The 72,089-nt window shown below is 40.5% G+C and overlaps 3 protein-coding genes across 7 annotated transcripts; all 3 read right to left on the reverse strand.

Moving 5' to 3' along the window:
• Positions 1-1,693: 1,693 nt before the first annotated feature.
• Positions 1,694-21,632, reverse strand: pcdh1a10 (protocadherin 1 alpha 10). Its single transcript, XM_089017361.1, has 4 exons — positions 18,834-21,632; positions 16,818-16,876; positions 12,461-12,546; positions 1,694-5,017 (listed from the first exon to the last, which is right to left on the reverse strand). Exons 1-4 carry the CDS (start codon positions 21,381-21,383, stop codon positions 4,707-4,709), a joined length of 3,006 nt encoding a protein of 1,001 aa, XP_088873487.1. The 5' UTR covers positions 21,384-21,632; the 3' UTR covers positions 1,694-4,706.
• A 734-nt stretch (positions 21,633-22,366) lies between these two features.
• LOC148886290 (protocadherin alpha-C2-like) lies at positions 22,367-35,316 on the reverse strand. 5 transcript variants are annotated; one of them, XM_089017612.1, is made up of 3 exons: positions 32,745-35,316; positions 31,101-31,131; positions 27,501-29,858 (listed from the first exon to the last, which is right to left on the reverse strand). In XM_089017612.1, exons 1-2 carry the CDS (start codon positions 35,175-35,177, stop codon positions 31,120-31,122), a joined length of 2,445 nt encoding a protein of 814 aa, XP_088873738.1. In that variant the 5' UTR covers positions 35,178-35,316; the 3' UTR covers positions 27,501-29,858; positions 31,101-31,119. The 5 variants fall into 5 exon arrangements, with proteins under 5 accessions (XP_088873736.1, XP_088873738.1, XP_088873737.1 ...); XM_089017611.1 differs by having other exon boundaries at positions 27,501-29,861; XM_089017610.1 differs by lacking the exons at positions 27,501-29,858; positions 31,101-31,131 and adding an exon at positions 22,367-22,517.
• A 2,268-nt stretch (positions 35,317-37,584) lies between these two features.
• LOC148886291 (protocadherin-10-like) lies at positions 37,585-43,422 on the reverse strand. The gene is made up of 4 exons (XM_089017658.1): positions 40,672-43,422; positions 39,063-39,124; positions 38,857-38,969; positions 37,585-38,777 (listed from the first exon to the last, which is right to left on the reverse strand). Exons 1-4 carry the CDS (start codon positions 43,195-43,197, stop codon positions 38,467-38,469), a joined length of 3,012 nt encoding a protein of 1,003 aa, XP_088873784.1. The 5' UTR covers positions 43,198-43,422; the 3' UTR covers positions 37,585-38,466.
• Between the last annotated feature and the right edge of the window lie 28,667 nt (positions 43,423-72,089).

Genomic DNA, 72,089 nt, shown 5'->3' on the forward strand with positions numbered 1-72,089 from the left:
CCTGAAAACCTGTGATAGACCTGAATAGTAACACTTGTTACAGTGCATAGCAATGTCCATATTCACAATATAACCAACCTTGTTCAATGGTAAACACACAAAAGAAACATAATTCTCACATTATCAGTTCTTTCCATCTATAAGGTGCACCGGATTATAAAGCCCGTGGTGAGCTTTTGAAAAAAAAGAGGGCTTTTAGGTGCACCTTAGAGTGGGGAAAACATGGTACACATCAATGCTGAACCCACCCACCCAAATAGCTCGTAGTTACCTCACCTCTCTCTGAAATTATTAAACCTGCTCTGACTACACAAACAATGTTTTATAAGACACTTTCGTTTGTTGTCATCATTAGAGCTGGCTCATATTCTCTTACTACAGATGTGAGGAGCAATAAAGCCCCCATGATGCAAGGAACATTGTTCCTTAGCCCTATGGTGAACACATACAATAATTATTAAACACTGAAAATGTTGAGCCTGACATTATTTCCCAAGTACAACTGGAAATCTTTACTCTCTAATTGTTTTGTGCAAAACAATTAATGAACTTGAACTTCTTTTGAAGAGAAGTCATAATCATCTTCTTTATTGACTATAAATGATTAACCAAACCTTTCACTGCAGATGTATGCACACCGTAAGGATATAATGAGTAACATACAGATATTGGAAGACAGGGATAGTCTCTATAATATTCATTTTTAATGATAAAACCTGTAAATGTTTGATGTAAGACTCATCTAGTTAATTTTAGTGAGAACCTGACCGGACAAGCCTCCTCAATAGAAAGTACAATCCTGTACCTGCATTGGATTTGCCGTATTTTCCAGTGTATAACGCGCACCGGAGTATAAGGCGCTCCCCCAAAGAATGGTGTATTTTCAAACTTTTTCCATATGTAAGGCGCACCGGAGTATAAGGTGCAGCTTCAATGAATGAAAAAAGTTTTCCAAAATTATCCAAGTACTGTATAAGGGACATGACATTAAAAAGTGCTACAGTATAGGCTGGGGTTACACACTACTTCTTCTACAGGGAATAATGGTGTCAGTGGCTGATGACAGTAGTTGTGAGACCTGTTGTGGCTGAATATATACTTCACATACAAGGCACCCCTGAGTATAAGGCGCAGGGTCACCTTTTGAAGAAAATTAAAATGCGCCTTATACACTGGAAAATATGGTACATTTATTACAGGAGGAATAACAGCAGTGATGATTCATTTGAAAATAGAAGAGGGTTTGTGACTTAACACCAGTAGATGTCAGCATTGTAGGAGAGATAGACAGTAAGAATAGATTGGGGGAAACCGATGCAATGTAAAAATCAGGGAATGTTCTTTGGACTACATACAGATGGCGCCCACATAACGCACTTAGTCCTCGACCCCCCCTCCCCCTTCACAGACAGTAATTTACATGAAACACCCATTGTTCAAATGGTGAAGAGGATTAGCCTCCCGTGTGATGCAGATGCACATGCGGATCATTTATTTGAAAGGCGCCCTTTTTAAAATCGATTATTTTGATTGAGTAATTCATTTTGAAAAGAGATAGACTGTCAGATAATTTCCTGTAGAGTATTTGGAATAACCATTGACCTATTTCTAATATCTAATGTACTGCAACTATTTTTGGTGAGGAAAATTGAACGCATGACATAATCAAAACCCGAGTCAAAGGAAATTTTGATATTTACGAAAAAAACTTTATTTGTGACTTATTAACAAAACACATTACCAGGTTGATGAACTCATTAGAAACACTATTATCACCTTTAACAATAAGCAGGTGTACAAAATTAGTTTATGAACAGATTTGCACTGTCACAGTCGACTAGCATGTGCCACCCAAAATCATACCCAGTGACTGACAAATATTCACTATACACAAGCAGAGAATACATCAACTTGATTTTTTTTACATTTTATCTTTTTGGGGATTTTTTTAATCCTTTTTTTTCAAATGTTTTGTCTTCATTAAGCAAGGAATAGTTATTAGGGGGCGCACACATGAGCTCACAACAGTGTTTGTTTGATCATTTTAAAGGTTAAAACAAGTTTAAGGGTCAAATTTCTTACCAATGTGCATAAAAAAATATTCATAGCGTAACACAAGAGCATCATGTATAAGAGAGCCAATACTACTTTTGCATGATAATAAAAAAGTGATCATTTTAAGGTTTAACCACAAATGGCAGTACCATTTGGATTGTGTTGTGTGTGTGTGGATGTGTATTCAGATTTGTGGTTTCCAATACACATGTCCCAGTGGAACAAAAAAGTATAAGTATATATCGTCTTTTTGTAATACCTCTTTCATTTGCTTATTACATGCAAATACTTAGTGATCTGACAGCACAGAAGTACATCTGACGGACGAGGGTGGGGTGGAGGGGAACTGGGGAGGATTGAGAGTAAAAACGTGAGCATGGGTGGTTTTGAGCATGAGGGCATTGCCTACAGCGACTGGAAATAGGAGTTTCAGAAAAGTAACACGGAGAGAGATGAGACATCCCTAGTTGCATTGCCTTGAGGTCAAACAACACATTTTTTCCCCCATACTCGGTCGGCCAAGATTCCTCAAGTAAGTAAAAAAAAAAGATATACATTAGCAAAATGGGAAAAAATAGCTTATTTGAAGTACCCGAGCAAATCTAAAATAAAAGTTGTATTTGTTTATTTTTGTTTTGTTTATTTTCTGATTAGGTTCAAAATCGTGTTGCCGCGAATTGTAAATACCATCCCCTCCAACTTTTATTACACATCTTCCAGTAACACATTGCAATGGATTAGACACAAGTATTCAACACAACTTCCTCTGATCACATCAAAAGGGGAAATATGTGAATGTTTGACAATAGGTCACAGTGTCCTCCGTTTATGAATATGTAACAACATGACACGACTGTACAGTCCCTACAGGGGGGGAATGACTTTACAGATGTTATTCAGGACAAATGTCGATTCGGGTAGAAGGGAAGAAGGGAAGAAGGGAAGAAGGAAATAGGAAACGAGTAGCGGGCAAGCACGTCCAACAAGCACTGAAGCAGTCGAAGCGGTGGTGATGAGCTTGAAGAACATCTACTTAACATTCAAAGACAGAAGAAGAGGCTTGAAACAAGAAATGTTCCTGTTTTACAGCCTTAGAATATGCCGGTAGTCTCATCATTAAGAATGCCGTTGGTCTTCAGATTTGGATCTCAAAGAAAATGCTGCAGATACAATATTTTTGCATTTTTGTTTATGAAGCACCGTGAAGAAAAAAAGTGTTGTAAATAGTTTATGTTGGGGAGTTTGTGTTTACCCTGACAAAGGTTGTCTCAGATTGAGTGCGATGCTGCACAACTGGATTACACTGCGGCACAAGCGTACAAGAGACAACAACAGAATAGTCAAGCGAACAAGAAAGCTGGAGCAAATGATATCACAAGTCACATAATATTTGTGGAAATTAAAGTATGAGGTTCTAAATTTACATTATGCCAGGTTTTTAAATGACTGGTGTTTATTTTCTTGGTGTACTATTTTGGGTAATGCTCTCTTTTACCTTTTCTTTGTTGTATTTATTTATTTACTTATTTTTATTTATGAGGTTGATTGACCAAACTTGAATTTCATCATTAAATGATGCAGACAATATATATATATTTTAAATGTTATGACTTCAAGATTGCGCCACGAGAGTGACTGCTTTTACAGTAGCCCCTGTAATATTTTTTTCTTGCATGTTCTTCCTTTCATAACTTTTCTGCTGAGAATTGGGAAATTGTCCATTGTGAGACAAATAAAGGTTTTATTACTCTTATTCTTATCCTTTATTGGCTAAAAAGACAGCAGGTGTCAAATTTCCTTACAATGACTTTGACCATTTAGTAAATCGATTTTGGTTTCAGAATTGGGGATTTTTAGTTGACGTTGTAATGCTAAAAGAGGCTTGCTCCCGAATAAATATGTAATAGCGTCATTATGTGCAGTAAACTTCAAACAAGTTGCAAACATTAACCTGGGAAAAAAACTTTATAATGTTGTTGCAACCCAGTGTAGGTCCTTAACCTCGGCAATGTGCTATGTTATCACAACAGATATTTCTTGGTTGATGTTCTTGTCGTCTGGGCCGCCTTGTGCAAGTAATCTCAGTGTCTGCATATCGGTTTTTTCTTGTCATTAGATCTTTTTTGTTTTTAATAGAAAAGATCACCTTTGTTGAATGTCTAAGATGTCTACTTACCACTGATGAACAAAAGTCACATTTTTCAGTTTGGTTTTCACTTCATACTTTTCTAGATGAGCGTGTGGCTCATGACTTCTAAGGCGTCAATACAGGCATTCATTGCTGACAAGTCAGATACAAATCCTTTTCTTCTTTTTATGGCATTTTGATTTTAATTATACAAATTTAGGGCGGGCAATGATGGTTTTCATAACGCCCTCAAAATCCTTCACACCGTACATTGGAATAGAATGAATTTATACCGGTCAAAGTTGAAGGCCAAATGAGCCACGCGAGAGAGGAGCAATTGTTGAGCAGGTTTGCTTTGTGCGGCAAGCCAGGCGCAGCATAATACGCGATTGGCATCTGTACAATGTTAAGTATGCTATGTATTGTAATGCATATACTGCAAGGAGACTCCTTCATTCATATTGATTTTGCTTTTTGGCCCTGTAATCGGGATTGTATCTTCACAGCTTTCATTTGCCCCTCTTTAATCATCCCCGTCATCCTTTCCTTTATCCTTCTTGTCTTTCTTATCCTTCTTCTTCTTTTTCTTCTTCTTGGCTTCCTCCTTCTTACCGAAGCTGATGAAGTCCCCTTTGTTGTCAACGGGGCCGGGGTCATGGCGGATAGAAATGATGGCCGGGGATCCGGGGATGATGAAAGCTTCGGGAGGAATCTCGCCAGGTTTCAGACCCTGCGGTGGGCAGTAGCTTTGTCCGGCTCCGTATCGGAAGTGCCAGCTGTTGCTATTGACACCAGCGCCTACTGGAGGGGAGAGCTCTCCACCACCCTCTCCATCTATACAAATATATACAAAATATTATATGTCAAATCATGTGTACTTAAAAACAATTTGCTTTAAAATCATTTGGATGGTTTGTTTATGTCTAGTACCATTCATCCATCCCACTATCCTGTCATTCACACACATGTATACTGTATTCTGTTCAGCTAATCGCCTTTCCACCTCTCGAAATGTTCCTCCACACGACCCCCCAAATGATGTCACTGCAGACCACAGTGCCATCTGCAAACACGGCGGTCCATGAGGATTCCAGTCTAACCTCATCTGTCAGCAAACCCGTCACTACATCGCTAACAGGAGGGGACTCAAAGCTAACCCCTGATGCAGGCCTAACGCCACCTTGAACTCCGTTGTCACATAAGCAGCACATCTCTTCACTGGTCTGTTCCCACTACGTATTAGAGTGTTCTAAAATACTTATTTTCTAATCTCGGCTGCATCATATACTACTATATAGATTCTCTCCAACTACCCTGTTATAGATGTTCCTTTTTATGTACAAAATAAATAAATAAATAAATGCAATACAACACTTTCTGACCTTCCCAGTACGACTCCACAAAGAAATTTCATCCGACACAATCCAATTGACCTGAATACAAAATAAAATATACCAAACCCTTTCACAGACAGCGGTAACTACAGGCGAGATCTTATCCTGGAACAGGTTACAAGGTGCATGAAAGCATAAATTCATATAGATCAACTCCTAAGTTTGACATAAAAAGTGTATGGACAAGTCATAACTTTGTAATAATTTCATTTCTGACTTCCTGTTACTACCGGTTTTCTATTCTATTTCCATTCAAACAACCCCATCTACTGTATAGGACTGGCATATTAACATATGGCCTACTGGAACCCATGAGTGACACAGAGTATAACGGTAGCATTTGACATACAAGGAATATTACCGTATTTTCTGGTGTGTAAGGTGCACCCCCAATGAATAGCGTATTTGCAACCTGTTTCCATATATAAGGTGCACCGGACTCTAAGGTGCACAATGAATAAAGTTTTCTAGATATATAATATATAAATGGTTTGCAAATATTAGAATCGGAATCAAAAAGCCTTTAAAAATTCCACAATAGGGAAATTTGCATATAAGGCACACCACAGCATAAGGCGCAACAATAGACGCTGGGTTTACACACTACTTCTTCTACGAGGGAAGTGGAGTCAGTGGCTGCTCACAGTAGTTGCGACGCCTGTTGTGACTCAATATTACTTCACATATGTGGCACACCTGTGTATCAGGCGCAGGGTCATCTTTTGAACAACATCAAGGCTTTTGGGTGCGCCTTATACACCGGAAAATATGGTGCACCTTTGTTGATATAAAATGTTCCATCCACTCCAAAATTTTGTGTTTGTGAATAGTGACAACAATTATTGAGCAAAACAAATAGCATTGGAAGAAAGCAGACAAGGTCCTGATATTGCAAGCTATCTTTTGCATAAAATAATGTTATTTTCATGGTATGTAGCATCCATCTCTGCATTAAAAAAACAACACAACCGATCAAACGATGAGAATCGGATACAGCTGTAACAGAAACCGAGCCAAAACGCAACCAATCATATCGAGTGAAAATGAGCTAGATGGTGAGGTAAAAAGGTCACAAAAGTATAAATGAAAAAAAAAAGTCAGGGAGTGTTAGATGAGATCCACTGAGATGTAGACAGCGAGAAGCAAAGCAGCAATGGAAGATGAGGGTGGGGGGAGGCAGTGCAGACACGGTGCTCTTCAGGCCCACACCAGTTCTCTCTATGCTCTGACCTACTTTCCGGCAGGATTTTATTTAGATCAAACAAGGCCTTGCCAAAAGATTCTTTTTGATTTTTCTTTGTAGGCTATTTATGACATTACTGGAATGCTGAAATTGTTTCAACTACTCTCCCCCTGGGAAATAAGATGTTACGCGCAGTCTGGTACAAATCTTGGCCCATATTTTAAACGAGTTCATCAAGTCAATTACATTCATGCACCTGTACGGGCCCCCGACGTTGACACATCGTTGACCAGTTCCAAAAAGCATCTTAACAAGAGTGAATGTGCCAATTTAGAGTAGCGCAACACACCATTTACGGAAACATTTTTTTTTGTTAATATTTAGTGGGAAAAACAGTGGCCGTTATGAAAACTAAAACAAATTGGACTGGCTTTTTATTGTAATTGTAAATTTAGTACAGTATCAGGATACTGGTTGCTAGCTTTTTTTCAGTACATTTGCACCTAAAAGCTAGCAACCACTCATTTGACGACAATGAGGTTAAAATCTTAGCGAAAGAACATAGATGGTTTGAAAGGGGGGTAAAAGAGGCGATTCTTATAAAACAACAAAATCCTTCATTAAACCGGTCTGGTGGGGTGAGGTTCAATTTGGATCGTTCATACAATAGCCTGCTCAGGCAAAACAGGTTAGGCAACTTTCGCAATGCTGATGAGGGTCGTTATGCTGATGAGGTGATACCGGGGGGAGTGGGGGTAATAGGCCAGTCGTTAGTCAGGAATGTAGGAACAATCAGTGGGGCCACAGGGAGGGGTCCCGCGCCCCCCCCAACCTGAGAGTAGGGACCTATCATAGCTGTGTCCGGCGCCACCAGGTCTGGACATTAGGGATATATAAATGGGGCCGATACGACCAGTCAGACTTTAGTTCGCTGACGAAGCCTCTTGGATAGGAGGCGAAACGTCCGAAACCTTCACTTTTGTACAGATGACGGCTGAAGAAACCTTCTCATCGATGAAAAGAAAATGTATGACCATTGAAGAGAAACTTTAGTACAACGTACTAAAATGACGAGCAACTAAGTTAATTACTCCATGTAAATGAGCTTGTTAATGATACGTCAGTGTCAGATTAGAGGATTTTATCTCCCCATTAGTCGAGTGAGTCCCATAATATTGTAAGGCTCTTCTGTTTTTTTTGAGGATTATGACATTTGGCGGTATGCATTTAATCCATCTGTTAATCCGCGGAAGCGCTTGAAAAATTGGAGGTCTTGTTCGACTGCCATTCAGTGGACAGTGAAGAGAAATTTTTAAACCCTGACAATTGCCACAGTGAAAACAGAACCATGAAACATTCAAGACTATATTCGCTTCAAAGATAAACAAATAAGACATCTATTCTATTTTACTTTTAGACACATAATGGATTACAGGGAGTGAAGTTCTTAAGTGAGTTCTGTTGCATGACAACATTTTACTCGCACGAACAACCCACGCAAAGCTGCAATTCAGCTTTCCTCGGATGTGCCTACTGCAGCATTTGATATTCCAATGCTGGCAAAATGTCAAGTGGCTGAGTTTAATCAAGTGAATGTTGTCCGAGTGTCTTGAGACGTTTCCGTGCTTCCGGATGTGGCTCTGACAAGCCAGAATCCAGGCACAGGTATCAATTAGAGATATCACCCATAAAAACGGAGTATTTGTAATTCTGCTCCTGTTTCATATTTGCCTGTATTCAACAGATAATGTATATCGGAAATGGATGAATGCGAAGGTGCGGCTAAACCGAGCTGCACCAGTCCTTGAGGTGGTTGCCATGACACCTGCTGCTGATAAGTGTCAGATTGAAACCACACATTGTAACCTCATGTCCTACATTTGAAGCAGGCACAGTTTCCTACCCAGGCAATCAGACTTTTCTGTTCACAAAAAAAAAAATACTGACACTACACGGCATGGATGTTACAAAGATCACGTTCATCCACAACATGGTGTCACATCAGACACGTTTAGCATTTTCTCCAATATTCTCTATTTTCCTTCCTTCTAACTCTCCTTGTCACCACTCTATTCTCCTCCTTTTTGTTGTCTAATTCTTCCATTCAGAGGTATGGTCGGTTGCCATGGGAACAGCCTTCACCCACTCCCCACTGATGGAGGGTGCGGCTGCTGCAGCAATCTCTCCGTTAGACAGTGTTGCCGGGCAACAAGTCACATGATGTTCCCTAGCAACAACATTACTGCAGGAACTTGCCAATCCTCTTAACCTTTCTCATTCTCCATCCCAACAGCACCCCAAACCTGCCCCCCCCCCACGCTTCTTTTGTACCTCTTCTTAGCTCTTTCGCTCCTAAATTACTTCCACTATTAAGAGGTCTGTTTTTTTTCTTCCCTCACCGCAGACTCATATCACTGATAATAGCTTTTGTCATCATCTTCATGGCATGAGACAAATCTCTCCTCTTTTGGGCCAATTACATAAACACCATTTTGAGGAGCTGCAATTAAAATTCATCACACCATGTTGGGCAAATTCATCAAAACAAAACCAAAAAATGAATAAACGTTTTCTCTTGAGGCATACGACAAAGGATCAACCTGCGTGGATATGCTTCCTTATTGAAATAACCACAAAAATTGTCTTCTATTCTGTAAATCAACACAGAATATGCAATTGTATTTCTCATTTATCCATTACATTATTTTAGACATAAATATGCCATTAGTGAGCTATGTCATGTCATATTTTACCACTGATTTACTAATTGTGACCAAATGTATCACAGTAGAGGCTCTGCCTATGCTCGAATTCCAAATATCAGACAGAAAATCAATGTGCAATTGGCCAAAGGATGGAATGAAACATATAACAATGAGCAAAAAAGCTGAAAAAAATCTCTTTTGAGCCAACGAAATCTGTTTCTCACTCATTAGCGCTTAGCCAGTGTGTGTAAATAATGAAGCACAGGTCACCTTTGAGGTCAGCACTATTTACATTGCTTGTGTTGCCACAGATGTTCAACTTTACCACCCACACAGAGCAAATCATTTCCCATTTGGATTAAAAAAAGATGGGGGTGGGATAAGGGGCGTAAAAACATCTGTGTCAGTCTGCAAACCCCCATGCAGCAGTTGATAATGTGTTGCAGTCTCTCGGGTTTTGGTCTGCTCAGTTTACCCATGAACACACATGTGATATCATGAAGATGATAGCAGGCTATTTATTTTTTCTAATTCACTACTACGACTCGCCTGTTTGCTATTTGTTAAATTTTAATTCATTGTATTATTTTTAGTACAAGTACTGTAATTTCCCGTTTATAAGGCGCACCAGACTATAAGGCGCACCTTCAATGAATGACATGTTTAAAAAGGGTTTCCATATCAAAGGCACACCACATTATAAGGTGCTACAGTAGAGGCTGGGGTTTTGTTTTATATATCCCAGCATGGACCGCGTACTACTTCTACATGGGGAAAAGGAGTCGGTGGCTGCTAACAGTTGTTGCGAGACTTGGTGTGGCTCAATATACATCAGTGTTTGAAATAACGTCTGCCCGGAGGCCCGTTACGTTGGGCGTACATCTTTCAAAACCTCTCGGCCCTGGTGGCAAAAAACTTCTTCAAGAAAAAAAAAAAACATTATTTTCAAAACAAATGTTTGTTTTATTCAATAAAGCAAAAGCTACAAGCGTCTATGTAAGCTCTCAGTCGTACAGGAGTGGTCCATCGATGAAAAGGTTTCTTCAGCCGTCATCTGTACTTTTTTGAAGGTGTCGGACCTTTCGCTTCTTATCCAAGAAACTTCGTCAGCAAACTAAAGTATTACTGGTAGTTTGGGCCCTATATATATATATATCCCTACTGTCCAGACATGGCGGTGCCGGACTCTGCTATGATAGGTCCCTTCTCTCAGGTTGGGGGGGAGCAGAGGACTACCCACTGCAGCTGCTCCACTGATAGTATGTCGTTCTGACTAACGGCTGGCCTGATTGCCCCATTTCTACCGGTATCACCTCATCAGTATTACTAATACTATATTGCCTAAGCAGGCTATTGTATGAACGATCCACATTGAACCTCACCCCACCAAACCGGTTTAATGAAGGATTTAGTTGTTTTATGAAAATGGCTTCTTTTACTCCCCTTTCAAACCATCTATGTTCTTTCACTAAGATTTTAACCTCATTGTCGTCAAATGAGTGGTTGCTAGCTTTTAGGTGCATATGTACTGCCGATTGAGGCCCACTAGTATTATCCCTGCGATGTTGATAGTCTTTTTTGAGAATTTGTTTAGTCTCCCCAATGTACCGCTCTTTACAATTTTCATTCTTACAATGTATTGAATAAACTACATTACTTTGTTTTTCATCTGGCAGCCTCTCTTTTGGATGCACTAATTTTTGCCTTAAAGTGTTTATCGGTGTGAAATAAGTAGGAATTTTGTGTTGTCAACGGACTCTAGGGCTAAACTAATACCAACAAGCGTTGAAGGTAGAGAAAAGGAGTCAAAACATATCAAGAGAGCACTCACAAACTGTGGGTACCCTCAGTGGTCATTTAACAAATGTCAGAAAGAAAGAATAGGGAATGAAACCAAAAATTCCGAAGATACAAAAAGGAGAGGAGTAGCAGTACCTTACATTGCAGGAGTTTCTGAAAAACTACAGAGTCCTTTGGACAGTAGGGATATATATAGGGCCTAAACTACCAGTAAGACTTTAGTTTGCTGACAAAGTTTCTTGGATAAGAAGCGAAACATCCGACACCTTCAAAAAAGTACAGATGACGGCTGAAGAACCCTTTTCATCAAAAGCTACAAGCAAACCGCTCCAAGCCACGTGCACTCCTCTTTCTAAGCTTTCAAAACTTTCAAGTAAAATTTTCAGTCACAGTATAGTCCGAAGCACGGAAAAGGCTTCTGATTAGCTGCCGTGCCGAGTATGCAAACTGCCAAACGAACGGGGTGTCCGCTAACTTTTTGTCATGAGTTTCAGACACTGTTTACATATAAGCCGCATTGAAGTATAAGGCGCAGAAAGAAACCAAAGGCTTTTGGGTGCGCCTTATACACCAGATAATACCGTACTACTAATTCGCAACACTGAAAATATGTACAAATGACAAACTCCAATGGCCTACTAATTTTTTTAAACAAACTCCATAACCAGAATGCATGGATGAGAAATTCATTATAAAGCTGGTTGCAGAAATAATGATTTTATGGAAACGTCTATGGAAATTGTTGAGGCAAAACAATTATAAAACAACTGACTTGACATGCCATAGAGCACTAGGATTTGCAGTATATTATAGTATAAACTAAGTATAAACCTGATTCCAATGAAATTGTGACTGACACTTGTTTTTGGCAAATAATCATTAATTTTGTATTTTACATGTGTAACACATTCGAATCTTCTATCTTCATTTGAATCAGATTTGTGTATATAACAGACGTAGATTCTCTTAAAAGGTTGCACCCAATTGGGTCTTTCAATCCAATCCATCAATTTGTTAAATTCATCCAACCATTTATCTCAACAATTAACTTGATTAAGAAGAGTGAATTAGTTCATGTTTATTCAGTTTTGGGTCAGCTCTAGTCAAGCGAAAGTCATTTGTTTCCCATGCAAAAGTTATGAGGAGTTTCCTGTGATTACTCTGCAAAATGACACTTTCTTATGGTCTTCCTTACCTGCAGCACTGGACACAGTGGGCCAGTTTTGGACTAGCATACCCTGGGCTCCCTGCATTACAGAGGCCTCCTCCATGTGGACGGAACTGTAAAGCACAACACAATAACTGAGAGGCATGCAATAAAGAAGAGCTATTAACAATGTATTCATAGAATTGAGTCCTGCATATTCATCCAACCATCTGTAACATACTGTATCTGAAAACAGAGTCAAATTGTTGGTGGCCATGAGCCTGAACAATACAATGAACCCTTTCAGGGTTCATGGACCCTGTAAAATGATGGCATGATTAGCTGTCTACTGAAGTAACCATTGTCCTCGAAAGGGCTTAACTATTACAGTGTCCAAATTCAGTGACTGCCTTTTTATTATTAACTTGTGATATAGGGCATTGGCATGCATGATTTTATTAAAACAGACAGTCAAATTGTTGGTGGCCATGAGGCTGAACCAAACAATGTAGCATGTTTCAAGGCATTTTTGCTGTTATAATTATCGCTACTGATGACCATGATGAGACAACCAAAAAGGCTAGATGCCTTCTTGCTCCACTATATGGGAAAACTGCTGGGATACAGTATTAATTCACTCATAATTGCCAGACTTTGGGCATTGCTGTTTGGTCTGCTTCTTTCAGTGACTCTTCCTGGGCAACGGTTGAGGGAAAGTACAGAGCAACTGCCTCATAGCCAAATATTTCTAGCAGCAAAACATTGCAGTACATTAGCGTAATCAATTCAGTGTTATTAGCAGTAGCTTACACATTTATCAGTGGCAGTGTTACCATATTTTCCGGTGGACAAGGCACACGTCCAATGAATAGTGTATTTTCTTACTTTTTCCATATACAGTAAAGTGGCGTTATATCGATATCGGTTATATCGATAGTACTGCTTATTACGATACTATTTCTATGAACGCAAGGAGAAAATTTACATGCCGCAGGATCGGATATATCGATAGTCTGGTTATATCGATATTTTTTCAGACTCCCGAGAATATCGATATGAGACTTTACTGTATAAGGCGCACCTTCAATGAATGAAAAAAGTTTTCCAAATATATTAGATAAATGTATATAAATTTCCCAAATATAAATCACACCACATCATAAGGCATTACAGTAGTGGCTAGGGTTAAGCATGAGTTCTTCTAAGGAAAATTGAGTCAGTGGCTTCTGACAGTTGTTGGGAAACCTGGTTTAAGTCAACATTACTTCACATATAAGGTGCACCGTCATATAAGGCGCAGGGTCATCTTCTGAAGAAAAATAAGGCTTTTGGGTGCGCCTTATACACCGGACAATACAGTACATTATATTGAGAATTTAGGAAGATGTTTTTAAACTAGCGAATTGGATCTCAAATCTAGACCATACAAAATCACCCACAACAAATAAGAAAAATCAATTGTGTTCTTGAAAACTCACACGGCATCATGTGGTCTGCATCCTCATCATCATCCAGACTGACAGTTTGCCTTTCACAATGACACAATTAGCTACGTTATCAGAAAAGTAGCCTGACGCTTCCAGGGTCATCTTCAATGCAGTCTATCCTTTCAAGTGCAACAATTTCATTTGATGTTCCCACTCAGTAGTGTAATGAATATTTTGTACGTGCTAAAAAATTGCGTTACTTTGGCAATGTATGGCACCAATAAAACGGATGTGTTGTCCTCCCTCCCAAATGATTATTCCAGAAATGTGGGTCAGTGAAGTTGTTGCCCCATGCAAAATGCGTAGAGTCAAACATTACAGGATGCCTGTTTTGGGGTTAAGTGTTAATGAGAGCATCTCTCCTGTCCATGAACATTACAGGCTATGACATCTTGGAGACGGTGGCGGTAAATTGCAGTGATGGTTTGTGTTAATCCACATCATGTTAGCGTCACTGGTGACATGATGCACATTAGGATACTTTCACGCTATAGAAATTAACACTAATTTCCAATTAAAGTAAACTTGAATGGAGCCGAGTGTGCAAAAAGAGCAGTCAGCATTGTCAGCATGAAATTATGAAAATTTAGTCCAAAGGAAAGGCATGCGGAACGAAAAAAAAACCTAATTAGTCTGAGGTTCTAGTTGTCCTCGAATCACATTAGCGCAGCGTTTGATTACATATATCTTTGCATCTTTTTGTAGCATGATCATTACAAAATTCAAGGGCCAGACGAGGATGAAAACAACTCGAACTATATTCACAAATGCTTTGGTTCGTTGATAATGAGATCCGTGTTCCCATGAAAATTCCTTCATTACCCAGACAAAGATGGGAAATGTTCTGTTCTGTATTCAGATCTTATATAAACTCATAACTAATTTTAAAGGACAACCGACACCATTTTTTTGTTTCCTAACTGACATCAGAAATACGTTCATCTAAATACCCAAAACATGCAGGCTGTTATTTTCAGTCCCAAAACTGCCACAAAATAGCTCGGAACTGGGCACTCAGAAAGTCCCGCCCCCTTGTTCGTGACGTCACCATTGGTCATACACTGCCTTGCTCCAGAATCAAAAAAATGGCTTCAGAGAAGATGTGTTCTTGTTACTCATTCAGTTAAGACTTTGATTCAAATAGTTCTGAAGAGGAAAATAAATGCATAAATGTTTGCAATCGATTAAAGAAGTCCTTCCATATCAATTCGAGCCGTCTGGACTCCAATGTAGCGCCAAGAAGATGCACAAGATGGCGCACAAACTACGTTGGAAATGGGCTGACTTGTCCGCTGGGAATTTGTGTAAACTTACACCTTCTTTATGCGTGTTACCGCAATTGGCTCCGACACACAACGATTCACCAATACATTATTTATGTAGTTTTCCTTCTAATTTCGCGATCAACACGGTGTTTTCAGATGAAAAAAAGTACCCAAAATGCATTGTGTGTCGCTTTCTCAGTCACGGGCGTTCCCTCCGTGGCGTCACTTAGGGGATCGTCATCAACTCTAAAACAAGACTTCGTGAATATTCAGCGCAAGTCTTACAACGTAAAATATAGCTATATGAAGTGGAAGCTTTGTAAAATGTGCTCAGTAGAAGTCATTTACAAATTATGGACACATCTTGTCCGGAAGTGTCGGTTGTCCTTTAAAAACTTGTTTCATGGAAAATATTTTGAAATAATGACACTTTGGTATTTTGATGATGCTGCATTCTATTCCATTTCTTAAAATCCACTTGTACTTTGTATTTAATGAACCTCGTGTTGTGATTTGTGGAAGTTGAAAAGCATAATTTAAAAGAAAAAAATATTGCATGCAAGCACATTTTATAAAAAACAGTCATTTTATAAATCTTGAATATTGTGTCAATTATTCAGCACACTAAAAAAACAATTCACATAGTATGCATTTAGGGGAACACGCTGTTCTGTTCCAGCACACATTGTACCCGTGTGCAAACTAAGGTTTCACAAATCAGTGGTACTTTTTATAAGCTACATTTTCATATCTGAACTTCCTGAACCTGAATTAAGAAAATTCCATGAGATGTATCTTTGAATAAATGTTCAAAATTGTCTTAAGTTAACGTATTTCCGGACTATGAGGCACACCAATGAATGACATGTTTTTTAAACTTTTCCTTATATACGATGCACAACATTATAGGGGGCACAACAGTCCCATTTAAAAACCCTTTCTATATATAAAGCATACTGGATTATAAGGCTTATGGTCATCTTTTGAAAATAAGGTTTCTAGATGTGCCTTATAGTGCGGAAAATATGGCATATTTACTTCCTTTAGGTGGAACGCCCAAGTGTCCAAATAATTCCGATAGAGTGTTACAAAGTGGAACTGCAGTCCGAAATGTCCCATGCTGTCTGTGTTTACAACTCCACACCTCCAGAAAAAAAGGGTAGAAATAAACACAGTGCTTGCAGGGTAGTTTTATGTGCAGACACTGACGTGGACGTTCATCAGCTAATCTGCAATAAGGTCATAACTCATTTGTGCTTCCTGCTTAAAGGCTAGAACTGGGGGATGTGATGCTCAGAATGTCAATGGCCTATATATTGTTACACTGCAGAGAAGATTCACTGAATTCACTGATGAGAGATGCCTTCAAGGAGTTAGAGGGCTTTTGGGTTAAAGGAGATGCTGTGGGTCAAATATTTCATCTCGACGGTGGCGGATTCCGGTACGAGGCGTTATAATGTAAATCTGGTTTTGGATGACTGTTTGTTGTTATGTTGGAGTTTACAGAGAGATGACATACACGTGTAAACAGCCTAAGCTGCTTATGTTGTTTTTTTTTTATTCAAACCATAAGTGGAGGAAGACATGACAAAAAGGAGTACAAATCAGCTTCTTATATAAGGTGACTCTAAAAGTTGCAAAACAGTGACTTACCTCTGCACACCAGCCCTCAAAGACGCAGAATATCGCCAGTCAGCGTTCGGGGCTTTTGGCTGAGCGTGCAAGAGGGACATGGGGAGGGAGATAACACCAAAGGGAGTTTAGTTCAATCTCATACAGTGCAGAGCGAGGCTGGGCTAGTGCCTCATCAATTAATAATGATACGCATCCCTGCTCTGGAGGTGATCAGAGCACGCAGACTCATACACACTCACACCCGCACATATATATTGATATAAACCGGAGCACAGATGCTAAATGACACGCACGTCCTAATTGAGTTTAGTTATTGACTTTTGGATTTTTCATTTTTGCCTCCAAAGTCCTGGAAATGCAGGGTGACAAACATGTTCTGGTATTTCTGGTTCATGAGTATGTAATATTCCAAGCAGACTTGTGGTAAATTATTGGCCATAAAAATAGCATGCAAGAGTCATAAGAGTGCTTTGAGAATCTATTCTGTTATACAATTACCGGTATGTCTCACAACCTACACACTGTAAAAGCAGAATGTAGACCCTTGAATACATTAACGTAGATAAAATGATTCTTTTTCTGTATACTTGAAGTAAAGGTGTTGTCAAATGAGCTAGGTGAGATCTATTCCTGACGCACACAATTAAACAGGGCTTCATAGTTTTTCCTTAATTTACAAAAATATATCATGTGAATGTATCTTCTGTAAAAGCCACATACAGTTTGAGACAACTATCCCTTTAAGTTCCGTGAAGACTAGTTTAATGTGTTTAATGAGAATCTTTATTCACGGACATTAATTTTCTTTGGCCCTTTGATAGGAATTTTCAGTGTAAGTAACTGTACTACTGCACATACTCATGCCTGAATGGCACTACTAAACTTGTTTCGGGTCAACACATCATGGGGGTTGTGACATTGTACCTCAAAAACACCTTGGTTTGCGATATAACTCCTCAGGCAGTCGCAAGTGTCCCAGATAAAGACAGCAACATGTTCTGTGGCTACAATTCATAAGGGAATCTTTTTGTGCTCATAGACACCGCCTCTGTGCCTAAACCTGATTTGCAGGGCTGAGCAACGGAGGCTGTAGGTTAATCAAATTTCCTTTGCTACACTTGACTCAGTGAAACATTTCCTCAACATGTCACAGCTGGTAAGGAAATGGAATTGGATCACCACTTTAGAGATATTCTTAAGAATAATAGCCTCAACTTCCAAACCTACCCAAAATGGGAACTGCGTTATATGTCAATTTTATACATTACTGTCTTTGAGAATGGTTTATGTTCAATTTGATTGACTTACATCACAAACATTGAGTCCATTTTCTTTAACCCATTTGATGTCTATTGAAGGAGTTTTTTATCTCCAAATTGAATCACTAAAGTATTTTTTCAATGAAAAAAGAATCTCAAAAGTTACCTGATTTCATAATCATTACATTGCTAATTGAGAATTATATCCTAAATGCAAATTAGTCAAACTGCGAGACAGGATAATAATTTTGCTTGACAGCATGTCTTGTCGCAGGCCAAACTTTGACCGAGCCTGCGTGAATCCAACTTGAAAATCTCATTCACATGCACACTTAGTTCAAGCCCACTTGGTCTGCTATCGAGAGCGAAGAGGTAAAGGCAACATGAGCCCCTCCGAGAGTGGATGTGATGACAACCTCAAATGGAGACACAAATCTCGCAATCATCAGAAATCACACAGGGATGTAGAAAAGCGTCACGGCTGATGTTAATGAAGTGTGAGTGCTGAGCTGGGCTAGGCTGAGAGACTGCACAGTATAAGGGGAGAGAATTGAACCAAAGCGAACAAAGCTATGCATCAATTCAGTTGTTAGCTTCTGTGCCGGAGGGGAGCAATAGGAATGTGTCTCCAATGGGGACATAAATAGTACCTGAATTAAAATAACTCATAAGAGCATCTTTACCAATCATAAACGGTTCTACCTTTAGCTGGACTAAAGTAAAGGAAGTACTTTGAGGTTGTCATGAATCTGCAAGTTCATAGCTGCAGACATACCTCTGGGCATATTTGAAGTGATGCATCCGGCATGCTCAGCCTTCGTACAAAACCGCTTCCACTTGTGAAGAAACGATCAGCACCGCTGCCCCAGGTGCCACTGATGGGCCTTCCTGTATTGTAGAACATGAAGGTGTCACTGCCAGAGGTGGCCGTCAAGCAGGTCTTGTAGCAGTACGTCTTTGTTAGCGAGCCATTTCCACGCACTTCAATGTAGTGGGGCTCAACTTTAAGGTCTCTCCGAAGTACGACATTGTTATTTGGTTGCCCCGGTGCTCCACTGACAACCCCACCTCCGCCAGCGCTCACACTACTGTTCCCACCATCTGGAGGGGGTTTCTGAGAGCCACAACAAGGGGAGCAGGAGCCGGGTTGTGTGCAATAGGCATGGCATCGGACAATGGCCAACACCACCACAGTGACCAGGAAAACAAAGGTGGTGGCACTCAGAGCGACAATCAAGTAGAGGGTTACGTTGGAGAAAAGGAGTGTACTGTGAGGTCTAATGATCCTCTTGGGGTCCGGGACAACTTTGGGTGGCACCTCCATGACAGCCACGTTGATGGTGGCAGTGGATGAGAGTGCAGGCTGCCCGTGGTCTTTCACCAAGACCGTTAGAGTAAAGGAGGTGGAGTTATCCTCCAGGATCCTACGAGTGGTCCTGATCTCACCCGTGTGTTCATGCACCTTGAACAAGTCCAGGTCGGTCGCGGTGTCCAGCATGTACACCAGCCAGGCGTTTGGACCAGCGTCTGCGTCGTAAGCTACCACTTTTGTCACCAAAGTACCGGGATCTGCGTTCTTTTGAACCGTCTCCAAGGATCGTGTGCCATTACCCGGAGGGTTGACAATGAGTGGCGCATGGTCATTCTGATCCATGATGTAGATGTAGACGGTGGCGACGCGACTAAGCGGTGGAATGCCCCCATCTTGGGCTTTGACCTGGAAGTGAAACTCTCGAAGTGACTCATAGTCGAAGGCTCGCAGGGCATAAGCCTCGCCAGTATCGGTCTTCACAGACACATAAGACGTGACGGGGATGCCATGGTTATTGTCATTGAGCACGGTGTAGGTGATGCGTGCGTTTTCCTTGATGTCTGCGTCTTGAGCTTTCACAGTACACAAAGAGGCCCCGTGGGCGTTGTTCTCTGTCACATAGACTGTATATGACGTCTGCTCAAATCGTGGCGGGTTGTCATTGACGTCAGCCACGTCGACCTGGATGGTCTTCTGAGAGGAAAGAGGGGGATTTCCTCCATCTGTGGCACTCAGAGTTACATTGTAGGCATCGGTGGTCTCACGGTCCAAGAAGGCTGAGGTAACCAGGGTGTAGTAGTTTCTGAAGGATTTGATCTTGAAAGGAAGGCCTGCCGGGATCTCCAAAGTCACATGCTTGTTGGTGCCGGAATCTCGATCGGTGACACTAATGAGGGCAACGACTGTGTCGGCTCGGGCGTCTTCCCTCACGGGGCTTGACAGGGATGACAACACAATCTGAGGGACATTGTCATTCACGTCCACCACTTCGACCACCACCTTGCAGTGTGCTGCCACCGCTCCGGGGCCCTTGTCCATTGCTTGGATGTACATTTCATACGAGTTGGTCTCTTCATAGTCCACATTGCTGCTTACGCTTATTTCTCCTGTGTTTGTGTCCATGCTGAACATCTGCCTCACTCTCTCAGGGGTGTAGCTGCTGAAAGAGTAATACACCTCCCCATTGGTGCCTTCGTCCAAATCGGTAGCATTCAGTTTGATCACCAGGGTGTTTTTGGGAGAATTCTCCAATAGCTTCACCTTGTACACGGAGTTGGCAAACATAGGGACGTTGTCATTAGAGTCCAGTACTCGCACATTAATGATAGCCGTGCCTGTTTTCTCAGGTGTCCCACCATCAACAGCACTTAGAATTAACTGGTGGTAAGGCGTTTGCTCTCGATCGAGGGGCTTCTTGAGCACAAGCTCGATGTGCTTTGTATTTAAGGAGGGCTTGTTGGATACCAGCGCAAAATGGTCATTTGTGCTCAGCTGATATATCCTAACTGAATTGGAACCAATGTCCTGATCTTGGGCATTTTCAATCGGATACCGAGAGCCCGGTAATGCCGATTCTGTGATCTCAACTTGATACTCATCCCGAGGGAACTGTGGTGCATTATCATTGACATCCACAACCTCCACCACAATATGGTGCACCTCCGTCGGATTTTCGACCAGGACCTCCAAATTGATGAGGCAGCTGTTAGATAAATCACACAGCGCCTCCCTGTCGATCCTTTCATTAACAAGCAATTTGCCGTTTTTAGGGTTGACAATCACGTAGCGTTTACTGCTGCTGCTGGAGGTTACCTTGATTTTTCGGCTGGCCAGCGTTCGAATATCCAGCCCCAAGTCATGCGCCAGATCACCGACCATTGCCCCATTTTCCAGTTCTTCCGTTACAGAATAACGCAATTGTCCAAACGAAAGGCCACAACATAAGGAAAATATCACAAAATAATAAAAAGGCACATTGCTCCCTTGCCGGTTGCGTATCCCCGCAACAGCCATTGCAAACTCATAGGATCCGTGGACGGATTACACGCAGCCTTCCACCTTTTTATCTTGCAGTACCACGCGTCCCAGCACCTCATTAAGGTGGGCTAAAATGACCCCAGCTGAATGAAATGCAAGTCGCTCATCCATTGTTGGGCCCGGCGGTGGCAAATCCTCTCCAGCTCACCCATATTTCCTTTGTCCGTGATGCGCTTTTCTTCGCCTCCAATGCGCGCTGCTGACGGGTGTGTTTCCTCGCCACTGGAGCTGCGAGGTCCGTCAAACCAGTCACAATGTCCCGTTCTACCCTTTCGAAATAAAATTATGGAGTTACAAGACGTATTTGTGGAAAATGCAAGTATTGTTCTATCAAAACAGTTTGTGCGTTTAATTTAGAGAGTTTGTCTGATATTTGTAACATCAACGTATATTTACAACGTCCACATTCAGGGTGAAATATAGCCCTCTAGTTTTATTTTGAAACTATAAAACGGAATACAGCACGGTGATTACAGAATTTGGCATTCGCAATGCTTCATCCCACCCTTGAGCCACTCAGACGACGGTCCCCCCTCCACCACCGATCTCTCTCTTCTCAAAGAACCAATGTCGCGGTTGCCTTGTACACGTCCAATCATTGAAGCTACTACAAAATAAGGCGTGGGTGGCATTGCGGCTACATTAATGACAATTATCATTAGTCCTTATTACAAATAATAGACAAATCATGTCTTGTGCAAGGAGAGTCGTGCAAGCTAAGCAAAATGGATACATTCAGTGAATGCATTTGTACAAGTGATACGACGGTTTGTCCTCCGACGCATTATAACCGCGATGAATGCAAACGTAAAACTGTGTGAAGTGCAGACACATGTTTGAGACTGGCTAATGTTGGAATCCCATTGTCTGCACTGGAGTCGCAGGGATGCTTCATTCGCCGGTAGCATTTCTGTGGTGCAGCCTACCGCATGACGATCATTTGGGCAAGGCGCAGCAGGGAGAAAACATTGCACTGACAATCACAACCTTCCCTCCACATGGATCACTGTCTGTGGTAGACCCCAGACTGTCAGGTCACATCATCGTATAGGAAACGCCCCTGGTGGACCCCAGAAAGCAGAAGTATCACGTTCCCTCTGGTCCATTTGCCTGGGGAGAAATATGATATAGGATTCTTCATATCCCCAGACTGGCTGTTCATTTCGAAAAAAAGCTTAATTAGACATCATACGTGGGAGAAGAGCATTGCATACCGATTGGATCACCAATTAAATGTGTTATCGATTAAGGGAGCTCATTATATTTGCATAAAAGGAAGGATGGAAGAAAATAAAATCCAAATCTATGGAATATTAACATTGTCCGAAGTGAAATGCTCCTATATTTTTTACTGTAGTCGTTATGCTGTTTATATGTGAAGGAGGTTGTATATCTATAACTCATCATGACCTGACAGAGATTTTGTCTGGTGCTCTGCTGCATATGTTGCTGAAAAAAAAGAAACGAGACAAAAATGTCACAATTTGCAAGGTGGTGGTGGTGGACCCCAAAAATAAAAATTCTATTAAATAAAGTCAGCAGGAACAAAATCTCAAACAAAAAAGTCATCCGAACAAAAAGGTTCAAAGTAGCGAACTAACCTATGAGGAAAACATGACTAGCTGAAACAAACCTGATAGGGTGACACAAAGAGTGACCTGACACTGAATGGTATTGCTACTGATTAAAATGACCAACACCTGTGCACCTGCCTGCAGTGCACAGGTGCGACAACTGGTGACAGTGCCGCCAGTTGTCGCTAACCAAAATTTGACAAATATATATATATATATATATATGTATGTGTGTGTGTGTGTGTGTGTGTGTCAAGTTAGATTGACAGCGATCTGCAGTCGAAGTGATGATTAATATACATTTATTCTGATTTACCCACAACACTGGGTCCACCTACACATTCCAATTAGAACAATTATGCAACCCGTCTAAAAAGTCTTCATTCACAAAGTCAGAATTTTACAAGATAGTTGGTAATTGTGCTTATGTTTTCTAATAGTGTCTGCACTGCCCTTGTAATGTAGATTTTTAACATAAAGAACATTGCAATAATGAAATATTGTATTAGTACTATGTACTCAATCTAATAGCCATCAAACGTTTCATACAAATTGTTGCCCTGCCCCCTTTCAAACGGAAATTGGAGGCAAAATCACTTTCAGCACCATGGAGAGTTACCATAAGTGCCTTAAAAGAGATAATGGCACTCCTTTCTTCTCCAGTACACACTTAATTAGATTAATTACAACAAATTATACACAGTCACACCAGGTCATAAATGAAGTTATCACCTTCATTTCAGCATGTTCTGGATGTAACTGTTGCGTGTTCCTATTACGAATAACAGTCACAACCTAGCGGTTGTGGAAAATTCATTTTCAACAATATTTATGTATTTTATCGTACAGGTCATTCACCCTCATCAAATGCATCCAAAGACGGATCAACACAATGTTAAACGTGATTAGAAGTAAATGTGATCCAGTGCATTGCAGGAAAATGACATTTAGAGTATCAGCAAGCACGTGTCACTCAAACTAGGGCAGCGTTCCCCTAAAAATGGACGTCGATGTGTGAGATTACTACCGTTCTAGCTGTTGTTAAAATAGTTCCTGCAGGTAGACTTCCCTGTTCCAAGGCATATCGTTTCTGCTTACATAAATCATTTGGGGATCGGTTGCATAAAATTAGAACATTGCGTTTCCATGACAACTCAGTTTGCTGCATGTTGCCATGCCAGTTGTGATCACTGTCCCAAATTTGATGTACAATCCTCCACATAGTACTGCCAACATGCTATTTCCAAAGCCCTGTGTGATAAGCAATGGTTCTGCACCACTGTTGCAATGCCTTCTACATTTATATTTATTTATTAATTATGATGATTACTTTATTCAAGGGCAACAATACAATGGGTTAATGAAAAAAAAAAAAAAATGGTGTCAACGCGAACGTTTGATAGTTCCTAAAATATTCAATTAGAGCACAGATGTTTACCTTCATGAAGAGTCCAGGTGGTTATGTAACATTTTCCCTGAAATATAGTTTTTTGTGGCTTTTTTGGGGGGGGAGGCAGCATCATAATGCAGCCCTGACCCTTTGGCAAGGGCAGACACACATAAATAATCTGCCACAGGCATCACTCAAGATGGAGTCGAGGCTGCACTGCACTTAGCTCAATCAAAGTGCCCCATCAGACTGTCGGCGAGATCAACATGCACTACTTCAGTCACATGTTCCTAGGGGAATATAAGGCTTCTTCCTTATTCATGTATGGACTTTGAAATAATCAAATAAATGCATACAAAAAAATCTCTGTCATCTACGGCACCATGCTCGTCAAATAATGAGAGCAATGTATCATCAAGGCAATCTGACAGAAGTTGTCTTCAGAGGTCTGGCATTTCCTGTGACATTCTTGTTGCACATGCTCTAACATATTTGTATTCCTGTCTGGCTCTCTGTATGTTTTGAAATCAGGGTGACAATCTGTTCGTATCTGTTTCTCCTGCTTTGCATGCACTGCCTTATCTCTGCACAGACTCCTCGAAAAAAAAGAAGAAAAAAAAAACACGCACACAACTCAATCTTCCTCTGAGTCAAGGCGGAGCTGCACATCACAGCTCTGAACTGAGTTGAATTCCTCTTCATTGTCCCCTTTGAGTGATGTTGGAAACTGAGTCTGTGGCTAGTAAGAATCATCGGCTATCTTCCATCTGCTGTTCTGAATCTATCACACAACTGGGTCAAATTCCCAAATACTGTTATACACATGAAATTGAAACATTTCGTTTTGTTGTCGTCATCATTATTGTTATTTATTTGATAGATTAAGGTCAAAATATATTTTTAAAAAGCAGCAGGCTTGCTTCATAATGATATCAAATCTTTTCCTGTCATCGTTAAATATTTGACGTGTATAATAATAGCAAGTGTTGGCATTAAATTAAGTGGCAGACTCTGCTGACACAGTAAGATACATCACGAACATTCTGATCTTTTACACTCAGAAAGACGGAGCCAGTGAGCATTTTTTTTATTTTAATTTATTTTTTTACTCAAATGCCAGCCAGTGCAAAGGCTTCACTGGACTCTGACCATCTGGAACCTGAAGCGAGGAGTTTATCTCGGGATACCCCTGGATAGATATGATAGTAATTTGCCATACACTATGCTAACAGCAGATGGTTAAGTTCTGCAAATAAATGTTATGATTGTATACAGTGAAGAAACAGCTTCAAATTGACTCTTGAATAGTTTTCAGAAAAATAAAATTGGCAAATCAACGTAATCTTTTCGCAATCCCCTAAACCGCTTGGGTCTAAATCTCAAAATCTACATCTTTTAATAAACTAATCCACACACACACACACAAACAGTGAAAGCGATACCAAAGCCAAGCGGCTCCTCTACGTCTGTGTGTGTAACAGATCATTTTCTTGGTCGAGTTTCAACTGTGACCTTATTTCCTATCATTGCTTTTCACATTGCATTGATAAACTGTCGATAACTATCAATGTGCATTTTAGAAGTGCTTCTTTGTGATTTTGTCCCTCCAAATAGGAATTAATAGCACTTACGTAGTTTGACAATCTAAAGTCTTCCCGATCTAAGATGATTACGATACATGCATCTTCCAATATCAGAATGTAGTCTCTTAGTAGGGTCATTCGAGGTCTTGCTAACAGGGTGGCGTGTAAGACAAAGTCGCTGCCCTGGCTCCACACAGCACGTGTTTGTCCAGCTGTAGAAAATGAGGATGCAAAAATGAGGATGCAAAGCACTGCTGGGGGCTGTGACATTTTGTTCACCACACGTGTGAGAAGACATCCCAGTTTTAAGTCTTCCAGTTTTATGCTGAATGGCTCTCTCTCTGTCTAGATATCCATCTATGGCTGTGTTATGATTAGCGACACAAATGTCCACTTATTGTTTTTATTCAAGTGGATTTTAATTGAACTCAGAAATGAGTAACACCATTGTATTTCGCGACTAATTGTGAGTCGGCCCTTCGGTATATACAAAGTATTTATGCAGCAAAGAGTATGTTTGAGGTGGAATGTGAAAACAGCATGCCTCAGCTGAACAGTTCATGCAAAATGATACATATTACCAAGTCTAAATGATATATGTTCGATATTTGGTTCAATTCTTTTCCTTAAACAAAATTAGAAACATACTTTGGACATTACCAGTATTTTTGAAATGTGACAATGTGGACAGTCAAGAAGTCAAGAGATAAATACTATTCTTAAACAGAAATTAAAACATTGTTCGCTTGGGATAAAAATAATGAAAATTGCTTGAAGTGAGCCAAGGCAGTATATCTCTTTTTTTAATTGGCTGTGGAGTCAGTTATATCAGAACACTTGAAAGGGCTCTCCCATCAGTTTTGTGCAAGACAAGGCATACATGAATGAAATGTAACAATGGGCGGCCCAGTAGTTGAGTGGTTAGCACGCCGGCTTCACAGTCCAGAGGTCAACGGTTCGCGTCTCGCTCCGGCCTCCCTGTGTGGAGTTTGCATGTTCTCCCCCGGCCCGCGTGGGTTTTTTCCGGGTCCTCCGGTTTCCTCCCACATTAAAAAAAAAAAAAAACATGCATGGAAGGCGGATTGAACACTCCAAATTGTCCGGAGGTGTGAGTGTGACTATTGTTTGTCTTTGTATGCCATGTGATTGGCTGGCAACCAATTCAGGGTGTCCCCCGCCTCGTGCCCGATGACAGCTGGAATTGGCTCCAGCATCCCCCCCCACCCCCGCGACCGTAATGAGGAATAAGCGGTATGGAAAATGGATGGATGCATGTAACAATGGATCAAATTTGTGCAAAGACAGAGCCATTTAGGCTTTAATGCAGCCTGAAAAAGCATATATTTATGTTTCTGCAAGTTCAAATTGAAACAACTCACTTATTTGGTTTCTAAGAATGAGCATGCAGCGTTTAACAGGGAAACTGGGTCAGTGTGTGTGTGAGAAAGAAAAGGAGAGAGTGAATGCGTGTCTTTGACATCAGACAAGTCACTTCTGATAACTTCAAAACATTCTTCTTATCTGTCTGAAGCACAACAGGGATACCTTTTAGAAAAAAAAAGTTTATTCAAATGACCATGATCAAGTAGAACATCAAAAGCCAAATAAGCAACCTCAAAACCTGACAATTAGCTGAACTTGAAAAGAAAGCAAGGCCGTTTCCCTCCCGTTCAGTCTTTGATCTGCTGAGTAAAATGGAAGTTCAATACATTTAATGTAACTCTTACTCCAATCTGAATGGTGATTAAATGAATATAAAATCCGGCGCCACATTCACAGATGAGATAGGACGACAACACTATGCGAGAACAAGCACCCTTGCGTCATGAGATCAGTGACATTTACAGAAGTTATCAAAAAGTCTCCATTATTAAAAAACACAGAAAGTGTTTCAATTGACATTCTGGAAAACAAAAGGTTGAGTTGCTATCTGCCAATGACCACATTGCAATATGAGCAATAAAATGCTGTATTTCATTACAGTAAAGTCTCGTTATATCGATATTCTCGGGCGTCGGAAAAAATATCGATATAACCGGACTATCGATATATCCGATCCTGCAGCATGTAAATTTTCTCCTTGCGTTCATAGAAATAGTATCGTAATAAGCAGTACTATCGATATAACAGATATTGATATAACGAGACTTTACTGGATATATATATTTTAAATCGTCTTTGGCAAATGATAGCACTTTTTTATGTTCACAGCATATTTTTCCATGTCCTTATCATGCATGTTGGCATTGTTACACTTTTCCTGTTGATTTACAATACTGCTCGTCATGGATTCATTGGTCAAAAGTCCCATGCAGTAAATCTTTTTACAACGACAAATGTCTACAAAAAGCATTACAGACTCTCAGTTAGACACTTTAGGAAGTGGCTGGTAGCAATAGACCCATTGTCATCCAGAGTTTCTCAATGCAAATATAACAAACAGGCTTTCTGCCTTGCTCAGTATAATTCCGGACACGTGATCCTCTTAGTTGCATTTGTCGAGAGTGCTGCAAATCCCTATAAGTTTTGTGCATATTTTAAAATGCCGCATATATTTGATACTGCTTAATAATGCTGAGGATTCGTTTGTTCCGCCAGTGCATATTCTCTACTTGAACACTGTCATTGGAACCACATTTGCTGCTCATAGTTTTGATCACGGAGCAGCCCAAAAATACGTTTCTTTAATCAGCCGCTTATTTTTGAGGAATGAAAAAAATAATCATGCGCCTGGCTGGAGTGCGATAACGGAGGTCAAAAAGGTCAAGAAAAGGACAGCGTCTTGACATCTCTGTGAAAAACTACAGAATACCAAAACATCAAATCCACTAAACGACACATATGCAACACAAAATGCCATTGAATAAGACCACAGAAGCAGCATTAAAAGTTAAGACACAACCTGTTAATCAAACTAAAACATAATAAATCTTGTATGGATTTATTATGACCAGGAATAATACAGTTCAATCTTTTTCTTTACATAATCAATAGCTTGATTATTAAAATGGAAATAATATAAATTGTCTGCTGTATTCGATTTTTTTTTTTGCAACTCAGGTTTTATTGCCAGTTTTGTCATCTTATTCTATTGATATAAAAACATGAATGGCCATTTTTTTAAGTGGTGGATCAATATTTATGAATGTATAATCCGCATTGCTCTTATTTAATTTAATATCTCAAAAATGTAATGTAAGTTGTCCCCCCAAATACAGATACCTGTGAATGGGAAGAAATGGGTATTCAGACTAACAGTCGAGATGCCAATAAATTATCCACTTGATACTCAAAACGCTCAAAAAGTTATGCGTATGCCCGACCACTTGACACACACTTTTGCCACTTGTGAGCTTTCATTTGTACACCTTTGTACACGATTGACTGTATACAATATGATGGAACGTTAATTCACCGTTTGACAGGGGGAGCAATATTGGACCGCAGCTCCTCAAGTAAAACAATCAAAATGGTACTAAAAAGGATACCACCTCATATTCAAATGCACGAAGTGGCCCAATACATTTCAGTCATCGTATTTCACCCTGATTCTAATTTATTTTGCGGGTTTTGCATGTGGAACTTTCTGCTTCTGTCCTCAAAAAGACACCAACAACGGAACCCGTTGAGTTTGCATTAAAAGGGAAATGACAATAGGCTACTTATCGAGATTTGGCGAATGTATTCAATTCTTTGTCCAAATGAGACATATTTTAGAATCACGCACATTCATGCTGTAAAATAGAAAATCTGGGAGGAAACGAGGCTTAATGCACTGAGGATGAGGAGACTTGACAGATAGAAAAGTTGGCTTTTGGAGAGGCTTAAACTGTTTTACATCTGTGTACGAGTCAATGACTGACAGGAAGAGATGATTTTCTCATGGCAGTTCTCTTCTGATTGCCTGCTGAGAGACAGAACACCAAATTAGTCTTAACACGAACACGGCAAAGATTACAGAAAGACCTCACTCATGCAACAGTGGATCGTGACTGGTTCCTGCAACCATCATTGAAATGTCATGGTGGCACAAAATAAAAAAAATAAACATACAATCACTATAAAGATCAAAATGATCAAATACGAATCACAAGGATTGACAAATCATGCATAAGCAGGCATCCTAATGTGATTTTTGGCAATTACCTTGGTCAGAATTGAGGCCGGCCAGATGTGCACAACACGACCTTGACCGGCAGCCAGTTTCCTGCTAATCCGTGCTTTCGGTAAACCGAGAGGTTTTCTCACTTGAGAGCTGAGCCAATTTGAATGTAGCATTTCATGAGCGGTGTGGACAAACAAGGGCAACACGTCATCCAGGAAAAGGTCTATCGGAGGATTTTAAACATCACCAAAATAATGAAGAAATGGATGTCTCATACAAAATATACCGTTTTCCGCACTATAAGCTGCACCTAGAAAGAAGCCTGAAAACTTTTCAAAGGCTGGCCATGCGTCTTATAATCAAATGTGCATTAAGTATGGAAAAAGTTTTGATATGTTGTTTGTTGAAGGTACTGCGTATTATGTAGTGCATCTTATACAGACACTCCCCAACATACGAACAAGATGCGTTCGAACGGTCGTTCATAAGGTGAATTTGTAAGTTGCTTCAGTGCTATATTTTGGATGGAATGTATATTTTAGGCTCATATAAGTATGTTTAAGGCTTGTATAAGTGCCCATTATTGGTTTGTCCTAAAAATAAACATTTCATGAAATATATGCTCTATAAAGATATGTACATGTACAATTGGAGAGAATACGACATATGTTAGAGAGAGCAAGAGTGAAAGAGAGCTCTCACATCGCCTCACGTCGGTATTAGCGGCGGAAAGAAGTACTACTCGGAAAAACGCGCTCAATACAAAATTTAACTGACAGCATCTCTGTCCGAACATTTTTCAACATACCCGCAAAAATGTTCATATGCACAAACATTGCATGTTCGTTGTTCGTAAATAGAATGTTCGTAAGTAGGGGAGCATCTGTAGATGGAAAAGTTTCAAACTATACCATTTATTGAAGATGCACCTTATCGTCCGGGAAATACGGTAGATGTGATTGTTAGGTCAAATGGAATCATACAAAGAAATGTGAATGGTTCTATGTCATGCGCATAAATATACAGTAGCAACCGGCATACCTTCAGGTGTAGAATAGACTCATTTTGAGTACTTCAGCACAGAGAAAGAAACAAATTGCACAATGAGCATGAAAGTCATCCACAATATACAAAAATGAATAACGTCACCATCCTGATACTCCACCAAAGCATTTGAAATAATTTGTGTTGCACCTTCCTGTTTACAGGTTGTCAAACAAAATCGACTGTCTCTGAGGATAGGTAAAAACCGCAACCGTAGTTAATGTCATTTTACACTTGCGACAGTTAAGAATGTTAAAAAAAAAAGAGTACATTTTTTCCGATGTATAAGGCGCGGCCGAAAGCCTTCATTTTACTCAAAAGATGACCCTGCGCCTTACATGCAGGTGTGCCTTATAGGTGAAGTAATATTGAGCCACAACAGGTCTAGCAATCAGCAGCCACCGACTCCATTTCTTACAGTAGAAGAAATAGTGCGTAAGCCCAGCCTCTACTGTAGCACATTATAATGTGGCATGCCTTATATATGGAAAACCTTTATATTTATTTATATATTATATTTGGAAAATTGTTTTCATTCATTGAAGGTGTGCCTTATAGTCTGGTGTGCCTTATATATGGAAAAAGTTTGAAAATGCACCATTGAATGTGGGTGCGCCTTATACACTAGTGCGGCTTATACAACTTAAAATATGGTACTGTCACCTTAGCAGACAAACCATATCTTTCTTTGGAGCAAATTTAATTTAAAAAAGCTTTTAACCACACATAACTGTATTGATTATTAATAGCACTTTAATTTTCAAATATGAAAATATTATTGTTTGAACAAAATAAACACCCTTGGAAGGTTAATAAAAGTGCTGCCATGGTGATGGTTGTCCTTCTGGAAAAAAATCTGAAAGGTGTTCTGTTTGACCTTACAAGTTCCGCTTTTCATATCCGTGAACTGATTCTGATCCGCCAGACTCCCTGCATGATATTTAGCACACTTAGCATATCTCGTCCTTGAAGAGGAAACACTGTTCGTCGGCACACTTTGAAGTATCCCCGCGCTTCCGCCACCCACTACCGAGATATGCATCTGGGATAAATGACCTACATACTACTTTAGACATTGAACGGTGGAATATTGTGCATGTATGGGCGTGGTGGTATGGATTTGTTTGACCTAATTATTCAATGTGATTGCTTGTTGGCTCTTTCAGTACACCAATATTGGAAATATCCACGGGTCTTTGAGTTCATGATCATCTACTAAGACATATTGCATTATTTTCAAGGGGAGAAATATATATTTAAACTTGATATGAGTTATATTTCATTGAGTGTGCTCTAATACTTATTTGTCATGTCTTTTTTATACTAGTGCAGCATGTTCTACTAAAGACAAATTCCTGTTGTGTCCTACACACTTGACCAATAAAGATGATTCTGATTACAGTTCTCAATTCATAAAAAAAAAAAACAAGTCGGATCAAAACAACATGTCTGCACATCGTGGTTTACCTAATTTTGTTCCGTATATAATACTTGAATTATCTGTCAATTATTCTCTTGCTCTCATGATTTGTGGTCACGGCTATGTTGATATTAAATGACGATCAGCTTTTCAAATTGCCCAATTCTTCATGTTAGCTATTCTGACACTTCAGTGTAAAATGCATTATACGTTCGGCGTACCTCCAGTGTGGACGCTCTGGACTCTGTGGTCTCACTTGGCCCGATGCTCCTGGGTATACTGGATACAAAGTAGCCAGCTCCTTTGGGAATTATGGGTTGTCTCACGACCACTTTGCCTTTCCTGGTCTCTGCGAGAAACAGACTGTACCAGTAGGCATCGCTGGAGATCAAGGTGGAGTCCGCGATGGTGGAACTCCGTTGGCTGATCATACTGTTCCTGCTAATTACACTGTTGCGATTGGGTGGGGGAATCTTGATGGGCTTTGGTTTGGGTTTTTGACACTTCAGCACAATAATAACCAAGATGGTAATGAGCAGCATGAAGGACACAGCCCCTAAACCGATGACTAAGTATAAATTCAGGTCTGTGAAGACATCATACTCTAGTGGCAACTCCGTTGTTTCGGAAAATGCCATGGAGTGTTCCACAGTGGATATTTTGATGGTGACTGTGGTCGAGAGAGCGGGGTTGCCGTTGTCTTTTGCAACGATGATGAGACGTTGATGCCGGGGGTCTCTGTAGCTGAACATTCTTGTCGTACGGAGCTCACCGTTGTATTGATCGAGACTGAAAAGGGTGGTATCACTGATTTGTAAGAGCTGATACGTCACCCTGCCGTTTTGCTCTGAGTCTGCATCGATGGCAATCACTTTGGTCACTAAATGTCCCTTATCCGTCGACCTTGGTATCACCTGCTCCACGACGGAGCCTTGCGCCCGCCACGGTGACACGATGACAGGGGTGTTGTCATTTTGGTCCAGAATTATGATATGAACGGTAACATTGCTGCTCAGTGGGGGAACGCCCGAGTCCCTTGCCTCAATGTGGAAAAGATATTCCCTCTCTCGTTCGAAATCAAAGGTCTTTAAGGCGTAAAGGTCACCGTTTTCCGGATTGATGGAGAACAGCATTGACATGGATGTATTCACTATCTCTTTCTCCATGATGAAATACACCAAGTATTGGTTCTCATTCATATCTGGATCAAACGCACCTAGAGACGTCAGCAATGCACCCGGCAGATTATTCTCCAGAACGTGAATAGTGTAAAAAGACTGCGGGAAGGTGGGTGCATTGTCATTGATATCATGGATCTCTAATGTGAATGTCTCACTTTCACTTAACGGCGGTGTCCCTTTGTCTGTCACCTTCAGGGCGATTTCATATTTGTTTTTTATCTCTCTGTCCAGTGGTTTTGAAACCAAGAGCTCAAAGTAACCCTCTGAGGATTGATTGAGGACGAAGGGGAGGATTTCCCGCTGACTTAATGTGAGGGCCACTTTCCCGTTGACTCCGGAGTCCCTGTCGCTGACGCTGACCACAGCAATCAATGTCCCCACGACGGTGTTCTCGGCCACTGCGCTTTTTAGAGACTTGATGGTCAGCTCAGGGTAGTTATCATTCAAATCTGTGATGTACACCATCAATTTGCAGTGTCCTGACAGCGGCGTCGACCCTTCGTCCTGAGCTTGGATGTGCATCTCAAAATTCTGATTCTCCTCAAAATCAACAGGCCCTTTCACCTTGATCTCGCCTGAATGTCGGTCAAGCGAGAAGAGCTCCTGGGTCTTTTCAGAAGTGTAGAGAGTATAAGAATATAGCAACCGTGCATTTGTGCCTTCATCCAAATCTGTTGCATTTAGGATCATGACCACCGTCCCTGCGCCTGAATTCTCTGGAACATTGACTTCAAATACCGGCTGACTGAACAGGGGGGAGTTGTCATTGATATCGAGGACGTTGATAATTATACTAGCTGTGCCGGATCGGGCAGGAACCCCTCCATCCACCGCGGTTAAAATCAGATTATGCACTGCATCTGTCTCCCGGTCCAAATTGCCATTCAGGACCAAATCGACATATTTGGAGCCATCGCTGCCAGTTTGTATGTCAATGTTGAAATATTTGCTCTCACTTAGATAGTAACTCTTGATTGTATTAGCACCAACATCTGCATCTACAGCATTTGTTAAGGAGAATCTCTCACCGGCAGGGGTTGCCTCGGAAACATCCAAATAAATGGATTTCCTCCGGAACACAGGCGCATTGTCATTAATGTCCATGATCTCCAATTCAATGTTAAAAATACGAATAGGGTTTTCTAGTATGACATCCATTTTCAAAAAGCAAGAAGCTGTTTTAGTCATGCAGATGATTTCCCGGTCGATCTTCTCACGGATGATGAGCTCTCCGGTTTCTTTGTTGATGTCAAGATAATTTTTGCTGTGAATGACATCCAATTTTGCTTTGCGCTCCACCATGCTACGAACATCTAGACCCAAATCTGTGGCAAGGTTGGCAACAAAGGAACCCTCTTCCATCTCCTCCGGAATAGAGTAGCGAGTGATTGAAAGCGCGCAACCCCATAACGCACTGGATGCAAAAGCGCCGACCAGCAGATGTGTCCGTAAACGAGCCACAAGAGAAGCCATGACGCTACCTTTTAAAAAATTCGTCCTAATGTTCAATTTGTCTTGATGCTCGGGAACACCGGTGTCATTCTTGCCTCCACGCGTGGGAGCTGCAGCAGCGGTCCATGCACGCGCAGTACCTCCGATTCCGACAGGGGCGTGTGCAGCGTTTGTGTCGGCTGGCCTCGGGTGGCCCAGCTCACGTTAAAGGGGTGGTGGCCAAATTAAAGGGATTGTGGGCGGAGGAGACAAATTCTACTACCAAACAAATGCACAATTGAATATAATAAATTCTAATAAAACTTGTAGCCTTTTTAATCCACGTATTATGTATTACTGCACATTCTGCCACATGTTAAAGCAAATCAGCAATTTAACAAATGAATACAGTTTTCTAGATATCACTCAAATTGTGATGTCAGAATGAAACGGGAATATTTTCAGAGTAAGAATAAAACATAACCTCATATAAGCAGTCATTGTTATGTGCAAGTCAGATGAATCAAGGTGCAGCACTGTGCTTTTTTGCTTCATATTTCCCCAAAACTGCAAGTTAACACATGTTCATCTTTTACAAGCATGTTTTTTCATGGTATAAAACTACAAAGTACTCAAAGTTCCCAAAAGTAGCGCACACACAAATTAATACACACGCCATTTAATTACATGGAGTTTTCTTCAGATGTAACCATGGCAAGCATTAGTTAAGTCTTTGTGATGTGTGTGTTTGCATGAGTGATTAGGCTGACTACAGGGATGGTTTGCCTAAACTTGTGGATGATGTGCTTCGCTTTGTCTGTATTGTAGCGTTATCTAGTGACATGTTTAGGAATTACATAAACATCATGCATGGTGTACAGTACACTGCAACCCCACTTCAGTGTCTCTCTCTGGATATTAATGCTAATTTTGGATTGACAAGAAGAAAGTACAGCAAGCATATGTACATTGTTCATGGTGCAAAAACTGTATTACAAACCAAATCATGTCGTGCGGAAATTCTATTAAAAATTAATTACGTTTGTACTGAAAATATGTAAGATAGTAAAACACCTCACAAACTAAAAAGCAGGCAGGGGAAGGGGAACAGGGGGAAGAGGGTCAAGGGGAACTTTACCAGGGGAAATAAAACACTGAGAAAACTAAATCCTCAACCAACCATATTATTTGTTATGTAGTTTTTTTTCTGGTCTTTTGACTTCAAGACGGCGCCGCGAGAGCGGCTGCCTTTCCAGCAGCTGCCTTTCCAGCAGCTCATGTATTTTGTGTTTCTACTTTCATTCCTTTCACTTTGCTGCTGTGAAATGTAAATTTCTCCACTGCGAGACTAATAAAGGCAAATCCAAATCCAATCCAAACAAAGTCCTGTAAGCAACAACAAACATCGAATCAGTGTCCCCATCTTCAGAGGTTTGATTCGCATGCTTGTTTTGGCCAATCTTTTCTGTCGGATGCCCTTCCTGACACAACACTCTGTACTTATGCGGGCTGGGGACAAGGAAAGATGATCTATAAAAGGCAATGACAGCAAGGATAAAAAAAATGTCGATCACACTGGAGTCTTACCGTGAAATGTGCATCTCTTTCCAATTGCTCTTCCCAATCATTGAAAGCAACAACAATTAATCGTAATAAAAAAAAAAAAAAAAAACTGGCAGATGCAAAAGCAAGGTGAAGGCAAACCAAACAAAAATAATGTCAGTAAGAGAAAACCCACTAATGAGCCTAATGAGCAAGAGGTGTGCCGCTGTGGGAGAAGCCTTAGCGAGCCACCTCTTGGGCACAAACAGTTTAATCTTGACAATTTATTGCCAACAAAAATGGAAGTGTCCTAATGTTGATGCAAAAGCAAAACATGAAAAATAATTTACAACCAGGGCAATGTAATCTCTTTTCTGCCCTTGAAGTGAGATAATGTGCAATGTGCATTGTTACGATTGCACAAACAATATCTTAGTTTTGAGTAAAGAACTTTAGGATTGATTCAGTAAATTAGAAATAAAATCAGGAAACAAAATGTGATCTATGCATGATTTATTGTTCTGCAAAACATAACATTTCCACATGCACGATTCAGGACACACGTAGGACTTGGGCTCTTTTTGTCTGTGAGGCCCGGTTGTTTTGGTATAAGTTATGATCCAGTGAAATATTGAATTAAGACTCTTTGTGTCTTTGTGATAATTGACAGGATAAATATTTTCAGTCTGTCAGCATTTGTTTGAATGTGCATCAGACTGACTTTAACTTTAGGATAAATATGGTATGAAACTGCTCTCGTATCTATTTTGTTGCTGTTACATACATGAAATGTATGATCTGATCCATCTGGAACAAAGGTGCGCGTCAAATTCTCGCGGTTTTAGGCAGCTTTAAATTTGACAAGGCTTTTATACATTTCATTGATTGATTGGAGATATCAAACGACGACATTTATTCCTTTATTAGTCTCGCAGTGGATACATTTACATTTCACAGCAGTAAAGTGATGACAGTAAGAGGAAAGAAAGGAAGATGTAAAAAAACAAATTATAAGACCTGCTGTAAAGGCAGCCACTCTCACTGTGCCATCTTGAAGTAAAAAAAATATTATATGGTCAAAAACAGCATGAAGATCGTTGTATGTGAATGTTATTTATTTCATATACAGTACATGCTATACACACTTTGTACAACGCGGATATTTGGACTTTTTACATGGACATGTACGACAATAATGATGAATCATGGAAACCGCAAATATGAACCACATTACAGTCTGTCATTCATAACATGTTTAATGTATTTATGTCAGAATTTAGAGTAAGTCAAAGAGGACCATGACAGTACTCCAATTGTATTTGTAATTGCGTGCAATATGAAATAAAGAAGCAACTTTCCAACATAGAGAACATCTCTTGAGGAGGAATCAACTGCTATTATAGGTTGACGTAGTTAATAAATGCGTACTCATGACAAATTACTGGATTTCCCGCACTATAAGGTGTACCTAAAAGCCTTCAATTTTTTCAAAAGCTGACCACATATGCCTTATAATCCAGTGTGCCTTATATATGGAAAAAAAAGTTTGAAAATATGCCATACATTGAAGGTGCGCTTTATAATCTGGTGCGCCTTATAGTCCGAAAAATACTTTCATCAGAAATCATATGAACAGTGGATATTTTCGCATAACATCAATGAATTTTGGGTGCAGGTTAAGCCTTTTTTCCTCTATCTATAGTGAATTGCTTTTTGAAGTACAAATATACGCCTACAAATATATCATACACAGTGTGAACAGAATGGTTGGTATTTGGTCATGGCATGGTCATTTAAAAATACCACTGCTTATGAACCCATCATCTTTATCATACGGTTGTTCATATTTAGAGACTAATTTCTTCTTCTTCCCGAAAGTAGAAAAGGTGTTATAGACATCCAGGTCACCTCGAGGCGCAAGCTTGAGTGTGCTGTAGCCAGACGTGGTGCCGGGAATGTACACATTGTGTTGATAGGCTGCTGCCTCAGAGGGAATATACACATTACGCTGGTAGTCTGGTGCCTCAGACTGAGGTTGCGTATACTTTGGAGTCCAAGTGAAGTTTGGATTGGTTTCATCTTCAAGAGCCATCTTGCAATCTGCATAAAAATGGGCAAGGAGGTTGGAAAATTGCATGATGAGTACTTACTAAAAACAGACTTAAGAATAGAAACTCACCACTTGTACGGTTTCCCCAAGTCCAGTACTGTGGTGCCACAGAGTAGAAATATTCATCAGCATCATATTGATGTGGATGTGATAATGTGCCTTCCATATTTCCAGAGCTGTATCTGAAGATGTAAAAATATAAGTGTAATCAATTCATACATCTGCACGCAGTACAAATTGACACGTGGATAGCAATTTTTAATTTACATAATTACCTTTTGTATGCTGAATTCCGTTGATTCTTGGTCCAAGTCCACTCCTTACTGGAATACTTGAGCTGTGTGGTTGAAACACAGCAAATCCCAATCAATAACTTGCTCAAGTACAACAAATGTGTTTTCAGCTTGACTGGTGTGCCCTTTTCTCCTTCGTTTATATTGATATTCAATAGCTCAATGGGTCCATTCATGATTGAAAAAGACAAGCGAAACAGCTAAAACCACATGGGGAGCCCCGTTTTCATGCCCAGTGCAAAGTCTAGCGCAAAGTGCAGCCGAACTGTGCAGATGGTTGGAGTTATCCTTGTAGGTGGATTTCGGCATAAAGGATAGTTTGTGCTATTGTGCCCCATTGTGAAATGGCACACAGCTAACACCTGGCTAATTATAATGGCATCAGTGTGCTGATGAAACTGAAATAAAATCGTCGGAATTTGTACATAAAACTGTCACGCCGAAGTGCGTTTACACACCCGGACTGCAAGATTTCCCTTTGGGGATGATATTTTCAGTGGCACGTCACAAGGTCGCAGCCTGCATTGCACCCACGATTGTCCATCTGTCTGTGCTAACAAAGATGATCATGAGACGTCATACAATTAATTGATTTCCACAGTGATTCAAATGATCTGTCCCATACTGTTGTTATATTTCTCAAGGAATTACGGTGACACCTACCACACGTCCATAAAGTACTCTAAAATAGTCTTGCCTGGGCATAAAAAGAGATTATACGCCCAGAGTATGAGCGGCCATCTCCCAAAAATCATAGTTATGCTAATAGTTTTTGTGTATGCTACTACAAATATGCAAATTAGGATTTTTATCATAATCTGCCCTGTAGCAAAGTCTGGAAAAAAACATTTCACATGTTTGAGATCATCAGGACTCAATGAGGGATAAATTGGTTTGGTGTGAAGTATCACACTACTCAGCGTGCATGGAATAACTAATTGAATGGATAATGAATGCGGCTGCAAATTTAGCATGGACAACTAATCAGGACTTTTTTTTTTGCATCTGATTAGTATTAGTTTATACAAATGATACTTCACTATACTTTGTATATATTTTAAGATCTACAGAAGGATTTGGATTCGTGTGTGTATAAGGCTGTATTTTTATTTTGGTTCAATCACAGCACTGAATCATAATGTACTTTTCTATGTTATAGTTATCGCAATGTTGATATTTGATACTACTACTAATGGTGTTCATGCATTATCAATATTTAATTTTACAGAGAGGATAGATTCATTTAAGACAATGTTTGTTCGAGTTTGCAGTACAGTACAACGACGCAGAGATTTCATTTTTCAAGGACCGGTTTTCATGGACACAATGCAGTTTTTCGCCATTCTATGGAACAGAGCAAAACAGATACAGTAAAGTCTCGTTATATCGATATTCAAGGGAGTCCGAAAAAATATCGATATAACCGGGACTATCGATATATCCGACCCTGTTTGCATGTATTTTTCTCCGTGCGTGCATAGAAATAGTATCGATATAACCGGGACTATCGATATATCCGATATCGATATAACGAGACTTTACTGTATTTGGTTTCATGAAGTGCTTTTTTTGGGTGGCATATTTCTGTTACCTCTTTTTGAGTTGAAGTTCTGTTGTTGGCCAGGTCATTACGGTCCAACGTGCTCCAACCTGATGTCAGATAATCTGCGCTTTTGGCATTATTCTGTCGAACAGACAACACTGGACTGCAAGGTTTGAGGAACATGAAGTCGCTTTTTGAGGATTCGGGCGTCAGACACATCTTGTAGCAGTATGCTTGTGGGACGATGCCATTGCTGCTTGTCTCTGTGCACCCCGCTGACTCTGTTGACATTCTGATGTTCAAATTGGACTTTTTGAATATGTCAGTGGTGCTGGGAGTGACCGAGCGACAACAGCAGCAGCATATATACGTAGAGGGGAAGTTGGACTCTTTGTTGGGCATTCTGTCCTTCAACTTCCGCACAGTAACAATGATGATGATAGCCAGTAGAAATGTTAAGGAAATTGCCCCTAGAGACACGATTAAGTAGAGGCTAAAGTTGGAGCTGTGATTCGGGCTCAATGACAGGTCACTCGGATCGGGCTGCAATTCTGGCAGGCTGTCAACCACTGACAGAATGATGCAAACTGTGGCCGAGAGGGGTAGTTGGCCATTGTCCTTCACCAGAATGACCAATCTGTGCCTCGTGGGGTCTTTCTCGACTAACTGGCGTATTGTCCTAATTTCCCCCGTGTATAAAGCCACACTGAACAGGCTTGGGTCCGTTGCTTGGAGCATTTGGAAGAAGAGGCGTGAGTTCTGACCAGCATCTGCATCCACAGCTCGGATTTTGGTGATCAGGTAGCCGGCATCCACGGATCTCGGCACTGCTTCCGTCGGGGGCGTCCCGTTTTGTGAAACAGGTGACACAATGACAGGCGCATTGTCGTTTTGATCCAAAATAAATATTGTCACTGTAACATTGCTGATGAGAGGCGGGAATCCGGCGTCTTGAGCTTGTACTGTGATTTGAAAGTTTTTCAGATGCTCATGGTCAAATGACCTGAGGACATAAATATTCCCGTTATCTGAATTGATTGAGACATACGTAGATGTAGGCATCCCTTGAACATCAACCTCTATTATAGAATAAGAGAGGTATGCATTTTGGCCATCGTCTAGGTCATTTGCTGTCACAGAGCAGATGGAGGCCCCTGGCGCGTTATTCTCGGTCAAGTACACAGTATAAGTGGGTTGTTTGAATAGAGGTGCGTTATCATTCACATCAGACACCTGGACCACAATCGTTTTCCTTGTAAATAAAGGCGGATAACCCATATCTCTTGCCGTGATTGTAATATTATATTCCGCTACCGTTTCCCTGTCCAAAAAATCACTTGTCACTAATGTGTAGTAGTTTTTAAAAGAAGAGTGCAGCTGAAAAGGAATCATATTTGGGATCTCACAGTCAACGTTGCCGTTTTCTCCCGAGTCCTTATCCGTGACGCTGATGACAGCGATGACGGTGCCAGGGGGCGCGTCCTCGTGCACAGGTGAAGACACGGACGTCAGAATGACCTCTGGGAGGTTGTCGTTCCGATCTAAGACGTTCACCAACACTTGGCAGTGGACTGCGACAGCGGAAGGGCCTCTGTCCTTTGCCTGGATGTAAATTTCGTGCATCCTAGCTTTTTCATAATCGATTAAACCCTTGACTTTGACTTCGCCCGTGCGCGCGTCCACACTGAATAGCTGCCGCACTTTGATGGGTGCGTGCCCGCTGAAAGAATAGCTTATGTCTGCGTTGGTGCCCTCGTCTAAATCAGACGCGTTGAGTTTGATAACAACTGAGCCTTTGGGTGCGTTTTCCGCCAGTCTTACTCTATAAAAAGATTGATCGAACACTGGCGCGTTATCGTTGGCATCTAAAACGGTGATGTCAATTTGGGCAGTTCCGGACTTTTCTGGAGAACCTCCATCCACTGCTGTCAAAACCATCTGATGCGCGCTCTGCTGCTCCCGATCCAACGGGTTTTGGAGGACCAGTTCGGCGAATTTACTGCCGTCACTCCTCGTCTGGATCTCCAAAGTAAAATGCTCATTGACGCTCAGCAAATAAGTGCGCAAAGAATTGGAACCCACGTCCAAATCTTGCGCGCTCTCAAGTGGGAAACGGGACCCCGGTAGAGCAGATTCCGAAATGTCCAGATTAAACTCGGTCCACGGGAAGCTTGGGGAGTTGTCATTTACGTCCAAAATTTCGACCTCAACTCTATAGAGCTCCAAGGGGCTTTCGATGACCACTTGCAAATGAAACGAACACGCGGAACTCTGCTCGCACAGTTCCTCGCGATCGAGCCTCTCGTTTACAAATAAAACTCCGTTTTCTAAATTCACCTCCACGTATTGTCTCCTGGTGCCGGAAACGATGCGGAATCTTCTCGTAGAGAGTTTATTCAAATCCAACCCCAAATCCTCCGCGATGTTTCCGACAAAGGCGCCGTGTTCCAGCTCCTCCGGGATGGAATAGCGGATTTGTCCACATGCCGAATTCAGCAAACAGATCATCAACGCAAAACAAAGTATGGAGCATTTGACGCACTGCATTCGTCTTTTTGCCCCTTCCGTGTCCATTTGGAGGCTGTCTTTCAACTCCCATCAAAACTTGACGCTGTCAACAGAGGACAAATTGCGCACAATGCAGGTTGGAGGGCAGAAAACAACAACAAAAAATAACTGGACTTTGGTGGAACTAATGCTGCTCCGGTCTGCCCGAGAGAAAGCAAAAAGCAGTGAAGGGACGGGGAGTCTCGAAAGTGGGCTATCAATGATTAACGTGTATGTGAGCGCGCGCACGCGCCCTGGTATCATTGGCCCCACTGTTTCAATTGGAAGCAAAACGACATCTGCTTGTATAATCTGCACTGCCTTCTTGTGTGAAACAATTTATGTCACCATTCAGGTGATACAAGTAATCAAACAATTTACAGTAAACGTTTGCAGATATATACACAACCATAATACTGATTATGTGATGAAAACGAGTGAATACAAACTTCCTGTATTATAAGGAAACGAACAACCCACCACTGTTAGTAATATATGTTTTTTTTGGTACCCTCATCATACTATCAGCCTCATTTTTATTTAAAAAAATCATTAAAAATAACAACATGCAGCAGGGAAATATGTAACCTACGGTGGCACATGATCTTCGTCGCTGGAAGTTGCGCTCGGCAGTCTGCATTTGCTTGGAATGTGCGTGTGCATGTGTGTGCGGGGTAAAGGATGAACCAGGAGGTCTTTGGTCCAAAAAGTTTGGGCACCCCCTGCACTGTGGTGGTTCACTCATTTGGCTACAGCTCCAATTGAGTAAATGTATAAATGTTTAAATCCATGCCCTGGAATTTAGTTGCAAGTAAACAAGGGTGCTCTGCTCTTTATCTGAAGTCAGCTAATATGTGACTACCATGAAAAGTGATTTCATTTGTTCATGTTACTTTAATCACATGAAAGAAAAAAAGAAGGCTATGTTTATACAGCTTGTATCATAATTTTCTTAAGAACACTGTGCTCCAAATTCTTTGAAAGGCTCTATTTGAAGTTTAGACATCTCAAAAAGTAAAACTATTCATTCCCACTTTGACATAATTTCTAGGACGAGTATTTACTCTTGAGTACTGATCGAGTACCCACGCCACTGGTATTTTTAATACTGTATGTACAATGTTATTTTAAGTAATGATAAAAAATGTGACTGAAGACGTTTCTTTCTGATGCAGATGATGATGTGCTACATAATGCAGCACCCATTTGGAATTCATTCAATTGTGCAAGTGTTCCAAATGTTGTGGATTGTGAATGAAGGTGAATATGTAGAACAACGCATTAACATTAAAACAGGGCAGTTTTATCTCTTTGCATCTACTCAACGCGACCCATCCCCCCCCACCAAAAAAAACCAATAACCGACAAAAAGTTACCCTGGCTAAAAGCTGAAAACACAATCTGTCTGCAGCAGTGAAACCGCAGCAGATGGCAAGGTTTTCCACGGGCTCATGCTCTTTTTAATTAATGGAATGGAGATTAGAGGGCATTTTCCCTGGATCATTAGTGAACAGAGGAATTAAGACATTTGTGAGAGAAATAATCCCAAGGCTATACATGTAATGCACATGTGGTTTCCTCTCAGTGCTCACATTGACCTGCTTTTCACAGCCTAAGTGCATGGCATCACTTACCCACCGCACAATTAAGTAGCTAGGATAAGGGGACACATACCGCCACATTTAGGGATCAAAAATACAAAAGAGATTATCTCTCTGTCACTCTCCCTTGCATTTTGCAAATGCTGACAATCTCCCCATTTCGCGCACTCAAGGGCAAAAGTAGAATATCAATCCTTTTGTCTTTAATTCTTTCCGGTTTTAAAACCTTGGGATTTAAAAAGGTCGAAGTGATGTGCTGCTGCGGCGTCTTACTCTTAATCGGTTTTAGTATGAAAAAAACGCAATTCGATGTGCATTCTGCTAAAACAGTGGAAAAAAGTATGTTGTGCGTTTTTGAGGACAACTAATTATTCTGAATATGATGGTTTAACCTTAGAAGGGGAAAAACTGCAGAATTGATGGACTACCTTCTGTGAACATGCCATCAGCAAAAGCGATACTTCTCACATGATTGACTGCTCTGGTTATGGGGTTAATAATAACTGCCCTCACTGACCCGCTCTCTATTGTGTCATAGTTGCAATGTGTCAATGTGATGAAACACAAGGAAAATTTAATTGAACACAGGCCGAATAATACAATGCCTGCATATCTACAGTATCTACAGTGTCTGTCTGTATATCTATCCATCCATCCATGCTACTGGACAAGACTGCATACATGTTAAATGAAAATTTCTCCACTGCGAGACGAATAAAGGCTAATCCAATCCACTACATGAGAATAAAAGTCATTTTTTGTTTGGCAAAATAAACCTCCTATTTATAGTTGTACGCAAATTTCATTAATTTATTCAGCCGTTCATTATGTTCAAAAAAACAACACAAAACAAAAGAAAACCCCAAACAATAAAAATAAAACAATTGCTTATTTCACAGAGTTGTTAAGGTTTTGTATTTAAACTCTATATATACTTTGCTGCTGTGAAATGTACGTTTCTCTACTGCGCCTGGAGTATATGCTGTGTATATATATATATATATATATATATATATATATATATATATATATATTTTTTTTTTTTTTGAGACCTTCAATGCGCTTCATCACAATTTCACGAGTATACAAGCGTTTCTGCACAAGATAGGCTGGAGCAACTTCCATAGTCACTCAACTTTTCTCTATGTGATTTTTTCCCCAAAAATACAATTTTAGTCATGTATTTTTTTTGCAAGATGATGCAACTGAGAAGACATTATATTACATTAGAGTGCATGTGAGACGTGAGAAATCCGAATGCCATGTTTCACTGACATTTCCTCCAGTGTGTTAACAGGAAAAAAAGAAATCAATATCTGATATACAGGACAGTATGACTTTTCCTCCTTGACCAGGAAATGAAAAGAAATGAAGATGGAAGGTAAAGTTAATTTTGCCGATGCGACAGCTGCGCCTTCAGAAAAGTTTTCAATGCCAAAGATTTTTTTTTGGGGGGGGGAGTGTGCCTGAAGGTCCGACTGTGGCAACACAATAATAGATCGACGGGATTGGGTTTTTCCCAACTTTCATATCCCAACTTTCATTTCAGCCATCCTTTCGCTTCATAATACAGGTGATGACCATTTGAAAAGTTCAAACAAGCTTTACAGTATACATCAACAAGTCCAAAAAGCCTGAAAGCAACTTTGCAACTTCCAATAAAGAAATCATTCAAAATCTACTTTCAGTGTATACAAAAGAAGAGAAGATTTCTGACTGTTACATTTTTCAGTGTTGACTCAATTTTACAAGTTTTATTACCTCAATATGTTTCTCATATTTGTCAGTTCGACTGTGCCACCTCGTCTTTGTGCGGCCTGTTATCTGTCTTATCTCTGAATTGCCCTCATTTACTGTGATCCTTGAGTTCCTCTCCTGATACAGGTCCTTCACTTCCCTTGTTTACATTTTTGTTTTTCTGCATTTGGGTCTCTATTCTCTACCATTAAAATGATTTACTAGAAGCCAAAACCTTGTGCCTTTAATCTTTGCTTGTCTCCAAACATTTCATTCGACACTGGTTTATTTGCATGCGTACATTTCTTACAAAATTCATATTGTAGTTCATATTCCCTAAGGCATAGCACAATCAAAAAAAAAGAAAAAAAACCAGATAATGCAAATAGACTTGCAACATGAGGAAAACATAGTGGATCTTTGACTGGAGATTACAGCACAATTGAGGTCACTGGCTGATATGCAGGCGCGAAACAACAATTAACTGGCCAACAAGCAGATGTCTCTCCGATACAACACACCAACCACAAGTATCAGCGAGAAAAGCTCTTCAAGGCCATCTTTGTGATGACAAGGTGCTGCTTGATAGTCTTGCTATGTTCTTCACGGCATATGGATGTTTCCTTTTTTGCGGTTTGTGTTCAGTGATTAGAACTTTTCAGAGAATAATACACGATGGATGAAATACAGTGGGGCCTTGGCTTACGAACGTAATTGGTTCCCAGACAGAGAGTGTGTAAGGCAGGGGTCTCAAACTCAATTGACCCGGGGGCCGCTGGAGGCAGAGTCTGGGTGAGGCTGGGCCACATCATGATTTCCACAAGAAAAGCACAGATAAAACATTCCAATGTTCTCAAAATCTTAACACACAAAAAAATGAATTAAATGAATAAATGGAAAAATGAATAACAAATAAATTAACCAGTAACAAATAAATAAAATAATTATAATGATCGTAAGGCAGATACAGACGACTGAGAAAACCACAAGAAAACTAATTATTTTAATCCAGTTTCAAATGTCTGTATTAACAGTTCTTAAACCTTTAGTTTTCTTAACATAAATAAAATATTGAACATTAATTGTCCTAAACATGGCTTGCCTACTTGTTGAGCTTCACACACAAGTTTCATTCGGGCCACACTAACATTAATCTTTCATATCAAGGCGGGCCGCAAAATATTCTTTCGCGGGCTGCAGTTGGCCCGTGGGCCGCGAGTTTGAGACCACTGGTGTAAGGCGAAAAGTGTCTATCCCCAAAATTAATTTCCCATAGGAAACCATTATGAGAATGAGAATAATCCATGCCCTGGTCTCCATAAAATATAATTTCCAACTAAATAAGCCTTAAAACTACACACAATATACCTTATTCTATGTATAATAAATGTGCTATTGTATTGAAAGTAATACACGGCACTGTGTAATAAATTCACTTTATTTACATTTGTGATGGTCGTTGATGGCTCTTAATTGACACCTGTTGCTTTTTCACTTGTAAGGTCTTACGAAACCGAGGCATGACATTATCATTTATCATGTTGATGATTCTTATAGCCAGTCTTTTCTGGATGGAACTGTTCAATAAAAGCCTGCACATCATTCCACTTAGCCAACATTGCCTTGATGCTCCTCGCCCTCAGATGATAACTCCTGAATGAATGGCTTGCTTCTGCTTGTCCTCCTGAAGGCAAATCAAATCCTCTGTGTTGAGGACCTCATTATGGTCAGTAACAAGCTCCTCGATGTCATCTTCATCTACTTCGAGTCCCATGTTCTGTCCAGTGGAAACAATGTCGTCCAAAACAACAGTCATGAGGATCAAATCCTTCAGTCCATCTCAAGGATGATGCGGCACACAAATTCTTCCATGCTGCTTTCAAGGATCGAATGGCAACATCATGCCAAGCCTTTTCTATCAGCTGAACACAATGATACACATTGAAATGGTCCTTCCAATAATCCCTAAGGGATAGTTCGGTGTTATTAGTCACGTGAAAGCATTGAGTAAATAAAGCCTTTGTGTAAAGGTATCTGTGTAAGCTCTCAGTCATACAGGAAGGGTCCATTGATGAAAAGGTTTGTTCAGCTGTTATCTGTACTTCTTTGAAGGTGTCGGACGTTTTGCTTCTTATCCAAGACGCTTCTTCAGCGAACTAAAGTCTTACTGGTTATATCGGCCCTAAATTCCTACTTATTCCAAACCGATAAACACTTTAAGGTCAAAATGAGTGCATCCAAAAGATAAAATGCCAAATGAAAAACAAAGTAATGTAGTTTATTCAATACATTGTAAGAATGAAAATTGTAAAAAATACTTTATCAACATCGCAAGGATAATACTGGTGGGCCTCAATCAGCAGTACATATGCACCTAAAAGCTAGCAACGACTCATTTGATGACAATGAGGTTAAAATCTTAGCGAAAGAACATAGATGGTTTGAAAGGGGAGTAAAAGAACCAATTTTCATGAAACAGCTAAATCCTTCACTAAACCGATATGGTGGTGTGAGGTTCAATTTGGATCGTTCATACAACAGCCTGCTTTGGCAACATAGGATGAGTAATACTGATGAGGTGATACCGGAGGAAGTGGGGCAATTTGGCCAGTCGTTAGTCAGGACAATAGGAACAATCAGTGGAGCCGCAGGGAGTGGTCCTCTGCTCCCCCCAACCTGAGAGCAGGGACCTATCATAGCAGTGTCCGGCACCGCCATGTCTGGACAGTAGGGATATATATATATATATATATATATATATATATATATATATATATATATATATATATATATATATATATATATATATATATATATATATATATATATATATATATATATATATATATATATATATATATATATATATATATATATATATATATATATATATATAAATATAATATATATATATAGGGCCGATACTACCAGTAAGACTTTAGTTCGCTGAAGAAGCATCTTGTATAAGAAGCGAAACCTTCAAAGAAGTACAAAGAAGTCTCAATCGACTGCTGACCACTTCAGGGTGGCGATCTGCATCTCTCAGCATATATCCAATCTTAATGAGAGCAAGTGTGTTAGAGAATGGCTGGATGAATATATTAATGAGGTCAGTGTGTTGATGGAATGACTTGCGCTGCGTGAATTTAATTTATCCCTCTCTGTCCTGTCTGACAATGAGTTAGACAAGTTATAACGAAACTCTCGGGCTGGGATGTCAAGCAAATTTTTATCACGGACGACTTATATGTAATGTGGTGCATCTGGGATCGCCAATGGCCAAAACTTTAAAGATAAAATTGACTGCGATATTCTTATTGGGTCACGTCATCGTCTCGCGTAGCACCAGTGGAAATGAGATGTGCAAATCCGAGCATGTGACCTATGAAAATGTCAACTGCAACTTTAACCTCAATTCTTATCACACAGCTTGCAAATACTGCATAATAAGTTTGCCATTTCAAATCCATTAGTGCGATCACATTCTTTTCCCAGAGTATAGAAATGAGATGAAGAGACAGCAAAGCATCAAGGTGCCATCGCAAATTAGCTTAAAGTCTCCGCAAAAGTCTATGATGTACAAACACACACACACACACACACACACACACACACACACACACACACACACACACACACACACACACACACACACACACACACACACACACACACACACACACACACACACACACATATATAACAAGCAGATAGATTGTATCGTGAGCGCATGGGCGCCTTAGTGTTTTCATGACAGTATAGGTCATCTTAATACATTCCTTTTTTGATCTGGATCTTTTGTTCCTTCATTATTTCTTCTCAACTCCCAAAACAAAAAACAATCAATATTTCATCCGACTTAACAGGTCAGAAAATGAATACAGGCTTGGCTAGAATAAAACATACACATCCATTATAGCACGGCTATAAAACCATGAAACTGTAAAATAATAAGATCACTCAAAGTGGATCTTCCTCGTGTTGGAGACCTGCTTTAAATAAATATGGTTGGATTTACATATATAGATACTAATCTATAATAATAGGAGATGGTTGTGATAATAATAATAATAATAATAATAATAATAATAATAATAATAATAATAATAATAATAATAATAATAATAATAAATTTGATTTATAAACTATAAAATAATGATTTAGTTTTAACCTTGCTGTCCATATTTTTAGGCTAAATCCAAGGAGCTGTATTTTGGGTTCTATTGAGGGTCTTGCTTCTTTTATAGTGTCACAGACCCGCAGCTAAATATCTTACCTTTATTAGCATTGTAATAAACCAATCCAATTTACAGTATTTGCATCGTGTTGTGTGAACGTGTCTCTCTCTGCTGGTTGGTTGACAGAATGCAATTTAATGAGCTTGCATTCAGAGCAACCTGTGACAAGATATTATCTCTTCAACTGACCAGCAAGCAGCTAGATGTGCATCATAAGAGGACGATGTGCACGACACCACTGCCCATGGTTGATGTAAAAATCAATGCTTCTTGCACTTCTCTAACTTTTCCCTCCCCTGACACTCATTCTACCCTCAACTGCATGCCACTTATGTCCTAAAGGCTGTCATCGATACACTGTACACCGAGGCCAACGAGGCACCTCTCCTCTGCTCTACTTTCCCCAATTCAGTCAAGCCCCTGGTTGTTTGTCAGCAGTGGATGATAGCCCAGTTTATGTAGTTTAGCTTGCAGACACACTATAGCTTTACCACCTCATTTTGGCTGCCTGCCTCAATTCTGATATCATTCTCATTATCTGCCTGTCCTTACGGTATGCCAAAGTGAAACATTAATGGATATATACTTGCATATTATTTCTTCTGCAGAGTTTACAGTATGGCGGCTATTTTTATTTTCAATAAGATCCCGAGATGTGCAATTTTTAGTTGGAAGTGATGCTTCTTATGAATGCAAGGCAGGATTGTACCTGTAGAGGTCAGCACATAGCTAGTCTTTTTTTTAATGATGGAACATGGATGGTGTATATGCAACCCTATAGTCATTTTCCACACTAACAGATCATTTTTACACAAATATTGGCAACCCATAGGCAAATGAAATCTTCTCATTATCAGTGATTATTATATGGGATAATGTAATTTGAATAGCAGAAGTTTTCTTCTTCTTTTCCTTTTGGCTTTTCCCTTTAAGGGGTCGCCACAGCAAGTAAAACACATAAATAGAAGTCAGAGTCTCACAAGATAAACAAAGCTGTCTCAAGTGAATGCTTAAACTGTCATTTTCTTATCATCATCTGACTTCATTAGCACCTTTCAAAGCATAATTTGTCCAAAAGAGGCCTATCACCTACTCCCACTAGTGTGTGGTGAAAATCTCAGGTAACATGTAATTGTATACATTATGTAGATTTAGAAAGCCGGTTATAGTTGACACTGTGTCACCTAAAATGCAAATACTAAACATACGCAGTGCTGGAAGCAATGTTTTGTACGTAATCATAACTTTCTGTTTATTTGGTTTCTTCCTTTGAAAAATGGATCGCAACAATCATTTTGACACATGGATATTGCATTCAAAGAGCATATTCAGCTGAAATCCAAATAAACTGACAAGCAAATAACTGTCAACTGTTACTATGATAACCTGGATCAGTGGGGTGTTAACATTTTGTTTTTTCCTTATTGCTGCAAATGAAAATAAAATAACACATATTTCCGTGTGTACTCCTTTAGCAACAATGTCGTGAGTGCCATTTGACATCTTGCAGCATTTTACCATTTTGAGACGGTATTCAACATTTTATATCCAAATTGGAGTCTTGCTTTGCTCGGCCAAAAGTCAGCGGTCAAGAAATGAAATGTTACATGCACCAATAATGATAATTTATAACCTGATAATGTGATAAGCTATCCTCTGTAGTATCCGCTGTTCCTGAAAGGGTTCAATCATTTGAAGAATCTATTCAGGTACAAACATACCGCCAATTTGAACTCCTAATTCAGAAATGTACAGTCTATGTATATATTGATTCTGCTTCTGAGTAAAGTTTATTTTGATGACAAAAGAGGCGTATTATATGTTACTTACTGTCCTTGAAAAATATAAAATCAGAGCCAGAAGAGGAATATCGTGAGTGAATGAAGAAGCTGTTTAGGGCCCCTCTGACCATGGGAGGGTGTGTGTGTGTGTGCGGTCGGTGGGATAGTGGCGGAATGAATGATTGGGCCACTTTTGAGCAACTGTGGATTTAAAGTAGCTGTGCTGTTAATCTCAGTTTGGATGGTGGGCTCACGCATTCGTTGGAAACTGTATATATTAATGTTGTTTAGCATAACATATTCCATCTTGAAATTCTACACAATCTTCGCAGCTGTTCGAGGAGTGCTTTATCTTGCCAATTATAATTAGCTGGAATCCGTCAATGTCACAACATGCCAAAATGGATTATTGGCTAAATTTATAACTGTTCAGTGCCTCAGGTGAAGTCTATAACAAATAAATCACATCTTTCTAATTTAATTTGCAAATTAATTTCCAACTAAATGGGTTACATTTAGGTGGCTGGATGCCAAACATTTTTTAAAGCGCCCAGCAACATAATGACTCATACATTTACAGATCTAGAATCCAAACTGTTTTAAGACTATCCATCCAACCGTCCGTCCGTCCGTCCGTCCGTCCGTCCGTCCGTCCGTCCGTCCGTCCGTCCGTCCGTCCATCCATCCATCCATCCATCCATCCATCCATCCATCCATCCATCCATCCATCCATCCATCCATCCATCCTATCACTTATACAATGTCGGGTTGCAGAGGCAGCAGCTTCAATAGGGAAGCCCACACTTCCCTCTCCCCAGTCACTTCTTCCAGATCTTCCTGGCAGATCCCGTGGCATTCCCAGGCCAGCTGGGTGACATTGTATCTCCAGCATGTCCTGGGTCGTCCCCAAGGTGTTCTGCCAGTGGGGCATGCTAGGAACACTTCACCAGGGAAGCATCCAGGAAGCCTTCTGATCAGATGCTCGAGCCACTTCATCTGGCATCTGAGGGTTGGGACGTAGATCTAGCGGTAAATTGAGGGCTTTGCCTTTTGTGTCTGCTCCTTCTTCACCGCGACAGATCTGTACAAATTCCGCAACATACAGATGCCTCAGCGATCAGCCTGTCGATCTCTCACTCCCTCCTACCCTCATTCGTGTTAAAGACCGTTTTAAAAATACTTGACCATCGTTTTACTCCTTGAAGCTTTCTACTATCTTTGTCACTGCTTTATTCCCTGTATATGATAGCTGTCCATGTCAAACGCTATGTTACAGCTTCAACCGTTGTTAAAGCGCTATATAAATCAATATGTACAGAATACTATTGTATTGTATAAAAATAGAACTATTTAAAACATTCTGGACTCTTGTGAATTTACAAAATAAGTGCTGTCACTTACTATTTTAGACATTATAACTGCTTGGGCAAAAAGACAAACACTAAACAAAAGCGGTTTTAATACTTTTGACCACCTTTTCAGTGTTTGGTGTATACAGCGTGAATGGAGGTAGTCAGTTGAAAGATGTATTTCAGTTCAGTACCACGACTTTGTCGGCGGACAAGTATTAGGTATAGAAACTGCCGACGCAGGCGGCAGAACCAGTTAAGAAGGACTAATTCCACCTCCCACAAGTCCTCCATCAGTTGATTGCCTGGGTGGGCAGGATTGGAGGCAGGCCCTTCTGCCCACCTCTTTACTCACTCACTGGGGAGCTACTGGCAAACAATAACTCCACCATTCAAAAAACAGCGTTGTTTTTCTCCAGCCGCAAGAAAAAAGATGGATTGCGGTATAAGTAGAAGAAATATCAATGCAATTGTTCGCCTTAAGTGGCTGCACATATGTATTTATTATAAGGACCCGATTCAAGTTGAAGCATGAGACTTGAATAAGACAGAATAAACCTTTGCACATAAATTCATGGGACCTATTATCTGTGCCGCTTATCCTCACGAGGGTCGTGGGCATGCTGGAGCCTCTCCCAGCTGTCTCCGTGTAGACCCTGTATTGGGTGGCAATAGACAAATGACCAGTGATCAGTTAAACTGCCACACATGTTTTTAGAATGTGGGAGGAAAACGGAGTAACTGCAGAAAACTAATCCACCATCCTTTCCAGAATCTTCAAGCGTAATATGGTTACAGCTTTAACCATGTCACTTTATTTGAAATGCTCAAGCATTTTGTACTCCCAGTCTCCATCCTGCACTTCAATATATGTAGATATTACGGACATGTTAATATGCAAATACCCCAGGAGAAATGATCCTGCATGAAATGAGTGTTCGATGGGGTGTGTAAAATGTACACAATGTATTGAGACTGCGCCGAGCAACTGCGGTTTGACAGAAGCTCCAAATCTTGGTGCTTCTATAGTACGTGCCATGGGCTTTTGCACGTGTTAAGCCCTGTGATGCAATTTAAAAAAAACACCTATTTTTGACTCCTTATTCTTCTTAGGGATTAATACTCAATATTAAACATGGATTAGACCACTCAAAATTCTTGTTCATGAAACACCTGTCGAAATTTTGAGGATCTGCGGTTTGTGTACTTGTACAAAGTACATGTGATTGTGAATATGCACTTGAGGGACAAAACTTGAGGGGACACTTATACAATTCAATCAGCTATCACATCGAATACACTGCCATTACAAATGTAATATTGCTCACATATGATTGACATAATGAACGCTATTAATTCAAATGTGCCCATTATTGCGTTGTCGTTTAATGATTAGGTTTGAGCTGAACTGCAGCGTGCTGAGACCTGCCAATATGGTCAATACGTATTATGAAAACCTCAATATTTGTTTTTCTAAGAATTCTATACACAAGTTTGAAATCCCTCACATAGAGATGTAATTTAAACTGGTGTATATATCAGAATTTTTCTTGCACACAATGAGAGGAGCAGAAGACACATGCCAGAATGCAAAGACTGAACTCATTCATGTTGCTGCCCCGCTGGGGGTGACAAAAAGGTAGGAGAGGACAACATAATAGCTTCTTCCCTGGGAGGGCCGTTATTACTGAAACCACATTAAAAAAAAACATTGTAATAATGGTTTATTCAACTATTGTTTAGGTTATTTTAATGAGTGGCCTGGTTACAAGAAAATGCTTACAATATGCCTTTCATTTCTTACATATGAACATTTTCAATTTTGGTAAAGATTTTAACAAGCAATATGGAACTAAACATGTCTGCTTTTCTTTCACGGGCCTTGAGTTTGAGGTAATATAGATGGTAACAATTTAAAGTATGAACTGGAAGTTCCTGTTATCGAATAAGTGCCCTGTGAATCGTGCAACTAGTGCATACAAATAATCTAATGTTTCAGTAGATTTTATCAAGGAATATAACTGTTGATTATCTGGATGAAATTTACAAACAATGGGTTCAACTCCTTGTTGAGTAAATGGGGGGATTTAAAGGCAGGAGCTGAAAAATACTGCTGAATCAATACAAAGCACTTATTCTGATTGGGCGCAGTACCCACAAACAACTACGCGAGAAGGTGTTAGCACGCTTTTATCCCCAGCCTTTGTGCTGTTTCCTTTTCATAAAACTAAGATTCAGTCCAAAGAAATGCATTCAAAGACGAATCACGCAAACAGACATTCAAGGAGTTACACGCATTATCGTAGGGTTCAATTAGGGCGTTTATTTTATATATATATATATATATATATATATATATATATATATATATATGTAACGGAGTTGTGCACTTAGATTATTAAATTATGAAGGAAGTGACGCAACGGCGCACAGTGTGGCACTATGTCCCGCCCATAGTTTCCAGAACAATCTCGAGGAGATTCAGGTTAATCACAAGACGAAACCCATGCGACTTCACCCATCCCTTCTGCCATACTGTGTTGCAGAAATAAAAGAAATAAAAAGACACATCCACGCGTCTCGTCTTCATTAATACAGCAGCATCGTGGAGATGAAGACAGTCACTGTTGTGACACCCGTCACATTGGTGCCGTGACCCGGATTCACAAGTGACTCTCCACTTCGGACCGGCACCGCGATGCTGCACAATGAAGACGCTGTGCAGTCCCATCACTCGGTGGACGGTGTGTCGACCCCCGTTTTGAAAATACATGTAGTGTGTTAATTGTCTGACCTGCTGTTTTGCAATTAGTGTGTTTTTTTTTCATGTACGTGTTTTCGTGTGTTAAGTCTAAGAATGAGCTCCTTACATGTAACAAGTAGCACACCTTTGAGTGTGTTGGTAGAGGCTTCCCAACCGTGTAACAGTTGTATAGTGCAATCCAGAGTGGTGTAGGTTGTACAGAGGGGAATGGGCAGGTTCAAGCTGAGGCCACTTATGTTAGTGGGGACAGAGTTCCTTCCCAGACCCAGTGCAGTGCATCTACGACGAGCGCACAGACAACTGATACACCAGCAACAGATACCTTTCTCCAGTCTGTCACAGTTATGTAGTGCTATGCAGGGTGATGTAGTTTGTACAGAGGGGAATGGGCAGGTGCGAGCTGAGGCCACTTATGTTAGTGGGGACAGAGTTCCTTCCCAGACCCAGTACCGTGCATCTCCGACGAGCACACAGACCCTGACACACCGGCGACAGATCCCTTACTCCAGTCACCTGACGTAGTTGGTCAGATGAGTGACATAATTAGACAGCATTTTTGTACATCCTTGCCCGATAACCTTGTCTATTGTGCCTGTTGGTCTTTCTGTTGTCTTCCGTGTGTATGTTGCCTCACTTCTGCATAATTTAAGGGGGGTGTATGTAACGGAGTTGTGCACTTAGATTATTAAATTATGAAGGAAGTGACGCAACGGCGCACAGTGTGGCACTATGTCCCGCCCATAGTTTCCAGAACAATCTCGAGGAGATTCAGGTTAATCACAAGACGAAACCCATGCGACTTCACCCATCCCTTCTGCCATACTGTGTTGCAGAAATAAAAGAAATAAAAAGACACATCCACGCGTCTCGTCTTCATTAATACAGCAGCATCGTGGAGATGAAGACAGTCACTGTTGTGACACCCGTCACATATATATATATATATATATATATATATATATATATATATATATATATATATATATATATATATATATATATATATATATATATATATATATATTTTTTTTTAACATTTCACATGTCAAATTTCCATTTACCCCATGTCTTGCTGTCAAATATGATTGTCCGAACAATACTATATTTGCTCTAAAAGAGACATTAGCCCTGGCTTTGAACGTGTAATTTGTGTACATTTACCAAATGTTGAGCATCTGAAGGCTCATCAATAGTCATGCCATTTTTAACGTTATTGAAGCTCATCTCTCTAGAGGGTAGGTTAGATGAAAAAGTATCCATCTTTCTCAACAAGTCAATTCTGTTGTTCAGTCGGGAAAAAAGTAGATGGAGTAGTCAATCAGTTGCCACTCTGGGTGCGATATTCATCCTTGACTCCTGCTCAATCGAAGCAGCCCCCAGCCATGCAGTATCGTGTAATAGTATGTCAGTACGTACATTGTCAATATGGATCCAGCCTAGTTCATTATTATCTTCTCCATTGAATCAATAGTACAATATATTCATTCTATCTGAATTATATCCTTTGCCAGCGTATATTCCTTCTCACAAATAGTAAAGATTAGTCAGGACGAGCTGAAAATTGGTGATGGTCAAGTCCACAAAGTCATCCGGAGTACTTTCAGCAAATCAAGGCGACCGGAAAGGATACTTCCAATGTTGATGATTGGAAAATAGCTAATTGAGGGAAGAGCGGAAATGATTTTATTGTGCATGAAAGCAGGATGACTGCTGTGACAGGATTGATTATTTTACTTCTTAAAAAGTCAAGATTGAGTATTCGATGATGTTGGGAACCATTTGAAATCTTCAAAAGGGTCAATGTTCTCGTGAAAACCCTTTGAATCAGTGCGATTTTTAGCTTGTGAGGATGAATCGCGGCATCGAGATTCTGTGCCCACTTCCACAGAATTATTAGCTACCACCGTTGCTCAGCCCGAAGCGTACATGGCAGCTAATCAGCAGCTCTAATGGACACAGTTCATAACTGTCAATCTCATTGGTTGAGAGACCCACACGGGAAGACTGAGCTTTCGAACAAATTGCAAGTAGCCTTTACCGCGTGGACTAAGGTGATGTGAACCACACTCATTATTTTACTACCTCATTTAACGCTACAGTAGATTCAAACAAACGTGTCGTCCTATTCTTACACTTAGTGAAGCGAGGTGAGCTCCTCCATAATTAAGGTAACCGTATAGACACGGTTCCCGGATGAGTGCACGTATGAGTACCTGTGTTGTCGATGTTTCATCTTTATTAGCTGGAGTATGGTAAGCCTAGCTCTTCATGCTCTAATCCCCAGCTAAAGAAACAGCTTTCAAGGAATTAACATCAAAAGTCAAGCTTTGCATGCCAACGGGGGAGCTTTCAATAGAGCCAGCCTCAACTATCTTCTAAGTATTTTCAGGGCCTCAGGGATAATGTGGAAGTTAAGTTTAACTTGCTCAGTGCTCTTCCTCACGTCTTTGACCTTGTTTTCAGGTGTTTTAATAATGCCCGAGTATAAGCAGTGTTCGGGGCAGTTACATTGGGGATGGGCAAAGGGTGATTTTTTCTTTCCTTCTTCCCTTCTGGGCATTCAGGGTGCAGTCTTGGTGAAAAATCATACATCATTTATCATAACTCACTGTATCGGTTGCATTTCCATTGGCCTTGAGAGAAATTCCAACCCATTTTGCAGCAATATTTGCTGTACACAGCTCAGATAAAATATTTTAGTCGTGCTAGAACGATGATATTGATTACAATAAATATTATATAATCAATCAACCAGTGAAGCAGAAACTGATACATTTCCATCCACGTTCTTTCTTTTTAAAGATAATTCTGTGAAAATGCCCAAAAGAAATATGCAACTTTCTATTTGGTGTGATTAAAACCAAAATTGAGAGCACAGGCAAGTGGATCGCGGGATGACGTCACACTGTATATGATAGTATGTGACTTAAGTCACTTGGCTGACTGTCAACAAAATATTAATGGACAGATTGCTGATCGAGCGGTCCTGGTTTGTAAGAACGTCAGTCATAATTATGTCAGCATTTACTGCATCACGATCAATCATGAAAAGGAGATGGCAAGTTATATTTATGTTCAGATAACATAATGTTACAAATATTGTCTTTACAGGAATGCAGGTGTGTTCCTGTCATGATATTCACTCTGTTTAATGATTTCAGAAAGATGGGAAAAAAATGGTCCCCTCAAAAACGATACTTCCATTTATTATCCGCCACTATGTTTTGTAACTACATTGTGGGCATGTGATGTCATTTCTGTTCAAATCACGACACGGTATCCGATCAATTCATATTATTTTGTTCCCCCGCAAAATTGATATCCCATAGCCAAAAAGTCACATTTTGCTTTTGTTGATAAGCTGAATAATATATCCCCTCAAAGCCTGAGACCATTTTGGGGGAATCTTTTTGTTTATGGTACCTTTGCTGCTTTGATATTCACATTTGACTGAAATCAGACCTTGCGTGACGTATAAAATAAGGCATATGCAGTTCAATTGAATTCTTCATGCAGCTACATGAAGTTAAATCTCACAAATGGTACTCAATGTTGTTCTTTTGAAGTGATATTTCCAGCTGGTGATATTTGTTGGTCCCCTGCATTTTTATGTGACACTTCAAGTCTTTCAAAGAATGAGCATAAGGGACAAACATGATTCTCCAATGTGAATTTCCAAGAAATTGACGCAATGCGGTTTGATCTGTAGCTTCAAGCAACAACACAACCTTTGACTTGCATCTTGTGAGGTCCGGAAGGAATTCACTTTAATAATATGAATTGCTCATCTAATCTCCATGTTCCATTAGGTCGTTTTAAGAAAATCTTACTTATCTTCTTCCAAATCTGATATCAATTCTCCTGGCAGAAGGTTATTTAGGTCAGTTATCCTTCATTATCCAAAGCTATGTGACATTGAACCTGGCGAAACAACATAACATAATCCACTGTCTCTTGAATTTAAAAATCTTTTAAATCTGACTGTGTTCACCTGTTTTTGACTCTCTTAAACTTTGTTTATTTTACGGGCCAACGGAGACATATCCCGTATTTTCCGCACTATGAGGTGCACCTAAAAGCATTCATTTTTATCAAAAGCTGACAATGCACTTTATAATTCAGTGCGCCTTATGTATAAAAATAAATAACACATTTTAAAATATGTCATTCATTGAAGGTTCACGAGTGTTTATAGTTCAGAAAATACGGATAGTCATAAAACGAATTTAATTTATTCCCCAACAATAACCCCACCACAACAAAATTGAAGAAAAATGGCCACCTTTTAGAATTTAAATGTACTAGCTGCTGTATAAAGGCACAGAACTCATGGCTTTTTATTACGGCACCCAATCGCAACCTACCGGATATTATTACCGCAGTGATGAGAAGCTCACCATCTATTTTTATTTTATTTTATTGTTCCTTCTTGAGCAAGTCTTGCACTTGAGCAAGTGCAATAATTGTCCAGATTCACGGTTGGGTCCAAAGGATTATTCACACAAGTCAAATCATTGCCTGGATTAGTAAGGCGTTCCTTTTCTCAGTGAATACTAATGTGTGCTGCCAGAAAGACTCCAGTTTCTGTATTATCTTATTTCAACGGTTATCTATTTTTATTCAACACATAAACTTTGTACGGTCAATAAGGATGAAGCTGACAGGTTTTCCTCACAAACCAGCAACAGTTTGTCCACATGCTCCTTCCTAAGTAGGCCACTGTCATGACCAGAATAAGTAACAGACACCACTGCTGCGGTGGCGACCTGCTGCCAAAGTACCAACGGGTTGTCTGACCACACCAGGTTTGGCACAAAGGCAAAGCCGTGTCGCAAACCCTGCAGTTTCATCAAGCTAAGCAACCATTGGCAGTCATTATCAGCTCCGGGTGCCGGCCTGTGCTACAAGCTGTTGTTTATTACATGGTCCATATCCAGCCGATGTCTGCTGAGAGACTGTGGTGCTCACCGCAGCATCCTGCCAGCGCAGCTGGTAGATACCATGGTGGGGAGACATCGCTCCTGGATGGACTCCAATAATTTTATGACTATACGTACAGTGCTGTGAAATAATATTTACCCCCTTTGCCGATTTCTGTGTTCGATTCATATATCACAGAAATGTTTCAGTTCATTAAACTGTTTTTTATATTAGACAGAAATTATTCAGGGAAATATAATACTGGGATCTAAATCAACATCAGGGGTGCAAGTTACTCACCAAACCCACATTTCCGGCAGCTGTGGATAAGCACAGCGTGGAGGAATACCGCACAACTAAAGGTAAATCGAGCTATGCCCTAAGGAAGGGTTGGTCACAATAGAACCTTTGCCCACGCAGCTCACAGCATGCGGCCCTTGCATGAGGCCCTGCGGGGTAAAGGGCCTAAAGATGAAGTAGACAATTGTCTGAGGATGGAGAAGGGTTTTGAGTCGGCTAACCGAACTCTGTTAACACAGTCCTCGCCCATCGTCTTAGTCACCCTTGTGACAGATGCGTCAGACTATGCAGCCGGGGCATCCAGCACAGGCCGAGCAAGGACAATATCATTGCAGACTGCCTCTCCGGGGCTGTTCCTCTGTGGACTGATTATGCTGCCATGGTGGCCAACTCTGACATTCAAGCTTATAGTATGGGCCTCACTGGAGTGCGTCTGGAGTCCATCATGTTTGATGATGTGAATGCCACACTCCTCTGTGATGACTCCACCGGACACCCTGCCTCATGGTGCCAACTGGCTAATAGTACCTTGTTTTTAAAACCATCCATGATATTTCCCACTGTGTGTGAAGGCCCCTATGAAGCCAGATTTGTTTGGCCAGGTCTCATGAGAGATATCAGATAGGAATTGGCAACTTTCTTTGCCCCTTCTTGTCTTTGGAAGATAATTGTGTTGCTCATGCATACGAGCTATAAAGACAGAACAAACTATAATCAGAGTTGGATTTGTACTCAGCCCATTTCGACTCTGATATCCCGAAATAAACACGATTGCAAAGTGGTGGCACATCCCAAAAGAAGCACGCAGGAGGGAGGTGTAGGGTGTACTTGACAAATTGTATTAAATAAAGACAGCAACATTTTCAACAACCAAGTCATACGAACAAAGAGAATTCAAAGTAAAAGCCAAAACCATGATCAAAACATGACAACAACCAACAAACATGACAGGGTTCAACAAACAATGACCGACATCGTGTGCTCATGCCGGTAGTCCTTTTATATTTCTCATGATGAAATGATAAACAGGTGTACGGCCCCACAAAGCCACCTGTAGGTCATAAACAGAAATGTTACAAACCCATAAAGGCTTTGACTTGAATGCAACTTTGTAGAATATTAACTCATTCACTGCCATTCCCGAATTTATGCGGGAAATGAAAATATGACGTGGAGCGCCATTCCCAATTTTTTTCTGGTTTTGGTTTCTCTTGCTTGGAGGGGACCGATAAAGGGCTGGTCAGACCTCTGACAATGTTTTTACCCTTCCACGAGAGGGCAGCATTTGACTTTTGTACAGCAACCCCCACTTACACCTCATATTACGACAGACCTATATAACTTAGAATTAACTCTTTTTTTGATGAAAGATAGTTTAAGGTTTCCTACGCTGTATTGAATGTTAATGTAGTCCTAAAAATCGATATTCTGTGGGTCTGGAATTTGAGTGAAAATGACAAAAACCCTGGCACTGGAGTGGACACGTAATGTACGTCACCGGACGTTCAAGTTAAAACATGCTCTATTGATAATGGCATGGCCAACAATGATAATGACATAGTTTGATACGTTGCTCTATATTTGACAGAAGACAATGAATTCACGCAGAGAATACGATAAAAAAAAATAGAAACCTTGTACAGGAGATGAGTTCATTCATCCAAATGTACACTTGGGTAGAAGCAGCCCTGAATAGAAGTGATTTAATGAGCAGTGGAGGGGTCTAGCAGGCATGTCTCTCATTAGACAGACAGAGTTTTAATTAAAAGGTGCACAGTAGCACTGGAGGTGTTTACATTTAGGGAGCGAATCTATGCCACGAGCATCGGGGATCACATCACTCACACCTTAACTTCACAATGTGTGAGATGAGGATATGGAAAAAGTTCAACAACTTCACTCAAGCAAGCACTGCGGTGCATGCATTAATTAGATTTCACTTGTATTTGTGGGGCAAAACACTAGGAGGATGTAATTTTGAAATGTATCTTTAAAATACTTCAAAATTGTGACAGATCCGCATGATAAGGTCACAGACTTTGAGGAGGTATTGCAATGAATGAGTCACAGAGGTGCTCCTCTTCATCCTAATCACTGTCATAGGTGCTCTTGTGCAAGGCACGTACTTCTCAGCTCAGTTTTGAACACCCCTGACATCGCTCCAGACATGCCTGAGTATAAAATGGATTTTCCCTCCAGGGATTGTAGCGAGTATAAGTCATTTAAACCTTTAAGGAAACTGGAATAGTTTCAAGTCATACTAAAGTACAGAACAGACATGCACAGCTTCTGAGTCTTGTCAGCCTTTAGTCAGCCTGCAGGGAAACCTTTCTTGCTTACCAACATGAAACAATGCATTTTTTTCCAAAATATGGTTGAATGTTGTCATTTTATTTATTTGTTTAATTTTGGGGGAAAAAAAATCTGCAAGACTTGAAGCATGAAGTGGTGATGTACACTGTATTAAAAAGACAACCCTCAGTTTACCAATTGAGGGCCAAAAGGTAAACATGTACCACACACTGCGATAGAGTTGGCATTTTAATAGTATAAATACAGTATTTTCAATGACTCCTTTTGACATTTATCAACTGACTCTACGCCACAATTCATTTATAAATGCATAATTCATTGACTCACACATTAATTTGAATAAGGATATTATTCCTCCCGCATCAGTGAGTTAAACATCTCTACAGATACCATATTTATAACACTAAATTCAATAAATCATTGACTTCAGATGGTGTCTTGTTTCAGGGACTCAACCGTAAACAGGAAGCAATACAGTACCGCTCCGTTCTCTCCAACAATTAGGTCTAGCCCTCTGTCTGTCTTTTCGTCTTTCTGCCCGTCTACCTGTCTGTCTGTCTGTTTGTTTGTTCGTTTATTTCTTTTTTAGTGAGTTAATTAAATGACAACCGACATCTCCGGACAAGTTGTGTCCATAATTTGTAAAATGTCTTCAAATGACTTCTACTGAGCGTATTTTACAAAAATTCCACCGCATATAGCTATATTTTACGTTTTAAGACTTGCGCTGAATATTGCGGAAGTCTTGTTTTTGAGTTGGTGACATGTCCGTACGTTACGTCACTGAAGGAATGCCCCTGACCGAAAAAAGGACACATTGTAGCAGTCCTTCCATCACGTCAATGCATTTTGCTGTACTTTGGTCTGAAAACGTCATGTAGGACCAAAAAGAGGCAGAAGAGGGCGACCATGATCCATGTAAGGAATTAATCAGCCTGTGGAAACGGGCTGGTTAATTCCTTACACGGCTTTGTCGCCATGTTCTGCCTTTTTTGGGTGCGACATTTCCCACCCTGGATGCCTCAAAATGACACGGAATAAATTCTTTAATCGATTGCAAACATGTATGCTTTCTTTTTGAATCACTATTTGAATCATATTCATAACTGGATGAGTGACAAGAAAGCATATACTCCGAATCTGAAGCCATTGTTTTGATTCTCGAGGAAGGCAAGACGTCTTGCCGTGACACCACGAACATGGGGGCGGGACCTTCTGAAACTGGCCACTTCCGGTTTGAAATTGAAGTACTTTTTAGACACTTAGTCATTTTTATTGGTGTTTTGCATTTGACTAAAAATATCATACTGTGTGTTTTGGGTATTTTAGATGCTATAAAACATTTTTCTGATGTCAGTTACGAAACAAAAAAGTGACGTCGGTTGTCCTTTAAGTCTGCAGTGCGACGGATAAGTGATAGTCTTTTTTTCAATTCAATATCATGACAGATGAGCTACCCACGTAGGTAGACACATATAGTACTATGTCTACGGTATTTGACGTCCACCGAGACTTGTATCTGGTGAGGCAGTGACTAAATTGAGTCAAATGTACTAATTTATGCGTAAAACAATGATGCGGGAGCCTGATTGCGAGGGGGGGGGGGGAGATGTTTCAGACACATATTTGGTCACAATGTGGTTGCATTTCCAGTGGCGAAGGGAGCATTTATTTGTCCTTGTAGTTCCTTACTCATTTAGGCTGCTCATTAGTTTACTAAATGGTGTACAAAAAATAAATTTCAATTTTTCAAACTAATTACATCTACCATGTTTGGTTTTCATTTAGTGAGTGCATGGACTGCAACTGTGTAATCAATTCTACAGCTTGACTGGGTCTAAGCGTAGGAGAAGGGTAGCAACGTGACAGACACCATGTGCTTTTGTGCGGGCCTTTTAATGTCTCGAGAGTGCTGTGACTTTGTGCTATCATGTGCTAAATATATGACACCCAGACACACACATACTGAATCATCACTTGGGGAAATCAGAGTATAGATTAATATGGCATTTCAAAATATTGTGCTGGAGATGTGAAGACAGACTCACATTGGCAGAAAATAAAAATAAATAAAAAATAATTTTGGTTAAAAATAAACCAAGAATTTTGGTTTATTTTTATTTGATCATATTTTCATATTTGAATGTTGCAGTGACATTTTTATTTATTATTGTTATTAGCTGTAAATAATGCCTAGCTCAGTTCCAGTTGAAGAACTTTTTATCTCTACTGGTACAACAATTGAAACTGAATGTAGAATACACATTTTAGATTTCAAATTGACTGGTTCCGACACAATAGACAGAAACAATTTGGATTTTGTGGCATCACTTTCATTCTGTGTGGCCACAAACTCACACGATGTTGCAATTAATGCCATACTAGGTGCAGGCAGCTAAAACGATTGGATGCATTGCCTTGTCTCCATGGTAGCAGGTCTTAATGAAGCAGAGAAACACTTGAATAGTCTTGTTCTTCCACCGAGGAATTCACTGCTGGTGCAAGCACTCCTTGATACTGTTGTTGTGTACAATAATGCTCGGAGATTACAATTAACAAGGCTCATTACGCATTCAGACGAGAAGCGCAGCACAGCAGCCTTGTATAATCGTCACTGGGTGGAGATATAAAGCTGAATAAAGCTGGTGAAGTCCAGTGATTGTATTGAAAAATAATACGTGTTTTGTGTCATTCAGGCAAAGATCAATCTCACTCTTGTTCTGCTGCGGTGAGCGTTTTGGGGAGAAAACAAATATGTCAGGCCGAGATGCTCACGAATTGACGACTGCGCCGCCATATGATGACGAATGAAAGTAATATTCACACATTAATCTGTAGTAAGCCGAGTGGTTATCACGTCGACTACAGAGGGAGTGGGTTCAATTCCAGCTCACTGTGTGGAGTTTGCATGTTCTCCTGGGCCTTAGTGGGTTTTCTCTGGGTCCTCCGGTTTCCTCCCACATTACATAATTATGTATGCTGATTGAGGACTCCAAAATGTCCGTAGGTGTGAGTGTAAGCACAAATGATCATTTCTGTATGCCCTGTGACAACCGGTTCAGGGTGTCCCCCATCTACTGACAAATGACAGAATGAAATAATGAATGATTAGTCAATTGGAATACCACTTGTAGATTTTGAGGAATTCCTTAGCTTTCCTGTTCTTGCATGGGATGCAATACTGAAAACAACTATATGGTTTTTTCCGCACTATAAGGAACACCCAAAAGACTGGATTTTCTTGAAAAGATGACCCTGCGCTTTATACGCCGGTGCACCTTATATGTGAAGTAATATTGAGCCACAACAGGTCTCGCAACTAGTGTCAGCAGCCACCGACTCCACTTCCCCCCTGTAGAAGAAGTAGTGTGGGGTCCATGTCTAGATATACAGTATAAAACGTAACCCCAGCCTCTGATGTAGTACCTTATAAACGAAAACATTTTTAACTCCGTCATTCAATGATGGTACCCCTTATAGTGCGGAAAATACGGTACTCCATTCCTCACATACAGTGTTATTTATGGACTTTTCCGGACGCATTTCCTCACAGTAAGTGTCATCATTTGGCCCACACGTTTGCTTAATTCTAAATCCATCTGTCTAAATTCAGACAGATGGAAGAACAATTGGTTACCTGAAGTTGTGCATATCCTATGCGTGCTGACTTCAACTCCACTTGGAACTGAAAAGTAGAATGTCACACAAGAGTGTTGGGTAAACAAATGCAGTCCCTAATATAAAGTGGAGTGCTTGACTGTTTCATTCATTCATGTTTAAACCTACCTTGCAACAGTGAGGTGCTTCTTTTTGTTTTTGCTGAGGATTGGAACCATTTGGCCTCGCGAAGTAGGTTGGTACATATTAATCTCAGGGGAAATTTTGGTATGCAGGAGGAGCGATGGCAGGAATAAAATATTACAAACAAGTTGTACAGAACGTAATTTTACAGCAGGTAAAACACTTATTTTGTTGCGATTCTGGAAGAGTGCGAGGAATAGTAAAGGGACACATAAGAGGATGACTCGCATCACTGAGGGTGTTTCTCAAACTAATTACCATATTGTGTGGTTGTTGTTGTCCAAGATGAACAGCAGATCTAGATGGATCCAGTTCAGTAGTTTGGCTCCGCTCCAATAACAGAGCATGCTTGTACAGGCATGTAGCATCTCTTTTTTTCCACACAATAGAATAGTACACATGGGACGACATTCTGCTGAAACACCTGCATCAGTTTTTGACATATGTTGAAGGAATTGGTTCCTGAGGAAATAGACCATGCTTTGTCCCTTTCTGTTGAGAGCATCTGCGCTAGTAGACGAGTCAAAGTTACTGTTAAAATTTAATGTTCATATACATCTCAAATCTGGCGCAACAGCCCTACTTAACCAACCTGGTTGCTATGTGTGGCACCTATGTAAGCTCCTCAAATGGACTATATACAGTAAAGTCTCGTTATATTGATATCGGATATATCGATAGTCCCGGTTATATCGATACTATTTCTATGCACGCACGGAGAAAATTACATGCAAACAGGGTCGGATATATCGATAGTCCCGGTTATATCGATATTTTTTCGGACTCCCTTGAATATCGATATAACGAGACTTTACTGTATATATATATATATATGACTTAATTGCTATTTAAAATAGGAATTAAAATACATTGTGTTGAGAAGCCTGATTGCAAAAACAATGAATTATCTCCAAACGATAATCAATGACAAGACGCGCAGGTTAGGAATCCTTTGTTTTGTATGATTGTGTTTAACATGACTGTTTTGATTATTTACACTCACTGGTTTAATCTTTTGTAATTTTATTTTGTTCACCCTGCACTCCCAACCTCCCATTGATTCATCTTATCAACCTCTATTGTCAGATTTGGAAGCCACGTTGAGTCAAAATTCCCCTATTGTTCCATTTTACTGTCCACAATATCTCATACTGTTTTGTTTTTGACTTAATGAAACATTTACTAGACTGAGTATCCTGTTTGGTGGAGTTTATTTTATTTTATTTTTTTGTCTCAAAACTCAAATGTACTCTTTGGCATTCAACTCAGCATAACTCCGACTTTTTCATGGTTTTACTCCCTGGTGCTTTCTACTATCTTTGTGACTGCTTTATTTCCTGTATATTATAGTTGTCCATGTTGGTGCTTTGTTACAGCTTCAGCTATTGTTAAAGCGCTACGTGTATGAATTAATATGTATTGTCAGTGTTTGAAATAACGTCTGCCCAAAGGCCCGGGGCGTACAACTTTTACGTCGGGCGTACAAGTTTCAAAACGTCTCGGCCCAGGTGGCCGACAACTTCTTCAACAAAAAAAAAAAAAAAAACGCTGCTTTTCTTCTAATCAAATGTTTGTTTTATTCAATAAAGCAAAAACGACAAGCAAACCACTACAAGCCACGTGGACTCCTCTTTCTAAGCGCCTTTCAAAACTCTCAAGTACACTTTACAGTCACGGTATAGTACGAAGCACAAAACAGGCTTCTAATTGGCAGCCGTGCCGAGTATGCAAATTGCCAAACGAACATTTTTTTGTCAATTTGCATACTCGGCCAATCAGAAGCCTGTTTCGTGCTTCGGACTATACCGTGACTGTAAAGTGTACTTTAAAGTTTTGAAACATGCTTAGAAAGAGGTGTCATGATCTGGTTGACGACCAACGGGGGGCGCTGTCGCCCCCGCCTACACCTCACAGGTGCTGGTCGTCCCGATCAGATTGGCGACCAGCGGGTAGCGACGTCAGCCCTGCCTGCAGCCTCGCAGGTGTTGGTCGTTTAATCATTGACATTTAAAAGAACACCCGGCACGACCATCCGGTGCCGATTCATTGTTTGTTTGCTGCTTGGTTGCAGCATGCATTGTGTACGTGTTTGTTTAACCTTGGCGGGCTTTTACTTTTGTCTTCTTTTGCTACTTTGTATTTTTTCCATTCAGATCATTTTGATGTTTTACATTTTGTTCCTGCTGACTTTATTTTAATACAATTTGTCAAACAACCTCCTGCCTGCTTTTTGGGATCCGCACCCGCCATCACCACCTCGCAAAAACGTGACAGAATGAATCGGCCAACCATCGGATCCCGCAGGTACATCGGACCCGTCTCATTTCCACCCTGTGCCTGGCAATGCTACGTCCACGTTAGCGAAAGCCTCGTCGCGTTTGAATCGCGTCACTCGACGAGCCGCAACGTCCACGTAAACGTCCGGCCGAGACCTCCTTCCAGGTGGCCGTCCAGGGTGACCCTGGGTGACTGGCATTGCACGCCCACGTCCAGCCACGCTGTCGTCGTGCATGACGAATTGAGTCTCATCCACGACGAGCCGTGCAACGTCCGCGTCAATGTCAGTCCGAGACCCCACTCACCGCTGGATCCCGGAGCGGCTCTGGACTGGTCTCGTTCCTCCGGAGCCGGGCAGTTCACGCCCACGTTGGCGTCCGGCCGAGACCTGGTCCCATACGGCCGTACGGGGTGCCATTCTGCGCCTGGCAGTTCGACGTCCACGCAGAGCCACGCACCGTCGCGTGAACGTGCGAGAGGGATCGCACTCACGCCCACGACGATCCGCGCCGCGTCTTCGTCCACCCCAGGCCGAGTCCCGTTCCCATCAGGCCGCCGCCCGTCGTGTGCTGGAGAGGCAGCGGTTGCCCTCTCCACCGACCGTTCCCTGTCGAGTGGACCTTTTTGGGAGACTGTTGGGACTTCTGGAAGCAGCCCCTTGAAGGGGGGGTACTGTCATGATCTGGTTGACGACCAACGGGGGGCGCTGTCGCCCCCGCCTACACCTCACAGGTGCTGGTCGTCCCGATCAGATTGGCGACCAGCGGGTAGCGACGTCAGCCCTGCCTGCAGCCTCGCAGGTGTTGGTCGTTTAATCATTGACATTTAAAAGAACACCCGGCACGACCATCCGGTGCCGATTCATTGTTTGTTTGCTGCTTGGTTGCAGCATGCATTGTGTACGTGTTTGTTTAACCTTGGCGGGCTTTTACTTTTGTCTTCTTTTGCTACTTTGTATTTTTTCCATTCAGATCATTTTGATGTTTTACATTTTGTTCCTGCTGACTTTATTTTAATACAATTTGTCAAACAACCTGCTCCCTCCTGCCTGCTTTTTGGGATCCGCACCCGCCATCACCACCTCGCAAAACCGTGACAAGAGGAGTCCGTGTGGCTTCTAGCAGACAACGTCACGCAAACATTGCATTGTGCACCATGACGACAACTGGAGCAAAATCTTCAGCAAGGAATATTTACCATAAATTAAGCAATAAGCATTTGTGGTAGGTACTTCTTTAATTAAAAAAAAAAATCCTTTATACTTCGCAACAATGTCTTCATTTTGTGATTAGTCGTCTTATTGTGTTTCAAGTTGTGAAAAATGCGGCAGGGAACTTTATGGCCGCACAGGCAACTTTATGGCCGGGCAGGCAACTTTTCAGAGTTGTCTGCCCTGGTGTCCGCTAACTTTTTTGTCATGAGTTTCAGACACTGGTATTGTATTGAATTGTTTTGTTTTGTTGCATCGCTTTATAAGCTACAATAATGGCTTCAGTAGCATTATGTATCTCCTAGAACAGGGGAGGGCACTCCTAGTCCTGGAGGGCCACCCTCCTGCATGTTTTCCAAGTCTTCTTGTTGCAACACACCTGATTCAAATGAGCTGGTTCAATGTAAGGCTTCCGCAGAGCTTGGTGATTATCTGATCATTCGAATCAGATGTATTGTAACAGGGAGACTTGGAAAACATGCAGGAGGGTGGCCCTCCAGGACTAGGAGTGCCCACCCCTGTCCGAGATTAAGCTTTGGTATAGGGAATGCAATAAAATACAACACAACTTTATTTATACATAGTTTTCACAACACTTGATGCTGAAAAAAAGTGCTTTACACAACGG

Source organism: Hippocampus bargibanti, linkage group LG16, assembly GCF_051943395.1.
Source record: "Hippocampus bargibanti isolate YZ-2025 linkage group LG16, ASM5194339v1, whole genome shotgun sequence".
Classification (NCBI taxonomy): Eukaryota; Metazoa; Chordata; class Actinopteri; order Syngnathiformes; family Syngnathidae; genus Hippocampus; species Hippocampus bargibanti.

Coding starts and splice junctions, on each gene's coding strand:
- pcdh1a10 (XM_089017361.1), bottom strand. CDS start 21,383: ATGGCTGTTGCGGGGATACGCAACCGGCAAGGGAGCAATGTGCCTTTT. Junction 12,547..16,817: donor TTGAGGGCTGGTGTGCAGAG/GTAAGTCACTGT, acceptor TGTGCTTTACAG/TTCCGTCCACATGGAGGAGG. Junction 5,018..12,460: donor CACTGTGTCCAGTGCTGCAG/GTAAGGAAGACC, acceptor ATATTTGTATAG/ATGGAGAGGGTGGTGGAGAG.
- LOC148886290 (XM_089017608.1), bottom strand. CDS start 35,177: ATGGCTTCTCTTGTGGCTCGTTTACGGACACATCTGCTGGTCGGCGCT. Junction 29,862..32,744: donor CCAGAGCGTCCACACTGGAG/GTACGCCGAACG, acceptor TCTGTCTCTCAG/CAGGCAATCAGAAGAGAACT.
- LOC148886291 (XM_089017658.1), bottom strand. CDS start 43,197: ATGGACACGGAAGGGGCAAAAAGACGAATGCAGTGCGTCAAATGCTCC. Junction 38,970..39,062: donor CGGAATTCAGCATACAAAAG/GTAATTATGTAA, acceptor TTACATCTTCAG/ATACAGCTCTGGAAATATGG. Junction 38,778..38,856: donor TTGGGGAAACCGTACAAGTG/GTGAGTTTCTAT, acceptor ATTTTTATGCAG/ATTGCAAGATGGCTCTTGAA.